The sequence below is a fragment of the Citrus clementina genome, unplaced genomic scaffold, assembly GCF_000493195.1.
Source record: "Citrus clementina cultivar Clemenules unplaced genomic scaffold, Citrus_clementina_v1.0 scaffold_9, whole genome shotgun sequence".
Lineage (NCBI taxonomy): Eukaryota > Viridiplantae > Streptophyta > Magnoliopsida > Sapindales > Rutaceae > Citrus > Citrus x clementina.
This window is the reverse complement of record NW_006261964.1, coordinates 14,597,196-14,662,694: the sequence shown is the minus strand read 5'-3', so window position 1 is coordinate 14,662,694 and position 65,499 is coordinate 14,597,196. Positions and strand designations below refer to the sequence as shown.

Genomic DNA, 65,499 nt, shown 5'->3' with positions numbered 1-65,499 from the left:
TTTTTTTCTCTTCAGCTCTCAATAGATTAACTTCTCATCTCTTTCATCTTTCTTTGACGGATTCACCATTTGAATCAGATATGATCTTTTAATCATATCCCATATTGAAATTAAATAAAATTTTAGGTTTATCGCGAAAGACAACATTAATATCATTAATAACACCAAAATACATCACTTATTCATCAAATTTAACAAAACCCAATATTAAAATTCATTATACGCCGGTGGAAGTGATCCATTGATGGACTAATGGGGAAGAAGATAAGCGGTAGTGATGATGAACATGTTGTTGATAAAGGGATGTGGTGGTTGTGATGGTTATGTCAGAGAGAAGGGGTGGGGCCGGGGGAGGGAGTATAAAATAAAATAAAAAATTTGTAAATAAAAATAATTTTAAAAAGTAATAAGATAAATTAAAGGTGCGTTTAGAATTGAAGTTGGACAACTGTAACTTAGAAGTTACAACTGTAAAGTGTTTGGTAAACATTAACTGCTATATCTTGAAAGCTATGTTGATATAAGTTTTAAAATCACTTGTATAATGGAGAATTTATTATATCTTTAATAATTTTATCAAAATTATTATTTAAAATTTATATTTATTACATATTATTAACTTTTATTTTATAATTACTTTTTTTCTACAACAGCTGCAGTTTAAAAATTACAACACCTTAATCCCAAAAGCACCCTAAAAAAAATCAAAATTTTAGAAGTTAAATATCATTAAGCTAATAACTATTACTAATTTTTATTGAGTTGTGGGCCAAATTAATTTTCACATGGCTTCCACAGTAATCGGTCTCATCATAATTTTTTTTAATTAGAAATTAAGAATTTGGATTGATCTTGTATTTATAAATATCCATATGTAGCATACTATTGGAAAGCTAATTGTATTAGTGTCACAACTTTGGTATTTAAAGCAGCACAATTTTTCTGCCAAATAATTCAATAATTCAATCTAGCAGTCAGCCATTTTTGGGCGCAAGCTTAATTCCTTGTATAATGAGGCCAGATTTGGTGAAGTTATCAAAATCAAATAGAATGCACGGGTCCAACTACCTTGCAACAGTTGCAAGGTACCCCAAATTTTACCCTTTTCCGATGCAGCCGAAAAATCTAGTGGCTACACTGTTCAATGGCTGCAATCCCTAGTGTTTATTATAAAATCATTAAAAACAAAGAGTTTTTAAATATTTACTTATATAACTCATGTTGTTTTTAAATTTTTAAAGTATGATCCATTGATCTAGTTTGGTCATAAAAATGAGTGACAGTGTAAGGACAACAATGTAATATTACATAAAATTTTTTAAACACATGAAAAATTGATAAATATAAATAATATTTTATTTATTATATAATATATATTTAATATAGAATAAATAAATTGAATATGTATTAAAAATGACTTATTAACCTTTCAATACTTCAAAAAATTATAAAATGAAAACGGTAAAAAATTGAAAATAGGAAACATGTAAAAAATAGGTTGTAACACTTTATTATTTTAATATTACAAAACTTTACTTTTTTACTAAGTTTTTGGTTTTAGTGTTAGTTGATGTGTTAGTTTATTTGTACATACAATATGTTAGTTTACTTATAAAATACCAATATTAGTTTGAAATTTAAGGGAGCCATTTTAATGTTTTAAATTTTAAAATGTAGCTTAACAAAATTATAAAAAGATAAACAAAGAATAATATAAAAGGAAGTTAGTTTATTTATTATTTTTTTAAGAATATTTCAAAAGCTTTGAGTTTTATGTTTCTTGGGAATTATCTTTTTTTTTTAATAGATATTTGAGCTTGTGAATCTTATTGTAATTATAATTTACTATTTATACCTGATTTATAAATAAGTAAATAGTAAATTTATTAGTTTCTAAATGCTCTTTTAAATGTAGAGTGCTTGCTTAATTTTTATTGTAACAACCTAAACCTTTTAACGATGGCTAATCAACCATCGCAAAAGATCCTGCAAAGATTATCGTTACTTTCTCTATATCCCTCTTGGCCATCATGACTCAAAGAATTAAGAGTTTGTTTAGCACACTGTATTGTATTAATTAACGTAGGTGTATTATATTATGTTATATTGCATTAGATGTATATTATAACAATATTGTACAATGCTTGGTATTACACTGCACTGTATTAATTTTATATTAATATTAAACTAACATTATTTAAATTTATTATTAATTATATTAAATTATTATTAATATATGAATATAATATGATATAATAAAATAATATTATAATATAATTTATTTTTATATTTTTATTATAATAAAAATATAATAAAAAATATATTTAATGCTCAATTAAGGCAGAATAATAATAATGAGAATTATATTTATTAAAATAACAAAATTAATAAAGTTTAATAATGATGACGACGATGACATTTATATTAATATAATAACTAAAATAATAAAATTAATAAATTTTAATAATATTATTATCAATAAAATTAATAATAACAATAATTAAAATAATAAAGCTAATATATTCTAATATATTATTAATGAAAATAATGTTAGCCTAAATGGCTACACATAATGTAATTTTGATGATAACAAACATGTGTTTTAAGTGATTTGATAAATATTGTATTTCACATTTTCACTAGTTTTTGAAGGATAATATTTATGATGAAGTGAATCACGTGAAATTAAGTTCAAGACCCTCAACGGAGAACGGCGAAATAACGAATAAAGTTAAGAGCTCAACAGACAAATTATTGAGAAAATTTTTTGTAAAGCCGATATGATTTAATTGATGCATGATTTAGTATTTGAGAAGCTCAAGAGTTTATTTAAATATTTACTTTTCATAAACAAAAAAGTTTTATATTTATAAGTTAAAGTATTTAGTGAATTTGAGTAATTTGGACTAAAATAAAAAGTTTTACAATTTTTTATTTTAATAAATATTGTTTTGAATTCGGAGTTGGACTTATGTGCAAACATTTATAATATTTTAGGCCATACTATAATTTATAAAAGTTTGAAGACCCGAATGTAATCCAAAAATTTGAAATCCAAAATTGGACAGAGAGTGAGCGACTAACCGCTTGAGGCTAGCGGCTAGCCGCATGCGGAAAATCTTATATTTTCAAATTTTGGACTAAAGTGAACAGTTTTGAGAACTTTGAAAAATTAGGGTATTATGCTAAATTTTGAAAAAGATCTCTTTGAAACATATTATTCAAATTGGGGTCATATCATAGTTTCAGAAAGTCTTGGGAATGACAAGCATTATTTAGAAATTCTAAAATTGGACTTTTTGGTAAAATTTTATGGGCAAAAATATAATATTGTGAACATTATTACTGTAGTAAAGTTCAAATTTAACGGTGACATCACTGTTCTAGGCGGCTAGCTAGATAAATCAAGCGGCTAACCGTTTGGTTGCGGGAATTCGCCTATAACGGCTAGTTTTCGGGCTTTAACTATAAAAATTCAACTCCAACTTCATTTTAGAGACTAATGCAAGCATAAACGAGATCGTATAACATATATTGAGCTTCCATTTCACAAATCATCATTTATTGAATCATCATTGAGCTATAATTTGTTTATCCACTCTTAAAGAGAATTTCATTGTTGTAATTTTCATTTATCATCAAATTGTGAGTGTAAAAGTGTGAGAAACACTTGAGGTGAAGAGATTGGGGAGATAATCTCTTGATTGTAAAGGTCCATTGACACTTTGAAAGTCAATTATAAATATTTGAAGCCTTGAGAGACTTGAATAGTAAAATCCTCAAGCTGGGTGAGCTTGGAGGCGTGGACATAGGCGGAGATTGCCGAACCACGTAAAAATCTTTGTGTTTGTTTTCTCTTCCCTTACTATTTTAATATTGTGCTTGATTGAATTTATTGTTTTCGTTTCCATTAAGACATTAGATTGAATTGTTGTGTAGTTTGCTTAGCATAAATTTTAAAATCACAATTCACCTCCCTCTTGGGTTGCATAACTAATAATAATATAAATATTAAATAATAACGACGTTAGTGATAGTAATAATTAAAAAAATAATAATTAAAATAATGAATATAATAAAATTTAACAACAATAATATTAATATAATAATACAATAATAATAATAACAACAGTTAAAATTCTTTTCAAATGCCATTTTATCAAAAAAAGATTTATATATAAAAATTTATAACTTCTAGTGCCTATTTATTTTTTCATAAAACATAAGGTAATGTGGTGTAATTAAACGAAAAAGACAAAAGTTAATGGTATGTTGCAGTCGTGGCAACATAGTTTTATCCAGAATAGGTACACACCAAGATGCCATCATCTCAATTTTCACTGAAGAACTCACCCATCTCAATCTTCATTCACCAATGTCCCTTGTCTTGAGGAATTAAGATTCAGTCCTGAATTTTATTTATTTTAAGTAAATAATCAATGGTTAAGATTTATTTTGTGTTTTTTTTTTCTAAATTTCTCTTGCTTAACAGTAATTGATTTGGTGCTCAACAAAAACTAAACTCAGCATTGAATCCTTATATTGTCTTGAGATAGCTGAGCCATTTTTTTTTTGGCCTTTTTTTATTATCGATTCCTTCAAAGTAGACGCTGAAGTCCATTGGTCTTCTTTGAAATCCATATTTGAGCTCAACAAATTTGAAAACAAGGTAAGCACTAAGTAACATAGTTGGTTCGAAGTGACAAAATCCTGGCTTTTATCATTACTTTGAGATCAAACCACCATAGATACTCGAGATTAAAATTATAGTACAAGTGGTATTCAAGCTCTTATTTTTCAAATTTGTTGCTTAAGATTCAGTCCTGAATTTTATTTATTTTAAGTAAATAATCAATGGTTAAGATTTATTTTGTGTGTTTTTTTTTCTAAATTTCTCTTGCTTAACAGCCATTAATTTGGTGCTCAACAAAAACTAAACTCAGCACTGAATCCTTATATTGTCTTGAGATAGCTGAGCCATTTTTTTTTTGGCCTTTTTTGATTATCGATTCCTTCAAAGTAGACGCTGAAGTCCATTGGTCTTCTTTGAAATCCATATTTAAGCTCAACAAATTTGAAAACAAGGTAAGCACTAAGTAACATAGTTGGTTCGAAGTGATAAAATTCTGGCTTTTATCCTTGCTTTGAGATCAAACCACCACATATACTCGAGATTAAAATTATAGTACAAGTGGTATTCAAGCTCTTATTTTTACAACTTTAGCTATGGTTTATATAGGCAAATCTATGGAGGGACATTTTTTACTCGTTTTTGAAATACTCTTTTTTTATATCTTAGAATAAAGGCAATGTATGCTTAACTCAAGATAATCTACTTAGGAAAAATATGTGTCCAAACATAAATCTACAAATACAGCATACACAATCAAGAGTCGTAGAAGAAAATTATGATATTGGGGAATTGTAGGAAAGAGATCTAAAGGGTATTTTTCCTGAAATTCCTCTTTAGCCTTATTATATCATCCCCCCTCCCTGCGAATTAATATTCTTTTTATATTGTTTTGTTCATTTTTGTTCATTCAATTTGAATAGCAAATACCGAGAGTGATAATTAGAATACAAATTCTTATAGTATCACGGCGGGTGATTAAAAAAGAAAAAGAAGAAAAGAAAGATGCTTTATAAAATTATTCCCCTTTTAGTTGATTTTAATCAATTCTTGAATTCAATAATTGACCAAAAAAGAATATTAATATAATAAATTGCATGGTCGTACCTCAATCAAATATTGATATTTAGTTCTATGCAATAATTCACCTCAATGAATTCCTCTATTTTACTTTATTACCATTAAGTAAAAGCCAGTTATCCATGATCGATTGATTCATTCCAACTCATTGATTAAATCAAGTAGAAACATCAGAAAAAAGGGAGCTTCATCTTTACAAACAAGATATATAGCCTTATTGTTTTGAATAGTTTTTCACCAAAAAAAAAAAGTTATCCTTTTCCCGAGACTCAATATGCGCCTCATACTTGCTCTCCATGCATATTTTCAAACACCCAAGCAGTCACACGTATGAAGGATAAAAATATCTCTGACATAACAATAAGGAACACTAATAAAATAACACAGATGGCACAACAGTCGGGGTACTTCTTATAAAATACTCATGTTGTATTTTTTATCATAACAAACAACACACACACACACCATAAGGGCTGAGGTTTCTTCCACCTCCAGCCACCATTACTAAGTGCTTGCAAGCTCTCTAACCTGAGATAACCCAACTCTGACTTGAGCATCAAAGTGTAGTTGCCGGCCACCCTCGGCTCCACCTCTAAACTCTTTTTCGTTGTTTTGTAGGTCTAAGGCAATTTGGCAAGTTTTCTGAGTCTGGATTAAAACCTCTCACCCTATCTAGTATCCCCCCACTCTTCCATCACTCTTTAAAAACTAAAACAACCCCTACACCCCAAACAAGCGAGGCACCCTATGTCCCAACAAAAATAAATTCATTGTTCTTAATTTGGTTTTGTTGTTTTAACCCACACACCCAAAATCTACTAAAAGCAAATACTAACCCTTATCTTATAATATTACTCAAAGTTTTTCACCCTCATCTCCTTAGGATGATATTCCATATTTTTTAATGTAAATATTACTAAAAGGCAAAATTTACTTAATTATTTATACAAAACATATGTATAATTATTGCATTATAAGTATCTACATTTTTCCCCTTCTCTTTTTAAAATCTTTTGACAACTCTTGATTTTAGGAACTACTTGTCTGGTACATGTAAACATTAATAGTACGAAAGTGGCCTCAGAGTGTAAAAAGTCAATAATAATTTCCAAAAGAGATTTAATTAACAATGTACCCGGCAAAGAAATTAAGTATTTTGCTAATTGAAAATTTTGCTCAAGACCCTCAACTTAACATCATTGAAAAAGCTTATTTTGTTTCTGCCCACCATGGATGGTAACCCCAAGTATTTCTAATGTCTAGAAACAACATTAAAGTTAAAGATTGCTTTAATTGCTATCACTTTTTCCATTTTTGTGTTCCCACTAAAAAACATAGATGACTTGTCTAAGTTAAAGAGTTGCCTTGATGCTGTAGTGTAGCAATCAAATATTTTTTTCAAGTGTTGACCTTCTACCATATCTGCTCTCATGAAGATCAAACTATCATCCGCAAAAAGTAAGTGTGATATGGTGGTGGTACTCCCAAATTTCAGGCCATGTATAATATTCTGTTCTTCAACTTAAAGTAATAGGCTGGAAAACACCTCTGCACACATGATAAACAAATAAGGAGACAAAGGACAACCCTGCCTTAGCCCCCTTTGAGGAGTAATCAGTCCTTTAGGCACCCCATTTATAATCACTGAGAAAGAGGTTAATGTAATGCACATCATTATCAAATTAACCCAATTATGAGAGAAGCCTAGCTTTAGCATTGTTGCTTCCACAAAACTCCACTCCACCCTATCAGAGGCTTTACTAATATATAATTTTAGAGTAACTAAGCCATGTTTCTTCCCCTTCTTATGTCTAATTTTATAGAGGCATTCATACCCAATGATAATATTGTCGGTTATTAACCTATTAGGAATGAAGACACTTTGTGTAGGGGATATGATTTTCTATAGATGACATTACACAAGCTTATACGCCTAAAATCAGAGACTTTCTTAGGCTTCTCTATTTTAGGGATTAGAGCAATGTAAGTGTGATTTAGAGGAGCAAGGGTACCTTTTTCATTAAGAACATTGAGACAAGTGGAGATGACACCTCTGCTAACTAGCTTCCAGTGTTTCTGGAAAAACACAGCCGGGAGACCATCAGGGCCGGAGGCTTTCGTAGGGCACATTTGGGCAAGGGCTACTACAATTTCATCTTCCGCGAAGGGTTGGTCCAACTCTTCATTCATCTCCTCTGAGATTTTCGATTTTAATCCAGCAAGAGTAGCATCTATGTGATCTTGGGAGGGCTTGGTGGTGGTGAACTTTTTTGCAAAATAGGAGCAGAACTCCTTTTCTACCTCCCCTTCATTGTCTCTCCAATTTCTATTTTCATCATTAATTCTCCAAATCTTATTCTTCCTTTTTTCTTGAAGAAGCTTTAGAGTAAAAGAATTTGGTATTCTTATCACTCTCTTTAAGCCAGTCAGCTCGAGATTGTTGTTTCCAGTAAATCTTTTCCTCCATCAGCAAATTGTCAATTTGTTTCTCAATTAGCTTTATCTCCTCACCATTCTCCTCCTGATTTGTGTTCTATTTCAACCCTTCAAGCTTGGTTACCAAATTCTTCATCTTCTTTTTATTTCCTTTGAATTCGTTTCCGCTCCACCATTTTAATTGCATCATAGAATTTTTTGCTGCTCTTGAAAACGCTTGAACAAGATTCCCCTTTTTCCAGTCTACATTTCTCAGCCACTCTTTTTCGATAATCTCTTGACAAGCCTCGTAGGGACTCCAAAAATCCTCATAATGAATTCTTCTAAAGTTTCTCCTTCTATAGCTCAATTAACTGTCTCTATCAACAACCTCCATTGTGATTGAGCTATGATCTGAGGTCCATGACTCTAAATGAACAGCCACCAGGTCATGAAAATGATCTTTCCAATTTGTACAACAACGACATCTATCCAATCGCTCCTCTACATACCGCTGTCCATACCTCTTATTTGACCAAGTATATATTCTCCTCGAAAATTTCAAATCTACTAAACCACTATCTTTTACAGCATCCCTGAAATCGTTTATCATTCTCACATATCTATCATTACCCCTTCTTTTTTCTTTTAAGCGTAAAATTTCATTAAAGTCACCACAACATAACCAGGGAGAAGATGATAAACCTGCCAAACGCCTCAACAATGACCGGGTATGCCTTTTCTAACTTGCTTCTGGACTGCCATATATCCCTATGCATATGAAATTCTTCCCGTTTTCAGTGCTCATTCCAGCGTCTATGTGGTGACAACTAAAGAAAGCAATATTAACATCTATATCTGAATTCCAAAGCATTGCCAACCCTCCACCTAATCTACTTCTATTCGCCGAAAAGCAACAGTCAAACTTTAGCTTTATTCTAACTTTATTCATTTGCCCAAACAATATCTTCATTTCACACAGGAAAACAATTTGTGGTCTGTGCTCTTGGAGATTTTTTCTCAATGCGAGTAACGTTCGGGGATTCCCAAAACCTCGAATGTTCCAGCTAAAGATTTTCATGGATGGCGGCAGGGCTGAATGCCAGCCTCCGCCGATAATTCTTTCATGCTTAGCTCCACAATCTCCATTTCCTCCATGCTAGTTCCCTCCCAACTCAGTTTAAGTTTTGCTGCAGGGGAATGAAAATAGCTTCCCGTATTGATCTCCTTTCGTGGGCCTTCAATTTTCTGTTTTTTGTGTTTGGGCTTGTCATCTTGACTTCACCCATGAGCCTTTTCTTAGTGATAGGCCCACTTTTACTGGCTTCTTTTCCGTTGTGGTTCCTAGCTTGTAATTTCCATCTTCTAATCTTGGGCTTTTTCATGTGTTTTCCCGGTCCATTATCCACAACTTCTTCATCCGAGCTTACATGGCTATTTTGGGCATTCTCTCATTGTACATTTTCCAAGGCTAAAATCCCTAAATTTTATGTTTCGTCTTCCCCCCTTATTTCCCCCCCTTTCCTCCTGCCATTTTCTTTCCTATCTCAGAACTCTCTGTGCATCCAGCAGTGGGCCTCTGACTTTGGCTACCTTCAATCTACTGTCTCGGTTTTCCCCCTACATGGATTACTTGCTCAATAGCCCCTTCAGCCACGTGTTCACCTTCTATTGGTTCTATGCACCCACCCGCTTTCTTTTGGGTAAGCTCTGCCCCAGTTTCTTCTTGTCCTTTCCCTTTCCTTTGTTGTTTTTATGACTGATCGTTATGTTCTTGGCTTGCAAAATTCCCGGTTTTTCTGTCTTTGTGTTGATTCCATCCTTCATGGTTCTTGTTTTGCTTAAAGCAATTTGAGAATGTAATCGCTTTCAACCAAGAGCCAAATGGAAGATCCTCTTTAAGCTGTCCTTTGTAATTCCCACATTCTCTAAATTGATGTCTCAGCTTAAAAATTGGTGGGTTGGTAGATGAAGTTAATTAAAAGCTATGTATCCTCTAAAATGGCATAAGCTTGTCGTTGGATTTGCAAAATTAATTGTAAGTGGCTTTCTATTTAGGAAGCATTGTGATCACAATCACTTCTTTAGGTTTTCTTTTATGAACTTTCTTTCTCTTGTTGTGAATGAAGAATATGGAAATGGACGATCTTTTTTTTTTTTTGGGTTAAAGTGAAAAGATGTTGTCTTTGTTCAAAGGTTCGCCTATATGAAAAGATAAAATTACCCTTTTGATGCCATTACATTCTAATGGAAATTAACGATTTAGTGGATGACTGATATATTTTGTAAATTTATGGTGGATGAATGATACAACCTGAAAGCATTGTAATAATATGCTTGATAACAGAACAAGTTAAAAGTGTAAGCGTGATAAATTTTCCTTCAATTTAATAAGGATTTTTTTCCTTTTTGATAAATTTCAATTTATTCCCCTAACTAATTGATTATTTTGAAATTATTTCTTAAATTATTGAGAACTTTAACTTATCCTTAACAATTCTTAAGAAAATAAATTTTTTTCCATCAACATATTCATTTGACCTTATATTTTGAACAATAATTGAGGAGAAGCTAAAGTTTATAATAACTTCATAGGTATTTTGAAGATAATCAATTTATTAAAAAAAAGTGAAATTAACCTTTCTTTTTGTGAAAAAATGTTTTTTTTTCTTTTCTTTATTTAAACAGTAATAATAATATGAGGCTTTCGGACCCTAAAACTTAATTAAATTGATAAGGATATTAAATTACAAGAATTAATAGTCTCAAAAAATCTGGAGATCAGCGGGAGAATTTTTTTGTAATTTTTTTATCCATATTTCTTTCGGATGATGTTCTGCATTTCTTGATGTAAAAAATTGCTAAAAAGAAAAGAAAAAAATTTAAACTTCAGCTCTGCTTATCACAGAATGTTGTCAAGGAAGTAATTGCACTTATCAGCTGTTAATTTATATATATACTTGTGATTCAAGGCATCAGCCTTTTTTTTGGCCTGAGCTCAATTCCTTCTATAACGAGGCCATGCCTAGTGCCAAATCTATCAAAATCTAATAGGCTACATAATAACGTCCCATCGTCTCCATTTTTATTGAAGAACTCACCCATCTCAATCTCCATCCATCCATCTCTTCTGTCATGAAATAGCTGAGGCGTATTTCTTGAAGGATCTAAGAAGAGTCCTTGCCTTTCCTCATCATTGATTCCTTCAACGTAGACCCCAGATGCTAATAGTGTACTTCCAAATCCATCTGTGGACTTGCCAAACTTGAACACAAGGTAAGCTGCATAGTTGGTTCTGTTGGACAAAATTCTTGTCTCTATCCTTGCGTTGACTTCGAAAAACCAAAAATAAACGAGCTCAGCCACCTCAGGAAACCTGCCAATGCATAGAGCAAACGAAATCGTACTGTTAGAAAAAGCTTCTCCCCATCCTTATGAGTAGTATTTGAACACTAAATATGTTTTGTTTTAATTCATGAAATTTTACCGACTAAATTAGTTGGCTTCCTCAAAACTGTTGGTGAACTAATTGATTATAATACTAAAGATGAAAGATAAATTACCTAGACTTCGGTAGTGAAGTCCATTTCCAAAAATTGGCTGTACTTCCCCATTCTATACAAAGGCCTCTTGCCCCAACCATGTAACATTTTTTCCCGGTCTCTTTCTCCAGTGCAAAGCTCTGTTGAAGGACATATAATGCCCATCTGTTAGCTAGATTATAATTTTTCGAATTTATACTATATGGTACGGTTATGCATATACAACCGGATGAGATAAGATTTAAAATAAGATGTTAATTTTTAGAACCTCATAAGATTAAGGAGTATTACTTAACTATATAAGAAACTTAAAGTCAGATATTTGGTGACTTCAAAGTAGTTAAAGCTAACAAATCATTTTTTGGATACTATCTATACAATTTACAATAAGCTAGGCTGGGCACACAAAATCAATTATATAAACCAGCCAATCAAGCTTTTAACACTAGCTTTATGTTTGTCATTTCTCAATTTGAACACTAGCTTTAAGTTTCATTGCTTCAATTACCAAATTTAGGAGTCATAAGCATAGGCTGTGAAATTGAGAGGTGATGAAAGCTTACCATGGTACAATTGTTGATGAAGACGGGGTAGTGACAAAGATGAAAATAAAGATCTTTCTTAGGCAAGGAAGTGCTCAAAGATGAAGAAGAGACAGAGTTGGAAATGATCAACTTGTAATCGGACGGCAGAAGCTTCTCCCACACCAAATCCGAATCCGCAGCTGATTTGAATATATGAGATACCGCTGCTAGTCTACAAGCATCGCGAGGAGTTGTAAGAGAAATTATGTGCGAAATGCACTCTACTGGCAGAGCATTTGTAATATCCATTTTACTCGTTCTGTTTACTCATTAGACAAAAAGTGAGCTTTTATAGGAAACACTCACAAGCCCTTCTTTGTGAAGCTGTTGGTTTGTTTCAACGACTTCTTTGGGAAGTTGACGGCAAATATTATTCAACTATCTAAAATATCAAATAATTACAACAAGTTTCAAAAGATAATAAATAATTACAACTTTTTGTCAAAAATTTCTTTAGTTGAGTTAGGGCTAGTTAGGATTGAGATAACTGATAAAATAAGTTATTTTTACCATACTAATAAGCCACTAAACCAAAAAAAAAAAAAAAACTAGGTGTTTGGTAATTGTGTTACTAATAGTGTTATGAGTTTTGTATGATAAATTATGTTACCAAATTGTTGTTTCAATGTAAAATATGTGAGGATAAATATAGACAAAAGTATAAGTTGTCTTTTATTTTTCTAGATTAATTTAATAAGTTGTCTGAAAATAATTTTTTTTTTAAATGCACAAATTTATATGAAGCGCAGAAGAAAAAAACTCAACAAGTTAAAATTTAATGAACTTTATAAGTTGTCCATATAAAGTATGATAAAATTTATAGCAAAATACATAAATTTTAAAAAATAAAAATTAATACATATTACTTGCTCTAAAATTTTGATGCTCTTCAATTTCTGCAACTGAAACATACTGAATACGCTATTCTACTATGGATAAAATAATTTTTTTTCTTTTACAGTATTGATAATTTGATCTCTGTATCTAGAAGTTTAAAATAAAGATCCTTTTTTTATCTGTCATTTTCTTTTAAGTACTTAGTTTTTCTGCAATTATTATAACAAGAATAGTAATGAAATTTTTTTTTGAACATTTTGCACAACAGGGCCCGGCCCAATAAGGAAATACTTGCCCAGCCTAAACCTACGCAAACTTTGAACCCAATTTTGAACCAATCAACATGAAATGATTTTCTAAATATACACAATACAACTTTGATCATAGAAGTAGCATATTATGCCCACCTAATGATCTTGAATACATATTAACATTAACGTATTCATCACAAAATGTTGCTGTGTCAAATATATAATTCAATCTATCAATCAATTTTAGGCCTAAGCTCAATTCCCTGTATAATGAACCATCCTTGGTGCTGGATTGACCACAATCAAATACACTACTCGCCAATAAGCCACATCTCCATTTTTATTGAAGTACTCACCCATCCCAATCTTCATCTACCCATCTCCTCTATTTTGAGATATTCAAGCACCATTGCTTCGAGGATCTTCGCCTTTTTTCATCATTGATTCCTTCGCTGTGGACTCCAGACTCTAAAACTCTTCTTTGAAATCCATAACTGGACTTAATAAACTTGGACAAAAGGTAAGCTGCCTAGTTGATACATTAGGACAGAGTTATAGTCTCCATCCTACCTTTGACGTCAAACAACCATAAACACACACTTGACTTGAGCTACCTTAGGAAACCTGCTATTGCATTGACTCACGCATGGAGTAAATGAAATCATAATAATACTGGTAACTAAAGCCTCTTTCCTCCCACGTGAATAGGGATTGAACTTTAGACCTTTCCTTTGAGAAATTTTACCGATTAAACTAGTTGCCACCTAAAAGTGCCGATGAAATTGATGGTAATACCAAAGGTGACGGTGCAAATTACCTAGATTTTGGTAGAGAAGTCCACTTCCAGTGGTTGGGTGTACCTTCCCATGCTAGATAATGCCCTCTTGCCCCAATCACTAACCTTCTCCAGTGCATAGCTCTGTTGAAAGACAATGACGGTATCAGCTAGATTAATTTTCCCATTTTATTGGCCAGTGTTGCAGATACTCGCATAAAACATGGTATGGTTTTGCATACAATTGGATGCGAGAAGCTCACTGTAAGAACTAATTAGGTATTAAAAACTCATAGCATTAAGTATCTAACTAGACAACTATACAGGAACACTCTAGTCGGCTGCCTGGTGACTTCATATACAGTGAAGTTTTTCCTGCTACTTCATATTACTATCTATGATGAAGTAGAAGGTTTACATAGCATGCAATCACATTTAAAAAAAAAAAAATTAGAAGTACTATGTAATTTTTTTTTTTTTGGCATCAAGTTTATATACCCTCAGCCAATAAAATGATAATATTTTTTTTTAAATGATAATTTATATGCGCATGGTTTTGTATATTTGACATAATTTCATTAGCTAAGACTTCATATATACCAAGAAACACAAAAAAGTGAGTCACCTAATTCCTCTAGAACTAAAAAGCAGAGGTAATTGCCATGCCATTAATTAATATATTCCTAAGAGCAGGACTAGAATCATTGCCTAAAAAGGATTCTTTATCATCATCTCATTTGGACCCTAAAACCAAATTCCATTTTAGCTAGATGATTAAAGAAAAATTGATCAAGTTTGATTTACCATGCTATCATTGGTTATGGAGATGGGGTTGTGAGAAAGATTAAAAAATAGATCCTTCTTGAACAAAGTGGTGATCAAGGATGAATCAGAGACTGAACTGAAAATGATCTCTTTGTAGTCGGACGGCAGAAATTTCACCCACGGAATCCCCAGCTGATTTGAAGACATGACATACCAGTGATGATCTGCAAGCATCACGAGGAGTTGTAAGAGAAATGGGTTGTAAGAGAAATGACGTGGGAAGTGCTCTCCGCAGGCTGCTGATCAACAACAGGGAGGCCCATTATTTTACTTTAATTTCTACGGTCTCTCTTTCTTTTCAACTCACAACAGTACTAATATCTTAATGTGTATGGGGCCAAGGCAAGACTTTGCTCAGGTATCTGCGTAAGTCAAGTCAAGTAAATTGACAATGTTATTAAATTCTATCAACACACACACACACACACACACACGCAAGTATACATATATTTTATTAAATTAGTGGATGAAAGTTGCTAAAATGATCAAACACTTGGTCCACACGTTTTAAACAAAAGCACATTGATTTCAATAGTTGAAGTGAAAATGTACTCGTACTGTCGGAAGAGCCACGTGATGGGGCTAGCTAGAAATTATGGACATTAACCGGGGGAAATCTAGTGTGATTAATTTGTTCTTTTATTCTTTTTAATAATATACATAAATTAAAAAAAAATCGCAAATAAATTGAAAAAAAAACTATCTTTTTTATGTTGAAAAACAGAATAACAGAAATTGTTGTTATTATTATACGCAACAGTGGTGGATACACTGACAAAGGAGTTAGATAATAGAAGAAATACAGTATCAGATTGTTTAATTATCACTTCTAAAATTAAATTATTACCTATAATTTGGGTGCTAGAATGTTAAATAAGTGATTATTTGATAATATTATGAACTCCCGACGTGTGCATTGTCTAAATCCAGTAGAGACCGCAATTTGGATCATAATCCCTCCATTTCACACAATTTGATTTTAAATAAGTAGGTTTCAATTGACACACATTTCACATAATATATGTCAACCCGTTTCATAAATAGGCGGAACACAATTTTAATCTAAGCATTTCATTTATTCAATTATGATTTGCTAAATAAATTGCATATTATAGTTTTAAAATTTAAGCTATAACATCTGAAGGTAATTTTGGAATTGACTGACAAAAAAGACAAATTGAATAGTAAATATTATATGTATATTATTTAATAGTCAGGTAATATTAGATATTATTTTTAATTCGTTTAATAAAAAGAGACACAGATTTACTAGATTTTGACTCAATTCATATGGTTCAACATGAATTCAACCCATTAGCCCAGATTATCATCTCTAATATTCATAAAGTTAATAACATTACTCAGTTGAATGTCCTATAATAATAAAAACAATTGGAGATATCCAACGGATCGTGCCAGTCATAAAAAACAGGCATATGAGAGCAAGCGGCCCGACATGGCATGGTTACTGAGTTGGTGGGCTGTGCTGCAGCACTTTTTGAAAGGTTGGCCCAATAGGGCCCACAGCATGATTTTGTGTTATTTGTTTTTTTTTTAGTTAATTGTAGTTGAAAATTTTATGGAGTGAGTGAGCTGAATCTTGCGAATCTCTCCGACGAGACATTGATGGAGAACTTGATTTCCAGCCTATTATTTCTAAAGCTTACCAAATAACGCTCATAAAAATTGGTAAAAAGAATCAAATGGACCATATCCTTACTCGAGGATAATGTAAGGAATGATAGGCTTATTCTCTCTCAAGGATATGGTGAACTAAAAAGGGTGGCAAAATAAATAAATGAATCAAATTTAAATCGAATCGTAAACGAATTGGTCAAAATTCTACTAATTTGGATTCGATTCGTTTATTAAAGGATTTGAAATCGCAAGATTCGGATTCAATTCGTTTATTAAACGAATATTGGGTTCGATTCATTTAATTAGTTTAGTAGAATTAATAAATGAATCGAATCGAATATGGATTCATTTACAATTCGTTTAAAAAAATATAATTAATAAAAATATTAAGCAAAATAAAATATAAAAAATCTACAAATTTAATATTCTACAAAATACAAATAATCCATAACATATTCTAGGATTGAATATACAACTATCCAAACACCAAATTACAAGTTCTTAACATCACAAATAACAATAATAAAAATTCAAATTATAAAGTAAGGTAATTTCTTTAATTCTCTTCATTATGTCTTTGTCACCTTGAAAACAAAAATCCTACACCAAAAAGTAAATACAATGATATTGACATGTTGCAACACTGATAATAGTCATCATAAAATTTCAAAATATCAAATATATAGCCAATTTATAGTATTTTTAAGGAAATAATAATAATTAATTCTCTTCTGAAGTAAAGAAACTCAACCACTGATGTGTACGTTTTGAAAGTTGAACAAATCAAGCATACGTTAATATCAAGCATGATGATCACACTTAGAAAGATTTGAGAAGAAAAGCTAGGCCTTAGGCTAAGATGAGCATCAGAAACAATAATTAATATTATTAAATAAATTCTCAAACATTTCACTTTAGCTTTAATCCATTTATCAATTATGAAATGGAAATTTAAAGACAACCAATCATGAGGTTGAATAACTTTTAAGCTCAAAAAATGAATCATTACTAAAGGCTGTATCTTGATGATGCAATGCATTTGAAAAAAAAAAATTCAAAATTCAAAAGAATCATATCAATTCAAAATGTGTAGAGATAAATCACCTCAGGTGACGGAAAAGTCTAAAGGAAAAAAAAATATAATAATATGAGATATGCTTCTAATTAGGTCAAAAATTAAAAAAAGAAAAAAAGAAAAAGAGTTTACTACGTGAGTGTGAGTTAGGTTAGATGGTGCGGCTGAGAAATTGTGAAGAAAACAAAAAGAAATTGTTGAGGGTGAATTGTGAACACTAGAGACAAGAGAGGGATTCCGCGGCTGAGAGATGAAGGGAAAGAAAGAGTGAAACAGTGAAATGAAAAATTAGGGCCGACTGCCCTAATTCTAGTTTCACTTTATGGGTTGTCTTATTATCACTTAAAATTACAATATTAACCTTCAAATTTAAAAAATTTAAAAATAAATTTAAGGACAAAAAAGTAATTTAATTAAATGAATTAACATGTGTTCGAATCGTTTATAACCCGATTATTAATCGAATTCTAAACGAATAAATGAATCAATATCTTCAAACCCGAATTTAATTTATTTAATTAACAAATCATAACGAATTCATCTATTTATTAAACGAATTATTTTTTTCAAACCCAAACTTATTTAATTCGCATCAAATCAAATTGAATAAATGAATCATGATCTATATTACTATCCGAAGAACCAATGCCCAGTCTGTAATTTAAATTATAAATTGGATCATTAGGGAGAAGTGGTAGTTAATGGATTTATTGGTTTGGTCAAAGTTATATCATATTCGACTAGCCGGTTACTATTTATAATTTATGTTCAATCATAATTGGCTAGCAAGCTTTTCTTGTTTTTATTTTGATTAAAGGAATAAGGTGCATTATGCCTTCCTTATGTAAATGTAATTTTTTTTCTTTTAATAAAATTCTTCATTGGCTTTGTCGAGATTGATTATATATATAACTCAAGATTCATTCCCAACTAGGTGGAATATTACCTCTAACACCCTCCATTATGTGCACGTTAGTGTTTTTGCTTTGTCATCACCATGTGGTCAAGTGCACGAGAGTCTGATTCTGATACTATATAAAAGCTTATAGACCTCACTTATACTTAAAAGTTAGCTCAAGAGTTGAGGATTACTCAAGCCTTAACCTAATATTTATTCTTAGTCAATGTGAGATATTGTCCCCAAGAGAAGTAATATGTTTAATATTATAATTTAATAATATGTCTGATATAATTTTATACCTAAAGAGTGAGATTATTTAAATCCACTAATTTACTCTTTACATCTTCTTTTTAATTAAAGACTGAGCGGGACTATTTGAACCTACAAAACTACTCACTAAACCTACTTTTAGAAATAGTTTTTAATTATTAAAATACTCCTAAATCAAATTACAATTATAGACACTAAACTTAATTTGTGATTATGAGGATTGCTTAGTAACGTTAAATTAAAAGATCTTATTTTTGTTCAGGTACCATGCTATAACCCACCTAGACCACCATCATAATTTAAAAAAAAAAAGATAAAAAGAATAAAAGAAATTTAGCCATATAATTTTCTTTGGAAAAGTTTCAAGTTCCAAGAAGCTCAATTCTCGGAATGCTGTAGGCATGCTGTCATTTGCACGAAATTTATGCATGAAAGGATATAACTATCTAAATATCCCAAAGATGACTTTGTAGCCAAACTCTTTTGTAACGGGAAATTTACAAAAAAAGCCAAAAAAATTAGGCATTTTTCAACTTTAACCCCTCAAACTTTTTTCTTTCAACATTAGCCAAATCACCAAATTGTGGATAAAATTGCCCTCCCCATTCTCACGTTTCCCTCAAGCAAATTTCTCCCCCTCTCACCAAAATCTCATCACCGGAATTTGTATAGATCGTCGGCGGCGGCGTAGATCGGCAGCGGAGGAAGTTGTCGGCGGCTGAAAGAAGCTAAATCACGTTGAAAATCTTCAGAGATCTCCAAAATCAAAGAAAAAAATTGAAAACCCTAGGTGAGTTGTTATTGTCGTTCTTGTTGTTGTTGTTGTTGTTGATGTTGTTGCTGTTGTTGTTGTTGTTTGGGTTGTTGTTATTGTTGTTGTTGTTTGGGTTGTTGTTGTTGTTGGTGTTGTTTGGGATGTTGTTGTTGTTGGTGGTGTTTAATGGCGGTGGTGGGTGAGATGCATGTGGGAAAGGGAAGTGAAGAGAAAGAGAAGAGAAAGGGAAGGGGAAGTGAAGGCACGCATGCGTCGCGCGCGAGATTCGCACGCCGCGCGCATCTCGCGTACGACAGGCAGTGGCCTCGCGCGCAGGCTCACGCGAGGGAAGCCAAGGGCGCGTAAGTTGCGCGCAGGCTGGCACGTAGCTCGCGTGCGCTTGGCCCTTCGCACGTCTGTCGCACCAAGAGGCAGTGCGTGGTGTTGCCTTTATTTTTTTTTTCTTTTGTTCATAATTTTTTAACATGTAATACTTTTAACTTGTACCAGATAAATGGGCAAATCAAAAATAGCATTGCATAACCCACCCGGACCGATGAAAGAACCGGGAATGATGAAGATACCTTATGTTGATCACTTCCCCGGGCGTATCACGAGTATGTGCAAATTATATGTTGTTGTTAATGCCATCCGGGAAAAATTAACAAGGCAACAGTTGAAATTGTTCAAAGACAATATATTTGGGCATTTCCTACAGTGCCGGAGCTATCCGTTCAGTGGCGTAATTGTGCACAATATATTGCTTCGGCAAGTGTCCCATGGCGATGGAAATGACAAAAATCACTTATGGTTTCAAGTTGGCGACCATTTGATACGGCTATCGATTGGAGAGTGGTGCCTAGTAACGGGACTTTGCTATGGCAAAAAGGTATTCCTGACGAAGCATAAAACAATGCATAGGTTACTTAATAAGTACTTTGGAGGCAGGAATCGCGATATAAATCTTGGCCAGTTCGAGGAAAGATTTATGAACTTAGACTTCAAGACTATGGATGACACCGATGCGCTAAAAATCACCATGTTTTACTTTGCTGATAAAGTACTACACGGAAGAAAGGATAAATGCTAGCTCGAATTGATCCCAAATAGCTTTGGACATCCTGAATTTAGACTTAATGTTGCATTTGACATGGTAAAAACAAACTCCATGACCAGCAGTGTGAAATGCTTTTAAAACGGCTCTCTTGATGGCAGTGCATCGATCAGAGATAAATACTAACTCTGGCCTATCGCCAATCACTCTGTGTAACTTCATTATAAACCATTCCCAAGCATCATTGTTTTCTGAATCCATGACCTCAATAGCTAACAGATACAGTTGATTATTACCATCCAGACATGTTGCTACAAACATGCTTCCACAATATAGCCTCTTTAAATGAGTGCCATCTACAGCGATAATAGGCCTTATGTACTGTGTAAAGCCCTAGATGGAAGATCCAAGTGCAACAAAGTAGTATAAGAAATTATCATCTCCATCCCGCTGGAGGTGTGTCATTGTGCCCTCATTCGCTTTGGTCAAAACGTGAGAGTATTTAGGAAGTAAGTTGTATGACTCTGCAGGGTTCCCTCGTACTATTTCAAGACCGACTTCTTTAGCCCGATATGCTTGCTGATATGTTAACTGGACCCCGTATTCTTGCTACATTTCTGCTCTAATGCCATTCGGCGTGTATATCCATTTATCCTGAATAAATTTATCCGCAATAAGATGGCCAACAACCCGACTCTTAACTTGACGGAGGCCACTAGGCAAAACCTCTTTAGAGCACGTATGAACATTGTCAACTCTTCTCACTACCCAAGGAACATTATGCTCATCCGAACCTCTCGTTGCGCGAAGACGCCAATTACATGATTCCGAAGAACAGTGAGCCTTAAAGCGTGTCGTTGTGGACCGTGCAATCTTGAAATCAAACTTTGTCCGCAAGGCCACTTTGCGCAATTCCAATATTAACTCATTCTTCTCAGCGAATAACTTTCCCACACCAATGTCAGCAGAATTACAATTTCTAACTAAGTCTGGAGCAACCAAGTTTGAAGGCAAAACTGGAGCAAGACTCACCAGGGGATCAACTGTTGTCCTCCTCCTCGAACAGGCCATCAGAGAAATAGGTCGGTTCTCTCTATTGTTAACAGGAATATCATACTGATGCTCATCCTCATCATTGATAGGAATATCGGAATGACCAGTGTCCCTATCATCAACTTCAGTATTAGAGTTCATGCCTTGCACACTATTGAACGGTTGCACACAAGCATTATCAGCTTCTGTGTTGTTGGTGTCATAACCAGGATCATCATAACTGCAGAACTCATTATTCTGAAATGGAGAGTAATGTTGCCCTAACGATGTCCCTAATGGTAACACATTATCTTCAACATATGCTAACGTAATGCCATTATCATTAATAGTGTCATTGTTTTCGTTGACTGGTGAGTAACGTTGTTGGAACGACATTTGTTGTGGTAACACCTCTTCCTCAATATCGGGGACAGACTCGTTTGCTCTAAACGAAGTTTCACTTTCCACAAGTGGCTCAGGATTTTCGGCTGGAACTCGAGGATATGTGGTGACAAATATAGGGATGCATCCATAATTGACTACATCAGAGGCCATGTGCAGCACAACATTAACGGTTAACCATTTCATCATTAAATATATACATAGGTAGTGAACATGCACGATACATTGTGTTACTGAATCTCAAAGTTGTCTTCATCGACAAACTATATTCATTAGGATTTATCTGTAAAACTTCATACACCCTTGCCATAAATTGCTCAAACGTACAATCTTTCCGAACTAAAAATGTTGTATTCTTCGCATTCATGTACTCCGTACGACCATCTGCTAATGTCTCCCACCAACCGTCGTAACATAATTGAAGTACAACGAAATCCATTAACCTAAAAAAAAAATAAAACAAAAGAGATAAGATTTCACGCTACAAAACCTAGTAAAAATGAATATGCAGTACATTTATGTGGATGAAATGAAGTATACAATTTTGGATTTACTTCATCTCATCGTAAGCTTCGAAACGATATATTATACGCCTAAAACGGACACATGTAGCACAAGTTATTACTTTCAGAAAATAACTCAAATTTAGTGAGACAGGCAGTGGGACATGTGCCTGTCTCACATAAAACTAGTGGTAACAAGTGAGACAGGCGTCTGTCGCACATAAACCCACTGGTTTTATGTGTGACAGACGCCTGCCCCACTTGCCTGTCGCACATATTTTGGTGAGATAGGCAAGTGAGACAGGTGCCTGTCTCACATAAATCTGCTGGTTTTATGTGAGACAGGTACATGTCTCACTTGTTCTGGGCTTCTGTTTTGCTCGATTTTTCAGGGGTTTCAACGATTGATTTTCATTTCTCAACCCAAACTAACTACTTTAACAAGTCACATTGTTTTGTTAATGAAAAATAACAACATTTGCAATAAAAACTCACTTCAATTTCGAACTCAAATGATAAAATCAATAGATTAAAAGTTTAGGTTATTGTAAGAGTATAAACTAACCTTAAGAAGCCCTCTAATTGATAATTATATCTTCAATTATGTAATGCTTGTTTGATGAAATTTGTTAATTTATTGAGAGTGATGGAGTTTGTTGAGTGATTAAGTTTGTTAAGTTGAAAAGAAAAAAAGTGATGGAAGTGCTGGAATTGAAAAGGGAATAGTGGCATGCCTTTGTAAATTTGATGAAAATGATGAGGGTAATGTAGTCTAAAAATAGGGTATTTGGCTAGTTTTGATAGAAAAAAGTTTGAGGGGTTAAAATTGAAAAACACTTAATTTTTTTGGCTATTTTTGTAAATTTCCCTTTTGTAACAGATGTGTTGACTGTTTGTTTTCACATGAGGTACCTTCTTAATTGTAAACATGAAAATACAAAAACAACCTCGGCAGTGGCAAAATCCAACGGCCTTCAAAACTGATCGAAAGATCTTTGTGACATATTTACAAAGAGATAATAATTAAGAATGCCATATATAGGGATGGCAAAATAACCCGGACCCGGACGAACCCGGATAATCCGGGCCGGGTTGAACCCGCACTGGAGTGTTAAAAAATCCGGATCCGGAATGGATTTTAATAACCCGGATGAATCCGGGTCAGGGTCCGGGTTTGGCGTAACCCGTATATCCGGAACCCGGACCCGGATACATTTTTCTTATATTATTTTTAATTATATCTTTCTACTCACAATTAAAAAAAAACCCTAATTCTATCTTTCTACTCACAATTACACGAACACAAACACAAATTACACAATAGCTGTGCCGCCTCCTGCTGTCCCGCAGGCAAAGTGCGTCAAACAACCATCAGGTTCGCGGTTTGCCACCGTCGCAAGGTCGGGTTCGCGGTTCGCCATCGTCGCAAGGTCGTGTTCGCCACTGTCAAAAGCTTTGGTTCCCCACCGTCCCAACTCATTTGGTTCACCACCGTCGCATGCTTGCAGCTCGGCAGCTCCTCTACTCATCATCATCGGCAGTCTTTTTTGAACCGTGACAGGCTTGGCAGCTCCTCTATTATGCCATTTTAGTTTGTTTAATTGTGAGCACTGGATGTGTTATTGCTTGTGAGCACTGGATGTGTTATTGCAGAGAGTTGATTAATTGTGAGCACTGGACTATTATGCCATTTTAGTTTGTTGTTCTAAATTTTCATTTGTCATAAGTTAGAATAGAATTGTAGAAATTGAGTTATTGATCCGGGTTCAAAACCCGGAATCCGGGAACCCGGATTTTTCCGGGTTGAACCTGGACCGGACCCAGATGAGAAAAACCGGGTTTTAATCCGGGTCCGGGAGAAAGAAAATGGCGTCCGGGTCCGAAACCGGGAAGGCTAAACCCGGACCCGGACTCGAATTTTGCCATCCCTAGCCATATACGCCCTTATTTTAGTTATGCAAAATACTGCTCCAAATTAAGATTTCTAATTTAGAAATGATTTCCAAGAAAAAGTTATGACTTTTAAGCAATATCATCAAAAACACTTTGGCCTAATAAAATAGTATGGTATGCGCACCTAAAGAGCTCGAAGGCATCTAAAATCGGCACGTGTTTCGCAACATAATTTTATCTACGACTTTTAGGCCTGAGCTGAACTCCCTGGATAATGATACCGGACTTGGAGCGATCAAAACCGAACACACTACAAACAACCGTTCCATCTTCTCCAGTTACATTAAAGAACACACCCATCTCAATCTCCATCCATCCATTTCCTCTGCCTTCAGATAGTTTAGGCATATTCACCAGAGGATCTAGCACAACTTTACGCCCTTCCCCATTATCACTTCCGTCAAAGTAGACACCAAAATCCACGGGTCTTGTTTCAAACCCATATCTGGTATCGATAAACTTGAACACAAGGTAAGTGAATAATTAGTTCTAATGGACAAAATTTTAGTTCCTATCCTGGCTTTGACATCAAACCAACACACAAAGTTGAGTTTAGCCACCTCGAGAAACCTGCCAATTAACGTATTGCACGTGTACTAAGCAAATGAAAGCATACTGAAAATTAAAGCCACTCTCTACTCATGTGAACAAGATTTAAACACCCAAATTAAATATTTTACCTAGACTAAAGAGATTTTATAATTTAAGGAACTGGTAGTCACGAAATTGCTGATGAAAAGTCACGAAATTGCTGATGAAACGCACTACCTTGACTCTGGTAAAGAAGTCCATTTCCAATACTTTGGTGTATCCCCCCACATCTTTTGCCACTCTCTTTCTCCAGTGAAAAGCTCTATTGGAGGATAATGACAATGTTAGCTAGAAAATCTTCGGTTAAGCATGCAATTGGATGTGACAAACATTACAAGAAGCACTTAAATATTGAACACTTGGAAAATGTTTTATAATTGGGTTTATTAATTATTAGGAACAATAACAAACTTCAAGTCGGCTATCTGATCACTTCAGGGTAACTATAAAACAAAGTACGATTAGGCAGTCACCATGTTTGCTTTGACATTTTGATAAAGTCCCTGTTTTAATATTAGTCACACACACACACACACATATTGTACATCAAGAGTACATATACAGAATCAGCCAATAAATTCAAAATACATATGTGCAAATATATTTCAACTTAAAACTTTAACATAAATTTTGAGTTATGGATCTCATACAACTTAGATATTACAATTAGATTACATCAAATTAATAACTATGAATTTGTGTTAAAAATTTTAAATTAAATATAAAGTCCAAACTTCCTGTTTATATGACATAATTTCATTAGGTAGCTTACACATACGACAGACAAGCAACGCAAAGATTGAGTCACCCTTCCTTTATAAATTCCTAAAGTGGGGCAGATTATTGACTATAAAGAAAAGTCCTCTATATGCTGCAAAGCTAGATGAGTCGAGTTTGACTTACCATAGCACCATTGTTGATGATGATAGGATTGTGACAAAGATGAAGATAAAAATCCTTCTTAGAGTTTGTGCCAGGTATTGTCTAATGGAAACATGCAAGGAAAACGTGGAATTTAATCAGGTTAGTTATACAGGACATTCAAAGGTAGTGTCTATTCTTACAGCCGAATACAGTAAAGAGGTGGCAATAAAATATTGCCAACCAATTTGGAGATTATTTTATTAAACTTAATCAATTTTAACAAATAAACTATTATTTTAAAGCAACAATTTTGATAAAACAAAATAAATTATGTTTTAAAGCCAACAAAATTGACATTTTGGGCTTGGCTTGCCCTATAAAATAGGGGAGTTGAAAGCATGGAGAGATGATGAATTAAAAGAGTTTTTTTTTTAGAATTTTAAGAGAGTATTTTGAGAATTTGAGACTTTGGATGCGTGGGGGTGTTGAGTTGTGAAATAAAATAATCAAAACTTGTAACTCTACATAACTAGTAAAATATTTTCTCTCATCTTCTCCCATTGACTTAGGCTAAAAGCTAAACTACGTAAATTCTTATGTCTCATGTGTTATATTTGTTTCTCAATTTCAATTTAGTCATGTATCAACTTCACTCACCAATTCACTAACAATTGATAATAGAGCCATTGATTGTAATTATTCGAATTAGAGATACTATTAAGATATATTGAGCCACACGTCACAAGAATGGGGCCCTTCTCGATTGTAATAGAGTTGGATTTGAATGGAAATTCAGACTAATTAGTCTACAATCCACCTTATTCTTTTGTGTAGTTTGAAGAGTAAGGTTCAAAAGCGTATTCCGGCATTGACATGGTTCAAATAAGCTCTTATTGCAACTTTGACTTTGGCTTGAGTAGTCACAAGTGCTAGTATGTGTAAAATTTCACAACAAGAAAATTCTAAGGAAAGACTGGTAGGATCGCAATGATCAAACTTAAACCTAGACTCTTCAGACTTTTATCACCTCAGTGATAGAACATTCCTAAGCATGTACAAAACCATACAGTTACTCCACTCACACCTTCAGCCACTCCTGTTGTGAATAGTTTCTTATACGTGAATAGTATCATATGTGTGAATAGTATCTCTACTCCGAATAATTGCGATCAATAGCTTTGATATCAATTGTTAGTGGATTGGTGAGTAAAGCAATTACATGAGTAAAATGAAACTGAGAAATAAATAAAACACAAGAGACAAAAGAATTTACGTGATCCGACTTTTAGCTTATGTTGATGGGAGAAGATGAGAGGAAATATTTTACTAGTTGTGTAAGTTATAAGTATTGCAATATTTTACCTAAACTCTCAAATTACTAAATTAAGAGCTTAAAGTTCTAAAAATACTCTCTTAAAGTTCTCAAAATACTCACTTAGTTCATGATCTCTCCATGCTCTCAACACCCTTATTTATAGGGCAAGCCAATCCTAAAATGTCAATTTTGGTTAGTTTTAAAAAATAATTTATTTTGTCTTATCAAATTGGTGGGCTTTAAAATAATAACTTATTTGTTAAAATTGATTTATTTTAATAAAATAATTCACTTTAAACTAACATGTTTTCTTTTATTTTTTTATGTAATTTTTTTAGGCAGGTAAATTGATTATGCGATATGCTCACCTACGACTACAATTCTCACATAATCAAAAGGGGTAATGTTACTACTTAAAAATCAATATTAGGCCCAATGACCATATTCGCCCATTAGGCTTGGGCATGGAATATGTTACATGCTTCTTAGAGTTCGCACAGGGTATTGCCTAATGAAAACATGTGAGGAAAACGTGAAGTTTAGTCCAGCTAGCTGTTCAAGAAATTCAGTGGTAGTGTCTATTTTTACAGCCTAAACACAGTAAAGTGATGGTAATAAAATATTGCCAATCAATTTTGACAAAGCAAATCATTTGATTAAAATAAAACAATTTGAACAAATAAATTATTATTTTAAAGCTCACCAATTTTGATAAAATAAAATAAATTATTTTTAAAGCCAACCAAAATTGACATTTGGGCTTGGCTTGTCCTATAAATAAGGGAGTTGAGAGCATGGAGAGATTATGAATTAAGAGAGTACGTTGAGAACTTTAAGAAAGAAATTTAAGAACTTAACAATAATTTGAGAATTCTGGAGTATTGGGGTGTTAGATAAAATATTGCAATACTTGTAACTCTACCCAACTAGTAAAATATTTCCTCCCATCTTCTTTCGTGGACATAGGCTAAAAGCCTAATCACGAACATTCTTTTGTCTCATGTGTTGTATATATTTTTCAAATTCATTTTAGTTGTATATCTACTTCACTCATTAATTCATTAGCAGCGATATAAGAGCCATTGATCGTAATTATTCGGTATAGAGATACTGTGTAGAGTATTTGATAACACAAGAATTATTGATTGAATAATTGCAATCAATAACTCTGATATAATTGTTAGTGAATTGATGGGTGAAATAGATACACTAAAATGAAATTGCTAAATAAATATTTGGTTCGACTTTCAGCCTACATTCATGAAAAAAGGTGAGAGGAAATATTTTAGTAGTTTTGTGGAGTTATAAGTATTGTAATATTTTATCTCACAACCCAACACCCTGATACACCCAAACTCTCAAATTACTAAATTAAGAACTCTAAGTTCTCAAAATACTTTCTTCAAGTTCTCAAAATACTTTCTTAATTCATGATCTCGCCATGCTTTCAACTCCCATATTTATAGGGCAAGCCAAGCCCAAGATGTCAATTTTGGTTGGCTTTAAAAAATGATTTATTTTGTTAATTTTATCAAAATTGACGGGCTTTAAAATAATACTTTATTTATTAAAATTAATTAATTTTAATAAAATGATTTTGCTTTGTCAAAATTGGTTGTCAATATTTTATTGCCACCACTTTACTGTATTTAGGCTGTAAGAATAAACATTGTCGTTGAATATCCTAAATAGCCAGCCTGACTAAATTCCATGTTTTCCTGGCATGTTTCCATTAGGTAATGCCCGGTACGAGCTCTAAGAAGCATGTAACACATCCCATGCATGATTGGCTGAATTGGGTCATTGGACCTAATATCGATTTTTAAGTAGTAATAGTTTATTAGTAATAGTGCATGCCATTAGGATTTACTAGTAATAATCAATCATCTAAGTGAATTTAGATTAGATGAATCAAAGATCAAGAGAAAGTCTTGATTCGGCACTGATATATACCACTTCATGAAACCTACAAATGTATCAGGATAATATGCAAAGATCAACATAAATTATAGCTTTTGTTATATAATTACAAGAAAATATTCTCTCATAATCTCAGCTCTTCTAAATTTTTAAATATGTGTGCCACATGATTGTTTAGTAATAGTGTACGCCGTTAGGATTTAACTATTGATCATCACTCATCTAAATGAATTTCGCTTAGAAGAATAACAAATCCTGCGGAAATCCTAAGAGGGCCTTAGTCAGCACAAATGGTGATTCCTTGTCATGTGCAAGTCATTTATGAGATATTTGAATGGGCAACAAGTCATCCATGGTGTTTAAATTTAGTCATTTCATTAGAAGATTGAATAGCTGAAGCAAAAGTAGAGCTATTATCGGCACTTACTATGCCCAAATTAGGGGAAAAAGAAATTCCATCACAGATTAAGAATCAAAATCAACTATAGACCAGCCAATCCAAATTTTGCTTGAAACAAAAAAGATTATTAATTTCACCAATTTCTAATTTGGACCAATGACTAGAGTTCCATATTCTAGTTTAATCAGCAGATCAATAATGCACTAAAATTTATTGCTTAATTAATCTTATAACATATGCTTTGCGTATAAATTTGATATAAACTTAACAAAAAAAAAAAAAAAAACTAAGTCAAGTGATTGATAGGGTTGTGACAAAGATGAAAATAAAGATCTTTCTTAGACAAAGAAGTGATCAAAGATGAATCAGGGACCAAATTAGAAATGATCTGCTTGCAATCAGATGGCAGAAAATTCTCCCACATGGAATCTGAATCCGCAACTGATTTGGAAATGGGACATACCACTAATAATCTGCAGGCATCTTGAGGAGTTGCGAGAGAAATGATGTGGGAAATGCACTCTGCAGGCAGCTAATCAAAAACAGTAATGTCCACTTTACTTTCTCTATTCATTCTTCCTTAATTTGCAACTCACAAATGCCTTAGAGAGTAAGACTTCTTTATTAAGCTATACATGCGAGTCAAGTCAAATTATGTCCTGTTTGGTGTTGAGATAAGATGGTTATAGCTTAAAAGCTATAATCCCAAGGGATAATTTGATAATATTGCAGCTTTTAAAATAATTGTTGTTAGCTAAGTTGTAGGCATAATCAATTGTGAAAAGAATTAATTAAATATTTGATAAAAATTACTTTTCATTCTATAATGCCGTAACTAAATTTACAGCATTGATGCCGTAATGGATGTGGACTGTTAGATTTGAATAAAAAATCTCTACTATTAATTCTAAATAAATAGGTAACATGTTACCTAAGTAGCAGATAATTAGTCTTTTTTGTTCAAGTTCCAGGTTACATTTACCAATTTTATGTGTGATTTACAAGTTTTATGAAACTTTTACAAGTTAATGTTGATTTACAAGTTTTATGCAACATTTACAAGTTTTTGTTTTATTTACAAGTTCTTCTTACAATTTACAACTCTAACATTAATTTACCTATTTTTCTATTAATTTATTAGTTTTATTTGTGGTTTACATATTTTATGTTTTATTTTACACTTAATGTGAATTTACTAGTTCTATGTCATTTTTCTAAGTTTTTGTTTTATTTACAAATTCTTCGTACAAATTACAACTCCAGCATTAATTTACTCATTTTTCATCAATTTACTAGTTTTATGTGTGATTTACACATTTTTTGTTTTATTTCACAATTAATGTCAATTTACTAGTTCTATGTCATTTTTATAATTTTTTGTTTTGTCTACAAGTTCTTCCTGCAAATTACAATTCCAACATTAATTTAACATTTTTTTCATTAATTTACTAGTTTTATGTTTGGTTTACATATTTTTGTTTTATTTCACACTTAATGTGAATTAACTAGTTCTATGTCATTTTTCTAAGTTTTTGTTTTGTTTACAAGTTCTTCGTACAAATTACAACTCTAACATTAATTTACTTATTTTCCCATCAATTTACTAGTTTTATGTGTGATTTACACATTTTTTGTTTTATTTCACAATTAATGTCAATTTATTAGTTCTATGTCATTTTTGTAAGTTTTTGTTTTGTTTACAAGTTCTTCGTGCAAATTACAATTCCAACATTAATTTACAATTTTTTTCATTAATTTACTAGTTTTATGTGTGATTTACATATTTTTTGTTTTATTTCACACTTAATGTGAATTTACAAGTTCTATGTCATTTTTCTAAGTTTTTGTCTTGTTTACAAGTTTTTCTTACAATTTACAACTCGAACATTAATTTACCATTTTTTCCATAAATTTACTAGTTTTATGTGTGGTTTACAAACTTTTTGTTTTATTTCATACTTAATGTGAATTTACTAATTCTATGTCATTTTTCTAAGTTTTTGTTTTGTTTATAAGTTTTTCGTACAAATTACAACTCCAACATTAATTTACTCATTTTTCCATCAATTTACTAGTTTTATGTGTGATTTACACATTTTTTATTTTATTTCACAATTAATGTCAATTTACTAGTTTTATGTCATTTTTATAAGTTTTTGTTTTGTTTACAAGTTCTTCATGCAAATTACAATTCCAACATTAATTTACTAGTTTTATGTGTGGTTTACATATTTTTTGTTTTATTTCACACTTAATGTGAATTTACAAGTTCTATGTCATTTTTCTAAGTTTTTGTCTTGTTTACAAGTTCTTCTTACAATTTACAACTCGAACATTAATTTACCATTTTTTCCATTAATGTATTAGTTTTATGTGTGATTTACATATTTTATGTTTTATTTCACACTTAATGTGAATTTACTAGTTCGATGTCATTTTTCTAAGTTTTTGTTTTGTTTACAAGTTCTTCGTGCAAATTACAATTCCAATATTAATTTAACATTTTTTTCATTAATTTACTAGTTTTATGTGTGGTTTACATAGTTTTTGTTTTATTTCACACTTAATGTGAATTAACTAGTTCTATGTCATTTTTCTAAGTTTTTGTTTTGTTTACAAGTTCTTCGTACAAATTACAACTCCAACATTAATTTACTACATTTTCTATCAATTTACTAGTTTTTTTTATTTTTAATTTTTTTTAATTTTGTAGACCAATTTACCACTGTAACGCTAATTTACCCGTTTTACCTTCAATGTATGAGTCATACGTGTGGTTTAGAAATTTTTTGTCTTATTTCACATTTATTTGGAATTTAGGTTATTTAGTTTAAGTCAATTGCCTCAACTTAAATCCAACGTGAAAATGGTTAAAGAGTTGGATTATTGGCATTTTATGATTTAGATAGAATGATAGAAGGGTGGGCATGAGTTAGGTTTGATAGGGTTAGTGAAATTCTAACATGGTCTACTTTTTAATGAGCTGAGATAAAATTCATCCCACTTAACTAAATAAACTTGTTTAACCCAATTCTACCCAAACTTTATATCGTCTGGTTAAGTTGATTAGGTTGAAGGTCAAATCAAAATTTTAAATTGAACAATGAAAATGATATGAAACTTATTAAAATCAAATATAAATCTTTTATAACATAAAATTTTCATTCACTATCTAGTGTACGTAAAGAAAATTAATAAATTAACTATCTTTAAATTAAGAAAATTTCCACAAAAGCATAGACTTTATTTCTCCTGCATCTCCTTTTCCAATTCCAAATTAAGACTTTTTAGATCTGCAGTTCTGCGCATTAGCACAAGAATTTCATTGATAACGTTAAGAATGAAATGCATATGCTAGCATAAAGATGAAGATGGAGACAAAGGCAAAATTAATTATATTAGATGTTTAAAGTCAAGTTTAAAGAATAATATAAATCTCGATTCCTTAATCAAATGTACAATAAATATTAACTAATTCACTAGCACTCATCTCAAACAAAAATAAACTAATAAAAAAATCATTAATTTTCAGCACCAAAACGAAGTATCAAGACAAACAAGAAACAACCCAGCCACCTACATACCCAAAACCCCAAAAATCCAAAACTTATACACCAAGAAGCCCAAAAAAAAGCCGTATAATTCTGGTTCAATGTTTGAACATAGATTCTTTTCATGATAATAAAATCATTTATATTTATTTTTATAATAAAAAATTACAAAAAGATAAAAAAAGAAAATTAGCAACTGCAGTACGTATACAAAAATAAAATGAAAGTGATATATAATTATGTGCCGTTAAGTATTCACTAAAAAAATAAAAAAATAAAAATTAAAACCAACTTACTTTTATATTAATCTTACAAAATAATAAATTTACTTATAAGAGAGTGTGATTTTGGTTTTGGAATTGTAGTCTAGAGCAGCAGATGCAAGAATGAAATAGCCTCTTGTATTAAAAGATTAAAAATAATAAAAAATTAGATAAGCCATTTAAGTCGTTATAATTTTACAATTGAGAATTAACACATTATCATTTTCCTTCTTCTTCTTCTTCTTCTTATTATTATAGATTTGGTTGGGTTAGACTGGTTAATTATAATTTATCCAATCCAAACTAATTATTAATTAGGTTTGAAAAAAACAGACCCAATTAAACCACAATAATCTGCTCATGGTGCATTTACCAATTAGTAATTGTAATGGGCTACAATCAGAATCAAGAATGAGAATAAGAATAAGTTATTTATTTGAGCTGGAGAAATTGAAGTCGGAATGAGTTCATTTCCATCGATGTGTTTAATTTGTCTTGAAATCGGAATGAATTATCATAATTTCTTAAATGCCCTTTGTTGATTATTGTCAATTGGTGGTAATAATAATCATAATAATAATAATAATCATCATCATCATAATATTTATTAAAATAGTATTATAATTATGATTACTAATTCATTATTGATATTATTTATTAATTTCATGATTTTGTTTTATGATTATTATTTATGAAAATATTATTGTAATCAAACTTTATAATAATTATTATAATAATAAGTTATTATTATTAATATTTTTATTATATTATTATTTTGTAAAAATATTATTATATTTATAATTTTATTGTTATTATTATCAGTATGAAATTATTTCATTATTATTTATTATAATATTATTATAATTCATTATAATTTATTAATCTTTTATTATTATAATTTATTTATTTAATATTACCTAATTAAAATTTATAATAATTAATTAAAATATTTCTATAGTTATTATTTATTAAAAAAAATTAAATATTATAACAATTATGGCACCATCAACAGCAAAAAAGTTAAAAAAAAACTTTTTTTTATACTATCTATTTTTTCCCCTTTTTTGAAAATAAAAGGCGGAAAAAAATACATTTCCCATTGAGTTTCAACGTCACTGTAGAAGAAAAAAAAATCAAAACAAAAAGCACCGCCCTGTCCGCCCTTAATGTTCATTCCCAAATGTGAATTTCTGTCTCAAATCTCCTAAATTTTAAGCCAAGATTCACCAAATTCGAACCCGAATCCCCTGGCACGTGAACCGTGAAACCGTCGATCACAATCCAAATAGTTGGGAATGCAGATTGTCAAAGAGATGAGATGCAGATTGTCGTTCAGATTCTGGTGATGGTAAGGCTGTGGAAGAAACCAAGAAGAGCACCAAAAGCATCCGCTAGTTTTAACCCTAAAACTGTCTTCCAACTCCAAAACTTTGCAGATCGGTTTGGCGCGCATCGCGCAAGGTATGCAATCTGGAAAATCATTTTAGATCTGGTAAGATCTGGTCCTAATATTTGCAAGCAAGTAGCTGAGGGTTTCTGCCATTTTTTTCTGCCCCCTTACTTTTCTCACTCTTTCGCTTCTAGTAAGGCTCGGAGATACTGATCATGTGGCTTCTAAGCTGGATGAAAGGGGATTTTAGTGGCAAGCTTGTGATTGAGCAAAATACCTGTTATAAGATGCAGTGAGGGACTACCTTGTGGTGCCAGGGTCCGTCGTCCAGGCTTGATGAGGAGACTGGTAAGTTGTCATTGTCGTTGAGGTTTTATATTTTCTTAAAAGTTTATATCTGATTAATGATTGATCTTAGCAAAGGACTTGCAACTGCTGGGCTGAGTGATTTTTGGGTGATTGTATTTGTGAAAAGAATGAATATTGGTGAGAGTTATGCCAGATATTGATGTTGTTGTTTAAGATAAACTAAGGGGTGTAACTAATCTGCTGGTCAGTTCAATTGCTTTTGGCAATTATTATGTTTTCGTAGTATTATAAGATAAGATGGGGTGGAGCTTTATAATCAATGCCATGCTTCTCTTTTATGTGCTTTTGGACAGACACTTCCTTTACTATTAGTAAAAATGGTTGCAGTGTATCTTAAATGATTCTACAGCTGTGCAGATCATCTTTAACTGATTAAGATCGATCTCTAAGCTTAATTTATTTTGTTACAGAGGAGCTTAGGTGATAGAGACAGATCTTTAAGCTTAATAAATGTTGGTTTTAGCACCCATGCAAAGTCACATCTTTAACCATTGAACCTTCCGTGTAACTCAACTTTCTCGGCTAATTTTTTGAATGAGGACAGTCACAGCATATACTGTTCTACAACTGCCCTATTTGAGCTTTTAACGCTATCACAACCTCATTAATAGCTTTTGGTAACACAATATTCAAAGTCCTTTTATAAAAAACTCTTGCTTCAACCCAACCTCATTTGTTTACTCACTGCCATGAAAGTGTTTCTATCCAATCAGGTTGTTGCTTGTTCTGCTATTAACTTGAAATTTGCTGCTGGTGCTGCATACAATTATTCAGATTTTGTCACCAGTGAAGATATACCTCTTGATGAGGACTATTTTGAAACATTTCCCTAATTTAATTCTATCCTAAAAAATTAAAAAAAATGACAATCAGTTATTGCTTGTAACACGTCCCAAATTTAATGGAAATTAATTATCGCACCTACACTCACCACTTTTTTCCTTGTTCCCGTAATGTTTTTGCTTCTTGCTTGCTGCAGTCAATTATAAATATTTTGAAAAAAATATATATAACCAGTGCATGTTAACATTATTGTGATTGGCTTTACTAAATATTCATAAATTTACCAACAGTCAAAAATATAATATTTAATGTAAGTCTTACTCAATGAAAGGCCGATTTCTTTAAAATTTCATTTTCTTGGCTCACATTATCATTCTCCTTGAAATCATTCTTGTTACCCTCATCTACATTTTCAGCCATTTTCGAGTTTACAAAAACCTGTACATGAAGATTTAGGCACAAAAAGAAATGTCAAATATCACAAGTTTTGGATCCTATAAACCAACAGAACATTTAACCCAAAAACAGCAATAAATTTATCCAAAAATAGCAAAAAATTTAACCTAAAAACAGCAGTAAATTTATCCAAAAACAGCAGATAATTTAACTAAAAAACAGTAGCCAATTTATCCAGAAACAGCAGAAACTTTAACATAATAACAGTAGCAAATGAAGCCCAAAACACTAGAACAATTAACCAAAAATGGCAGCCAATCATCCCAAATACAGCAGTAAATTTATCCAAAAATAGCAGTATATTTACCCAGAAATAGCAAAATATTTAACCTAAAAACAGCACCAAATGAAGCCCAAAACACCACAAATACTTCCCTGGAAACAGCAGAAAATATAACCCAAAAATAGCAGTAAATTTATCTAAAAACAACAAAAAAAACTGAAATACAGCAGCCAATTTACCTAGAAACAGTAGAAAATTTAAGCTAAAAACAGCAGCAAATGAAGCCCAAAACACCATAAAAATTTAACCAAAAACAGCAGCAAATCATCCCAAATACAGCAGAAAATTTATCCAAAAACAGCAAAAAATTTAACAAAAAAATAGCAGTATATTTACCCAGAAACAGCAAAATATTTAGCCTAGAACCAGCAGCAAATGAAGCCCAAAACACCAGAAAAAATTAACTGGAAATAACAAAAAATATAACCCAAAAACAGCAGTAAATTTATCTAAAAATAGCAGAAAAATAAACTGAAAAACAGCAGCCAATTTACCCAGAAATAGCAGAAAATTTAACCTAAAAACAGCAGCAAATCATCCCAAATACAGCAGAAAATTTGGCCATAAACAAAAGCATATCAAACCCAAAATTTTTGCTTTCATGGTAAAATGAGTTAAAAAAGCTGATATAATGAACCTTGCGGTCAAATGTCAGATCTGGCTTCTTCGAATGAACTAAAGGCCAACAATGAAAATTTCACATAAAAGCAACCAGAATACCAGCAAAATAGCTTAAATTAAAAGTTTTCTGACTTGTTCAGGAGAGACATCAATAATTTCCAAAACTTTTTGCTGGACCTCACCTTTATAAATTATCAAAACTTCTGCCACCAATCTGACAACATCACAGAAAAACAAGCAACACCACATTTAATTAAGTTTTAAAAAAGCTTCAAGATTTGCAGATTCCGGGATATAATAAGAAACCAATCATAGAACATGTCATAAGCAAGGGCTCAAGCAGAGGAAAGATCTTAAATGCCTCAATGTGATGATAATCATCATGAAACAATATCAACAGATGTGATCTAGGGACACATCTCATATAAAAACCTTCAAACAATATTAATATAAGCGATAGATCATATAAAATAAATAACTTCATAACAAAAGAGTTTACATTAGGGGTTAGAAAAAAAAAAGGTACTGAGGCTAAAGCCTGACCTCTGGTTACCGCACTTTCATTTGTGTGTTAAGTCTCCCAAATTCTTTAGTCATGGCGTAATAGATTCTCTTATATATATAATGAATAATGCTGTTAACAGAAGCCCCTGAACTTAGAATTACTTCCACTTCTTTATATTCTTAGTTCTAATAAGGCAAGAGTGAGTTTTGGTATATCTAATGGGATATAGAAAGGTATTTACCCCCATTTTATCTAGCAACTTCAAAACCTGGTAAGTCTCTCGCAAAACCTGAATTTAGATGGATGGACTTCAAATTAATCCTAATAAATTTTTAAAAAAATGGAAAGAAAAATTGAGTAACTGCGGCAAAATTATGCAAAGAAATTAAACTGGCTGAGAAGATGGAGCAACTTAAATGTGCTTGATGTAGCAAATTAAATGATTGGACTAAGATACTTGATTCCCCAAAAGTCAGTGTCTTCAAAGTGTTGAAAATTGAAAGGAAAACACAACCCTTCACTCAAAACAAAGACCTAGAATGACTAAGATAGAATTTCATACACATGAAAGAAATTACGAGGGCTAATTTGCTTTTCTAATAATCTCTTTCTTAATGATGGCATTTTGACTTGTGTGGGAATGAAGTGGGAACAATGATGATGATGGGGACAATAATGGGAAGAGGACATGATTATTGATGTTGGCTTAATTCTGCGGGCATTGAGAGTTAAAAGAAGAGAGAGAGATGATGAAAAAAATAGAAAATTCATTCTATAGTTTCTGTGCTCCTCTCTCTCTCTCTCTCTCTCTCTCTCTCTCTCTCTCTCTCTCTCTCTCTCTCTCTCATCATGCCAGAGGACGAAAACAGAGTAAAGATGCAAAATTGTGCACAGAAGGAATATTATATCAGATAATATAAAATTGAATGAGAGATCTGGAACTAAATTGCTTAGCATAACATGAAACCTTCGACTCTTCAAAGTTGGAAGCCAATGATTAACTTACCTTGCACAAGTGATCATGAACAGACCAGGACAGAGACAGCAACAACAGAGACGCAGCAGTTGGAAGGCAGAAAATTGGCTCAAGGATGGCTACAATCTACCGGCGCACTCGAACGGAAGTTTACGCAGGGGTGGGTGTGGCTTTCTCTTTTGCAATTCATTGTTTAGGGATTGAATTTTGCCTTTATATTATATTATTCTTTTAATAGGCAAACCCCCTTTCTTTAATTTTAAACCGGTTAAATTTTACTTTTAAAATAATATTTAACCGACTTGTAACCGGTTATATGTAATTTAATCAATTTCTTTTATTGAATTATAATTATTTAGAATTGTTGATTTAATTTAGCGGTCCACGTCCATTACGGCATCAATGCCGTAAATTTAATTACGGCATCATAGAATTTTCCTTAAAAATATTGTAATTTTTCAAAGCAGTTGTATTTGTTTCGTAAATTTTACTATTAAACTACAGTAAGAATATAAATAACTGAATTGGATATAAAATTAAATAACATTTATTTACATATTTATAAACATGTATATAAAATTTTTTTTAGTGTATATATATAATAATTGATAACTAGAATAAATATCTTATATTTTTAATTTTATTTTTCATTTTGTTAACTTAATAGAATTGGTAATAACAAAAGTCCTTCAAAGTTAAAGATTTTATTTCTTATTAATGAGGATAATTTTATGCTTTTATAAAATTTATGAAAATTGAAAAGTATAAAATTGATTCACAAAATCAAATTTTGAAAAGTTACTCATTTCTTACTTTTCAAAATATGCTATAAGATGGGATATTTTTACTAAAAGTGGTTTCTAAAAAATTTAGCTAGCACTAAAATTGTTTTTAGTTTTCCAAAATTACTTTTTAACCTCCCAAAAGCAATCTCCTAAGTGTTTGATAAACATTAACTGTTGCTTGAAAATTAAGTTGATTTAATCCACCACTTGTATGATGAAAAATCTATAATATCTTTATTATTTTTGTTAAAATTATTTTTAAAAGTCATATTTACTACATATTATTAACTTTTATTTTATAATTATAGATTTTTTTTTCATAACAATTATAACTTGAAAGTTATAATATCTTAATACCAAATAGACCTTTAGAAGGTTATTAAATTAGGGGTAGGACTATTAGCAATTTAGCATCCCTCCAAAACTTTTATAAAACCTCATATTTATACATGTACAGTTTTGCCCTTCATAATTTGAAAATAAACTGATCCAATCAAACCCCACACATCTTTCCTTGTAAAGAGAAAAAAAAAAAAAAGAAGACAAACAAATCACTAGTTGATATCAATCTTCGGTATATATGATATATGATATAATCAAGGATATCCTTTTTTAAATTATATATTTAATTAGTTTCCTCAGATAATTTAATTTGCTTATATATATATATATATATATATATATATATATATATATATATATATATATATATATATATATATACACACACATATATATGCAGATGGTAGATGATGCTAAGAAGGAGCCTAATATTTGAACTGTTGATGGTGAAGAAGTGGAAATTTATCATCGACGAAGTTAACAAAATGGTAGCAGAAAGCGCGTTAAAGCAACAATAACTATCAAAGTAATTTTTTCAAGCATAATTTTACAAAGGGTAAAAGCCCATTTAGTCCCTGTATTTTAAGATTAGTATCCATTTAGTCCTTATATTTTTAAAAATGCCTCGAAATATCCATGCCGTTAAAGTATTGATACCCTTACTGTTACTTTTTATTTCTTTTGGCTTATTTTTATAATATTACCCTTCAATAATAATTTTTTTGTTTGGACACTAATAAAAATAAAATAATTAAATTACCAATTTAATCCTAAAAAATAAAAATTTGCATTAATTTTTAATTATCAAAAATTGTATGCAAACTACCAAGTGCTCAAATGGTGCTTGCAAAAAAATTAAAATATTATTTTTAGGGTTAAATTAGTAATTTAATTATTTTCTTTTTATTAATGTCCAAAAAATTATTATAAAAGGGTAATATTGTAAAAGTAAGTTAAAAGAAATGAAAAGTAACGGTAGGGATATCAATACTGTAACAGCAGGGATGTTTCGAGGTATTTTTAAAAATATAAGGACTAAATAGACCATAATCTTAAAATTTAGGGACGAAATGGACTTTTACCCTTTTACAAATACACATATAATTTTTTCTTATGAAAGATAGAATTGGTGACACAAAAAGTCAATATCAAATTTAAAAATATTCTACAAAGAAAGAGAGAGATTGGGGAGTCGAGACCTTATAAGAGATAGAGAGAGAGAGAGAGAGAAAGGAGTCTGTACGAGAAACAAAGGTGTAGGTTATAAGTGGAATTAAAGTGGGTGCTTTTGAAAAAAAAAGTAAAATTTTAAAAGTTTTTAATGAGGTATCCTAAGAGGTGGGTTTTATAAGGACTTCATGGAGTTGCTAATAATCTCTTGCTCTAACCGTAAAACATTTCTTCCTGCTTTCTTTCTCCAGCACAAAGCTCTGTCAAAGAATGACAATTAATTTTAGCTTTAAAATTGAGATTATATCAAAGAAGAAGAAAGTTTTAGGCCCTATTTGGTATTTGAGGTGGTGTAGTTCTTGAACCATAGTTACTGTGAAATAAAAAAACTATGAGATAAAAACTAATAGTATATAATAAATACAACTTTGCATAATAATATTTACAAAAAGAAATGAATATATTATAGGCTTTTCATCATATAAGTGTAGGATCAAATCAGCTTAGATTTGCAGCTGTAAGAACAAATACTGTAACTTAAAAGCTATAGTTACCAAACCTCGATAACAACTTAGTTGCCACAGATAGTGATTCCTTATCATAGCGATTCGTTTATCGCATACTTCTATGGACAAGAAGTCATCATCCATTGTGTTTTAACTTACTCATTTCATAAAAAAATTGAATAGCTGGAGCAAAAGCAGAGCAATTTCTGGTGCGTACTTTGCGCTAAGTCAGGGAAAAATAAATTCCGTCACAAATTAAGAATCAAAATCAATTATGGACCAGCCAATCCAAATTTTGGCTGAAACAAAGAAGATTCTTAATTTCACCAATTTCTCATTTGGATCAATGACTAGAGTTCCATATTCTAGTTTAACCAGCAGATCAATCGCACAATAAAATTAATAGCTTAATTAATATATAACATATGCTTGGCATGTAAATTTGATTTGCACATGTAAAAAAGGAAAAAGAAAAAGAAAACCTTGTCAAGTTTGAATTACGATAGATCCACTATTGACGATGATGCGGTTGCGACAAAGATGAAAATAAAGATCCTTCTTAGACAAAGAAGTGTTGAAAGATGAATCAGAGACTGAATTGGATATGATATGCTTGTAATCAGACCGCAGAAAATTCTCCCAGTCGGAATCTGAATCCGCAACTGATTTGTTGATGAGACGTACCCACGGATAATCTGCAGGCATCACGAGGAGTTGTAAGAGAAATTATGTAGGAAACGCACCCTGGTGACAGCACAAATGTTATAACCATTTTACTTCTTGCAACTCGTAGCAAGACAAGGAGTGAGTTTAAAATATATATAGCAAAGGTAAATACACCAGACTTTTTTGTTAAGTTAATGGTAAATTTGATCGATGATCCAGGAACCTAATGTTTGCTTAGTGTCAGACAATTACTCGTGGCTTTAAAAGATAGCAATTAATTACAACTTCTTTCAAAGTGAAAAATTGTAACATTTGCTAGAGAACAGTAATCAACTGAGCACTTATTGTGATTTATTTGAGTGATTTCGTCTTCTATAGTGGAAAGTTCTGTTTATGTTGCTAATAATAATGTGAATAATGCTAGGGAGACCAACTTTTTATCCCAATTTCATGAGTATACAAAGTTTATTAAGACTGTGTCATGTTTGTCGACATATAACTCGAAGAGTTGTGCCATTTCATGATCACGAGATTTCAGGCTCTTAACATCAAACCATTTAACTAATCTTTTTACAGAGAAATTTTACAATACAATTGAGGTTTTACGAATTATGTGGAACCAACAACTATGTTATTCAAAAGGGAGTCTCAGTATCCCTTATTAAAGACTTGGAGTATATATGATTACTTTTCAAATCTTGAGAGTGTATCATTTATTAAAAACTTGAGGTTTACATGGTTATTTTTTCAAATCTTAAGAGTGTAGGTATCTGTTTCCCATAAATAAATGAAGACTTAGAATAAAATCATTCTTTAATAATAACTCTGGTCTTAAAAGTAATTTGCTTACAAAATCATCCACAACTGTAGCTAAGATCCTATGGATATAAAGGATCCACTCCGATGGCTCTTGATCATTGTCTTTTACAAAGGACAGATCCAAGTTTGTCTTGTTAAAGTCCTCTGAGCTTACCCCTGAGAGCTCTACACCAATAGTATTCTTGGGGACTTGCTGAATCCTCCTCACAGGTCACATTATTCAGTTCCGCCACGTGCCATGTCACGGCTTGCTTGATGGAGTGAGTGCTTGGCCCAAGACTACGTATTCACTGAGGCAATAAATCGAACATCCGATTCATTTTCGCAAACATTTGTCTCAGTCTAATATTCATGCATCGAATTGGATGTGCAACAAAATGGAGCTCCATCTGTCAAGTCTTGTAAATTAAATGTTGTAAAGAAATAGCAATGCTTAACTTTGTTCAAAGTCATTATTATCTTGAAGAACAAGAAAATTCAAGTTAGCTAGGAACGCCAGGTGATTCAAGGTTATTTTACAAGTCATTAATAAAAATACATGAAAGCTCAATTAATATGGATATCATCATTAACCTAATGCATTCAACAATAAAATTATGCCACCTCTCTGTTATTGCTATTCCTTCATGAATGAAAAAAAGAAGTATTTGTCGCGTTCTTGGTTGATTGACCCACCTAAATAGCTTACATGCGTCACCAAATGACTAAATGTTGCATTGTCAAAACCATAATTCAATACAGCTATCAGCCACTTTTAGGCCTCAGCTCAATCCCTTGTATAATGAGGCCGTGCTTGGTAATGAAGCCATCAAATTCAAATAGACTACACACCAACATGCCATCATCTCCATTTTCATTGAAGAACTCGCCCATCTCAATTTCCATCCACCCATCTCCCCTGTCTTGAGATAATCGAGCCATATTTCTTGAAGGATCTAGCAACAGTCTTCGCCTATGCCCGTTATCGCATCCTTCAATGTAGACCCCAGACTCTACTGGTCTTCTCTCAAATCCATACTTTGACTCTACGAACTTAAAAACAAGGTAAGATGCATAGTTGGTTCTGAGTGACAAAATTTTGGTCTCTATCATTGCTTTGACATCAAACCACCACACATACTTGAGTTCAGCCACCTCAGGAAACCTGTCAGTGCATTGACACGTGAGCAAATTACACTGGTGACAAAATCGATTGTACACTAAAAAATGCAAACGTGCAATGCCAATATATATGAACAAACCTAGACTCCGGTAGAGAAGTCAATATCCAATGGTTAGGTTCATCTCCCCATGCTATGGAAAGCCCTTTTGCCCCAACCATGTAACATTTTTTCCCACTCTCCGGCTCCAGCGCAAAGCTCTGTCAAAGTATTCATGATGTTAGCTTTTCTATAAAATCAGTTTTGGTGTATAAGTTTCTCCATTTCAATGCTTACTAAGATTGCATCTGGGTGTTAATTAATAAAAGCTTAGAACTCAAAACATCAAAGATAATATAAAATTGTGTTTGTACGGAACAAGATGAAAATTCAAGTAAAAAATTTTGATGAGTTCAAGGTATAGTTAGCATGTCGTTTTTTGGATATTACAATGAACAAGAAGTCAACCATCTTGTTTGGTTAAACGTACATCTGATGAAGCTCTTGGTGTTAATATTAATATTCATAATACTCCAAAATAAAAATTTTCTACACAAATAGCAGAATAAACTGAGGTAAAACATTAATATATAGTATATGATTTGTTTAGATAGAAGCTAAGTCAACTTTGACTTACCATAGTACCATTGTTGATGATGATGGGGTTGCGACAGAGATGAAAATAAAGATCTTTCTTCGACAGGGAAGTGATCAAAGATGAATCAGAGACAGAGTTGGAAATGATCTGCTTGTAATCAGACGGCAGAAAATTCTCCCACACGGAATCTGAATCAGCGGCTGATTTGAATACAGGAGACACCACTGATAATCTGCAAGCATCGCGAGGAGTTGTAAGAGAAATGATATTGGAAATACACTCCGCAGGCAGAGCAATTGTGATATCCATTTGACTTGCTGTCTTTTAATTTCCTGCTCTTTAAAACTCACATCACCCGATACTTCTTTGTTAAGCTTTATTTGTACAAGTTCAATGGAGAAGGTTGTGAAATTTCATCTAGCCCCCTATGCTCTATATTATTTATATTGTATTCATGAATATTATAAACTTTTTGAAATGTAAAATTTTGTTTAATCCCTTATACTCAATTTTATTTTATTGAAACCATAGAGTATGAATTCGCCCCCATAATTTTAAATTCTCAAAATAACCTTCATTTAATTAAAAAATATAATTATTTTTAAATGAATTATAATTATAATTATAATTTTATTATAATCATAAATATTTTTTTAATAGATTATTGTTATTATTAATAACAAGAATAAAAAGTATTATAAATTGTTAATAATAATAATAATAATTAATGATTATCTAACTAATAGTAAATGTATTGCTAATGCTACCTTCGACTTTAAATACTCATTATCGGATTTCAAGAGACCAATGAATGACAATTTCTGTTAAAATTTTAAGCTTGACCCAATAAAAATAATTTTGCATTTAAAAAATAGAAGCAAGAAAAATGTGTTTACATCCTCCAAGGTGTAACAACTTAGCAAAAAGCACTTAAAAATGACCGTTTAATAATGAGATGCCTACGAAACTATTATTTATCAAAGTAACAAAAAATCCTGAAAGTACTTGAAATTAAAAAGTATAGAAATATAAAAGAGTCTTCTACATAAATATAGACTCAATGTTTATTCCATTTTATTATAATCATAAATATGTTAATTATCATTAATTATTATTATTATTACTAACAATTTAATAAAAAATATTATTAATTATTGTTAATAGATTAATTAATTATAATATTTTTTATTATCGTTATTAATAATAACAATAATCTATTAAAAAAGTATTTATGATTATAATAAAATTATAATTATAATTAATTTAACAATAATTATATTTTTTAATTAAATGGAGGTTATTTTGAGAATTTAAAATTATGGGGGCGAATTCATACTCTATGGTTTCAATAAAATAAAATTGAGTATAAGGGGTTAAACGAAATTTTACATTTCAAGAAGTTTATAATATTCATGAATAAAATATAAATAATATAGAGCATAGGGGGCTAGATGAAATTTCACAGGCTGACCGTAACTTACATTCAACGTAAGTTAGGCGGACCCTTTTAAAATTATTAAATTATACAGCAGTAGTGGATGAAAGTTCCTGCTTTCTACTCGTTTGGATACTTGTTCCACAAGGGTTTGAACTTTGGACAGGTCTAATGAGTTAGGAAATTGCACCAACAGCCCGTGGAAAAAAATGCGAACTGGTCGGCAGAAGCATATAATTTTAATAATATTGTTCCCGCATAGAGATGGATGACCGGCCAGAATGAAGTAACGATTATCTATTGGCAAGAAAGAGTAATGATGATTAATGGTAAATTTGGGATTATAATTTTTTTTTGTCATCTTAATAAAAGTGGAGAGTAACCTGAGGTTTTCAAAAGTAAGAAAGGTGATTTGAGAATAATTAATTGATGACAGGGTAATCTAAAATTAACATGATTAATTGTAAGATTATTAGCAAGCAATTGATAACATAAAATAAGGATGAAAGAGGTTAAAAGCACCGTTGTCTCAAAGGGGTAGTCTAGTTAATTTGATCAGGGGTATGTTTTCCCTTACATCAATCTTAAAGAGGGAAATATTTTAATTTGTGTTGTGCTTGTGCTAAAGTGTGATTAGAGTGTGTGTAATGTTTCGAAGGTCTTGTCAGGATAGTCAAGACTCACCGATAATTCTTTCATCTCGATCATGTTTTGTTGTAAAGTCAACTCGAAGGTTATTACAAAAATATGATAATATGTAAGAGAATATCTTTTTTAGATCCTTATTTTTATTATTATTTAGAACTTCGGTGACCACGAACTTACATAAAAATTTAGCATATAATATTTACTGTTCCGAAACTCTTGTCAGGATGATCAATCCATAGTAATAGGTCTATCATCTCAATCAAATTTTCTCCAAAATCAATTGACAAGGTTATTACATTGGAAGCCGTCGTGGTTAAAAACCAGTGAAAATATTTGGGAGAACAACATTTTGGATCTTACTATTATGATTTAAAAGGCTTAGATGAGAGTACAAAATCTCACCTAATAAATACTAACCCTTTTCTTATAGAATTATTCAAATTTGAGTTATCGCATATGCAAAGTTCATTTACAAAACTTTTATTAAAATTTATAATCCCAAATTTGTACTCTGCCGGTAAAGTATCGGTGATATCCATTTTACTTGTCTTTCCTAATGTCTACAATTAACTCGCAGCACCTAATAATTCTAATGCTAATAATAGCAGTGCCTTGCCTTTTCATATGCAAGATTGCTTCTTCAAATTGTTTAAGTCAAAAATGGACCAAAGTCATTTAATCTTAAATTGATTTCTAAATGCCTCAACATTGCACCAGTAGCCGTAGACAAAAATTTGAACGTGGGTTGCAGATGAAAAAATAGAAATTTATTTATTGCATTGAATCTGAGCGTTAAATGTCCAAATCATATCTAAGGAATGTATAATATACTTTTTTTTTTTGGTTAAACCTACTTACTTAATAATACATGAGAAATAAATATATTAGATGTCATATAATTAATTAATATCTGTATAATATGTGTAATTAAAATTTAATATAACTTATTTACATAATTAATTTTTTAAAATAACTCTATATATATCATAATATTATTTATTTATTATATAATTAAGGTAATACTTCAAATATATTCTAAAATTTTTCATAATATAAAAAACAAAAAGTTTAGTGAATGATTCATGAAATGTGGGATTGAAAGGTGATTCATGAAAAGGAAAAAGGGTCTTTGTTTGGTGGTGGGGCCTTAGCCTGTGACTTGGGGTCAGCCTAAGCCGCTTAGGTCCAGGCCTTGGCCCCGGTTGTTGGAGTAAACGTGCGGCAAAATGGTGCTACACGTCAACCAAGTCAAATTTTAAAAGTCTTATCTAAATAATAATAATAATAATAATAATAATCTCGGATAACGGAAATTTCGGCAGCCTGGGTCTTACAAGTTTTCTTTATTTGAAAAGGAAAATGATGAACGAACTCAATGAAGATAAAGGGACGACAGAAACACAAGTTTGAATTGCCGTTTCACTCGTTTCAAGCGTTGATTTTTGCTTCTTTTAATATTGTATGGACCCACACGAAATAAAAAAAAATGAGTTTGCTTCGTTTTACTCCACTTTTTACACACACTCCCTAACCACTCATTTTACTCTTCCTCCATTGAGTTTGCTTCATTACCAGACATCAGTTTGCTTCGTTTTACTCCCCCTTTTACACACACTCCCCAACCACTCATTTTACTCCCCCTCCATTGAGTTTGCTTCATTACCAGACTCCCCTCCATTGAGCGGGCTTCGTTCGTTACCAGCCATTTTTTTTTTCTCGCCCAACCCCAGATCTAGAACGAACACGATCGCCCAGCCCAGATCTACTACGACGTCGCTGCTTTGGAGACTTGTAGTTGTTGCTTGCTGCATCCGTAAGCATTTCTTTTTATTTTATTTTTATTTTTTTATGTTATGGATGATGAAATTTTGAGATTGACAGTGTTAGCATTTCTTCCGTAAGTATTTTTTTTAATTTTATAATTATAACTTTTTTTCTTGCACGATCGGACAAAGATGATAAGAAAAAGATAAATAATTGAAAATTTTGTATTAAAAAAATTGGAAACATGGGTGAGTTGTTGTTGGTGGTGTTGGATTTGATTTTGTTTGCGTGTGTGAATGTGTACCGTAGCTCACATGGTACGGCCTCGTGTTCATTTAATTCGTTGCTTCAGTGCTTCTTCTTCTTCTTCAGAGACACTGAACGTCAGAGCCTCAGCCTCTGGTTTTCATTTTCTCACTCGTCTTCATAGATACTAACAAGGCATTTATTACTGCTCACTGCTCTGTTTTTGAGTGTCGACTCTGTGAAAATTCATTTGTTTGGTTATTATTGATTGTTGAGTTCCGACTTTGGATCTATGCACTTGGGTTTTCAAAAGGGTAACCAGATTTGCTTTTAAGTTATTTCATTTTTTTTTTAACTCAGTTCGGATCCCGCTCCGCATTGCTTTAGATCAAAATTTGATTTTTATTTTCTTTTTGCCCTTCTTTTGACTTGGTACTATGTTGGGAAATATTAATTGTTCAGAAAATGTTTGCTGGATGTTTATTTTCTCGTTTTCTTTTGGTCTGAATTTGTTTGCTGGATATGTTTGCTGGATATTCATTTTCTCGTTTTCTTTTGGTGCAAGTTGCTGTGATCTGTCTCACTTACAGTTGCAGAAATTAGTTTCTTGGTTGATGCTGGCCTTTGTGCTTTGCTGTGAGGCTCCCATTCTTTTTCAGAAGGTTAAAATGTTACTCTTTTTTTCCCTCCTGGTTTTGAAATTCTCTCTTATTGTTAGCAGTTGAAATTCTTAGCATAAAAGTCTAGAATATTGATCTAAAATTTTCCAATGTAGAATTCAAATGCCTACTCAAAACTGTTATGTTGTTTTCAAAGGACGAAAGCCGGACATATACAATTCTTGGCCTGAATGTCAGATGCAAGTAAATGGATTCAAAGGGAATTCTTATAAATCTTATACATCTTTGTTGGATGCCGAAATAGCCTACAATGATTACATAAAAAGGCATGATAAATTGCGAGAGACATCCAATATGTTAGAAACTACAAAATTTATTGTGGAAACACTCGAAAAGGAGGTGCAAACTGAAGTGCCTACATGTGACAAAGCTGTGCAAAATGATAAAGGCAGAAATGATTGTATTATTCTGCATATATTATCCATTGTATGTTGTATTTTAGGGATAATCGTTGCTATATGTATTTTGCATAAATGAAATTGTACCCCATGTTATGTATAAATTTAAATAATTTAAATAAAATGATTGTTGTGTATGAATTGTTCCCACGGTTTCAAATTTCCTAAGTTTTTCCTCATTTGCTTGAATTGATGCTTCATGCAAAATCTATAACATTTTGTATTAAGAAACTTATATAACATTTTGTCCAGTAACGAAAATTCCTAACAATTTAAATATATAAAACACATCCACAAATTTTTATAATTTATTCCATTATCTCCAACAATTTAAATTATAAAATCCTAACAACTTAAATATATAAAACACATCCGGAAATTGTTATAATTTATTTCATTATTTTCAGCAATTTAAATTAAAAAAATCCTAACATATATAAAACACAGTTAGAAATTGTTATAATTTATTGTATTATTCCAGTCATTTAAATTAAGAAAAATCCTAACATATATAAAACACATTAAAAAATTGTTATAATTTATTTCATTATTTCCAACCATTTAAATTTAAAAAATCCTAACATATATAAAACACATTCAGAAATTATTATAATCTATTCCATTATTTCCAGCCATTTAAATTAAAAAAAATCATAACAATTCATAACAATTTAAATATATAAAAAGTAAAAATCTACGAATTTTTGCAATTTAAATTAAATATTCTAACCATTTAAACATCTCTCACCTCTGTTTGTAGATCTAGATCTAATTTATTCCTTGTGATAATTGAGATGCAGAGACGGAATTTGTGAGTTGCAGAGATCGAACTCGTTTGAATTTTGCCTTCTTGAACACAGAGAACTCACGTAAATGAGAGAAATAGAGAGAGACTACAGAACTCAAAAAGTAATCTCCCTTTCCTTTCTTTTTGTTACTTTTTGTTACTTTTTTTTGATTATTTTATTTTTTAAATTCAAAAAGTAATAGACAAAGGGACAAAAGCTGCTTGATTCACGTGCCAATTTTTGGTTTCCATTAATCCCAGTTGATTCACGTGGCAATTTTTTCTGTCGTCCCTTTATCTTCATTTCGTTCAAATAGCAGAACTCATTTGAAAAATGTATAAGGATGATTTTATATTTAATTTTATTTAAAAAAGAGAAGAAAATAATTTTTTTACTAATATTTTATTTTGGAAAGTAACGGGGGGATGGGGTGGAATTCCAATTCTCTCCCAAGTTTTTTATTTTTATTTTTAATTTTATTTTTATGCCATTATTAGTAAACAAATAATAAAATTTAAACAGTAAAATATTAAATATTGATGTAAATAATAAATATTAAAATATCTATAAAAATAATATAAATATTAGTTAATATAAAGCCTATAACCCTACAAGCACACAATCTAGAAATCAAATCCTAAGTGACTTTATCACGATCTCGCTCATCCTTTCTAAATTATTCGTGTCGCAATTAGCACCTATAATCCTACAAGCACACAATCTAGAAATCAAATTATAAGTGACTTTGTAACGGTCTCACTCATCCTTTCCAAATTATTCGTGTCGCAATTAGCAACTAGCTCATCCTCATCTCATTATAACCCAGTAGCACATGCTGTGTGCTTATCTCATTTATTTAAATATTATAATCATTTTATTTATTTCATGATTGATATAAAAATAATTTCTTTTTCTTTTTGTTATAGGATTATGAAGATTAACAGAGATAATTATTCTGATGATTTGTATTTTGTAGTGTGATTTTTGTAATGGACTAATGTTAATGTAAGACATATTATCAAATTTTATTTTAATATGATTAAATCAAGTTCAAAGAATAAAAAAATATTTATTCAAGAATCAAAGACCCTCAAAGATCTTCTGTTATTATTTGGGAATCTCCGTTCCTTCCTCTTAATCAATTCTAATTGGAACAAGGAGACGTTAGAGATATATGCAAAATATCAAAGATGGTATGCAGATATCGGTCACCTCCCCTTCTCATTCTCATCCCTACTCATGAAAGGTGGTTGCAGAAATTTCATATCAATGCTTTAGCTTTGTTCAAAATCGCCACAATGTCGAATGAAGAACAAGAAAATTCAAAATGGCATGCAACATGTGTTTATTACTTTACAAACGAGATGAGGAGTGGGGATCACAAATGGACCGGCTCAGATCGGATTTCCCCAGCCGACGCCCAGGCTTTCAAAGAAAGTCTTGGCCCTTGAAAGCCCAGGCCTAACTTGGGAGGGGTGGGCTGGATTTTTCAATCATTTTTATAACAAAAGAGGTGATATTTGACCCCCTTAGTATTTTTATTCTCAAAATTGTTATTATTAAAAAATAAATATTTTTTTCTCTTCAAGCTCTCAATAGATTAACTTCTCATTTCTTTTATCTTTTTTTAATTGATTCACCATTTGAATCAAATATTATCTTTTAATCATATCCCAAATTGACATTAAATAAAATTTTAGGTTTATCGCAAAAATCAAAACCAATGTCATTAATAACAACAAAATCCACCACTTGTTCATCCAATTTAACAAAACACAATATCGAAATTCATCATATGTTGAAGGAAGTGATCTAGTGGTGGATTGATGGTAAAGAAGATAAGCGGTAGTGGTGATGAACTTATGAATAAAGGTAGGTAGCGGTTGTGATGGTTATGTTAGAGAGATGGGGTGGGGCCGGGGGAGGGAGAATAAAATAAAATAATTATGAATAAGGATAATTTTGAAAAGTAATAAGATAAATTAAAAAATAAAGCATGTTAAGATAATTTGAGGGTTAAATATCATCACGCTTGTAACAAATATTAATTTTTATTGAGCTGTGGGCCAAATTAATTTTCACATGGCTTCCAAAATAATCGGTCTCATCATTTTTTTATAATTAGAAATTAAGAATTTGGATTGATCTTGTATTTGTAAATATCCATACGTACCATACTATGGAAAATCTAAATGCATTAGAGTCACAACTTTGGTATTTAAAGCGGCACAATTTTTCTGCCAAATAATTCAATGAGTGATGATATCTTCACCCGATTTTTTTTTTTTTTTTTGTGAATCCACCCTATTTTCAAAAAATAATTATAAAAGTTGCACATTATTTTTAAAATTTTTAAATCAAAAAGAGTTTTGGAGAATTAATTAATAATTCACTTTTTTGTGACTTAGATTTATTTAGTACATTTGATTACGAAGATTGTTTTGACATAAGTTTAAATTGACTATTTTACCCTTATAAGGTAAAGTTATCAAGAATTCAATTCACCTTCAATATTTTTCTAATTTATACCAAACTTATTGTTTCTAAATGCTACTTTATTAATATAATTATTATTTTTAATTAAACTAACATAGTGTCTTGATAGCACAATTGTCATGTAAATTACAGGCTGTCAAATTTAAGTCATTTACACGTAAGGGTGAGGAAATAATAATTAGATTTCATTTAAAAATATTATATTATAAGTCACAAAATTAAATACCTAAATTATAAGATATAGTAACTCATGTTTTATGAGGCTAATTTTATCTTTTTATACCATAATAATAAAATAGTAAAATAAAACTTATATTAAAATTTATGATTAAAGATGGTCGAATAACCTAAGAAAAAAATTAACGGAATGATTTAGTTGATTAACTGTACAAGTTTTTTTATTAATTTATATTTTTAAAAAATATTGTAAACTCATTGTAATTATTTCCTAGAAGGGGAGAGGATTTACAAAAATAGTGGGGGTGGAAATATCCCCATCCTAATTCAATAATTCAATCTAGCAATCAGCCATTTTTGGGCGTAATGTCACGAACCGCAATCGTGGCACCCAAGATATACGCTTGTACGCTAGTGTCGATGATGGTTGTGCAGATTGTTGGAGACGTGCTTCAGGGGCGTGCGTGTGGGGAATACAATGGCCCTAGACTCTTTGGAGTTCAGGCAGGCCGACCTGGTTGAGTTTGGGGAGCTTGTCGCTAGTCGAGGACTTAACCTTGAAGAGGGGTTTAGGCGAAACCCTACACACACTGGTTGGGAACTGGAGCCGTTCTCCTGACAAGCCCAAGGCAGGGCGAAACCAGTCGAAATTGTGCTACTTCCACTAGGCTTACTCTCATAGTATGGGATGCGGGAGTGCCGCACGGGCTTGAAACCTCTCGTCCCGTGACAAATGGTATTAGAGTTGCGCTTGTCATCTCTTGATGCCCTCGTTACGAGCTCGCCAAGCGCTCCAATGCCGCACCACGTAGGTCCCCACCCTTTTGGGCACAAGGGTCGACAAGCGGGACGAACATGTGGGTTCTCACACCCCCAAGCGTTCGCACTAAGTTGGACAGTGTCTGCACGCGGGTCCTCTACCTGGATCGAGGACGAGTAGGCAGGGAGTTCATGGGTGAGATTGTCAAGCCGATCTTTACGTTTTCGCGCGGAAGTGCACATTTGCGAGCGTACTCTTGATGCACGAGGACGTGCATGGTCATGGTGGTGGGAGAATGTCACGAACCGCAATCGTGGCACCCAAGATATGCGCTTGTACGCTAGTGTCGACGATGGTTGTGCAGATTGTTGGAGACGTGCTTTAGAGGCATGCGTGTGGGGAATACAATGGCCCTAGACTCTTTGGAGTTCAGGTAGGCCGACCCGGTTGAGTTTGGGGAGCTTGTCGCTAGTCGAGGACTTAACCTTGAAGAGGGGTCTAGGCGAAACCCTACACACACTGGTTGGGAACTGGAGTCGTTCTCCTGACGAGCCCAAGGCAGGGCGAAACCAGTAGAAATTATGCTACTTCCACTAGGCTTACTCTTGTAGTATGGGATGCGGGAGTGCCGCACGGGCTTGAAACCTCTCGTCCCGTGACAGTAAGCTTAATTCCTTGTATAATGAGGCCTGAAGTGGTGAAGTTATCAAAATCAAATAGAATACACGGGTACACGCCAAGATGCCATCATCTCTATTTTCATTGAAGAACTCACCCATCTCAATCTTCATCCACCCATCTCCCCTATCTGGAGGAATTAAGATTCGGTGCTGAATTTATTTATTTTAAGCAAATAATCAATGGTTAAGATTTATTTTGTATTTTTTTTTCTCTCAGGCCTAACAGCCATAAATTTAGTGCTCAATAAAAATTAAACTTAGTACTAAATTCTTATATTGTCTTGAGATAGCTGAACCTAATTTTTTTTTAAGGGTCTAGTATTGCTCTTTGCCTTTTCCGATTATCGGTTCCTTCAAAGTAGATGCCGAACTCTATTGGTCTTCTTTGAAATCCATATTTGAGCTCAACATATTTGAAAACAAGGTAAGCACTAAGCAACGTAGTTGGTTTGGAGTGATAACATTCTGGCCTTTATCCTTGCTTTGAGATCAAACCACCACACATACTTGAGATTAAAATTATAGCACAAGCGGTATTTAAGCTCTTATTTTTGCAACTTTAGCTGTGGTTTATGTTGTGCAAATTTTAATGTACTCGCAAGCGCACGAATCTATTGTAGTATAGACTAATTGTGACGAGTGTCGATCTCACGAGGAGGTGGATTTTAATTGTGTATAGAATTAATTTTGTAAATGGGTTGTTGGATTTATGGTGGAAATGATTTGGAATATGCTAAAACTTAAATTAAAATGGCGAGAATAAATTCTAAAATTAGAATTGAAATGACGAGAATAAATTGACGAGAATTATATTGAAATGACGTACTTGGGTATCTGGATCCATATCAACATGCATCATGGGCTAAATAATCCGTATTAATACCAATTAAATCATGAGGGGGAATCCACACCTCATGAACCACGCTCTAATCAATATGGTGCTAAGGGCTTATCGTGCCAAATAATAATAACCTTGTACTAGAGGGCCGGTGAAACCAAGGCGGTACTAGACAAGATTAGTATTATTTGTCGACGAGAAGTCAAAACATCCACAAAAACTAGAGGGGAAAAGAAAATAAATTTACCAAATTAAGCCCATGACACATGTTGAGACTTCACCTTCAACCCAAGCTTGAAAGAAAATTAGCCACTCATAATTGAACTAGGGGCAAAATGGAAATTTATTAAAATACGAAGAAAATACAAGATGGAGAGGGAATTACAGAAAATGGATCCCAAAAATGGATTCAGAGATATCAAATTAGGGGGGAGAGGCCCCCTTTTTATAGATACATGGAGTAAATCATGGCCATCGGATTAAAAATAGTTTGGACGCTCAGGATTGCGCCACGTCATCAGTCAACAGTCCACGGTTTGACCACGCGGATGAACAGTAACACGGTTTGACCCGACTTTGAACAGTAACGCGGTTTGACCCGGATGAACAGTAACGCGGTTTGGTTGAAAATAATCCTGTGTGAAGCATGCACCGTACGCGAGATTTTTCGTCCACTGATATGCTGCCACGTCACCATCAACAGTACATAAGAATTTTAGTCCAACAGGATCGTGACACCTCATCAGTCAATGCCACATCATCGGTCAATGCCACGTCATCATCCGTCTATGTGAATAGTACCGTACATGTGAATAGTACTATTTTTCCTTTTATGCTCCTTTTAAGGTTTTCGACTGTCCTGAGTTCAAAAGTGATGTCCGTTTTGCCGTCTGATCTCTCCTTTACTGTGAAATGACTATAATGCCCCTAAAATACATAAAATACTTAATTAAAATAAAACACATGTAATTAAATCACAAGAAGGTTAAATACATAAAAGTAAGGGTTGTTAGTAAAACTTGAAATGTAAAATAACGGTTTTCTCCTTTATAAATATGCATTTTCTAACACTCAACACACCCCCCAACCAGCTTATTGCTAGTCCCTAGCAAATGAAGCGAAAATAAAATTCAAATTCAAAATGATTTTTTTTTTTAAATTTAGAAACACTCGTGTTTATTCAATCAGATTAATGATAGCAATTAAATAAAAGTATAAGCATTATCTCCAGTCTAAAGTAACATCACACCCACATCAACCATCCACATGAATCAGCCCAGTAGACTTTGTTATAGCTACTTTCAAGAATGACATGTCAAACCCCAAAATCTCACTGGAAGTAGTGACACTCTCACAAAGAAATTAAACCCAATAAAAATAGTCACTCCATTGAATGGTAATTGAGAGAAAATAATGAAGAAGTGATATCACATGCTCTCACCAAGATGAAATAAATATGCCCTCAGCTTAAAAATAATACGATCTCAAGTCAAATAAAAATTGTTAGTCAACTCAATTTATTTATTTATTATTTTTTTTATATGCATCACTACATCTTTTTAGCCCATATAACTAGCTTCTACTTTAGATTATAGTTCCCTAAAATCAGGAAGGACTTTTATTAGGATGTAACGTAGGCTAGGGACATGGCTAACAAAGAAGGAAAATAAGGAAAACAAAGTGTATGTTTGAGAAAAATGCACAGAATTTTTTTTTTTTTTTTGGAAGTTGCAAGGTGGATTTCACCTATTATTTTTATTTTTTTTTCTTTTGAAACAACAACTTTTGTTTTGTTTGTTTTTGTTTTTTTTTTTTTGCATAACTTTACTGAACAACATAATTATTTACATTTTCTCAAACATATATAGGTGATGGAACTTATAAGACATTGGATAATACTCCAAATCGGAGTGGGTCAAGATGATAAGTTGACAAAGAAAAAGGTTTTTTTTTTTTTTTAAAGGCTCAAAAGGGTTAACTATGGATATTTGATAAAAGGGATGGCTAGAAAGGCTCAAACGGATCAAAGATGGCTTTTCCATCGTCTTTTAGGGCTCTAAATAATCTTCCATATCTACTAGTTAGATGGGCCTCCAAATGTAGCAACACACTCTTTTTTTTTTTTTACAATTTTTTTTTAAGGGTTAACTCAAAAGTAATTTAGAGATCGTGTATAAAATAATAAACTGCTAAGCTGTATAAAGAGTGGGCAAAAGGGTTATTCTCCAAGAAAAATAATAGGCTCAAAAACTCACTTGGTACTTATTATGACATGTTCATTCCTTCAAGCAACTCACATTTGTCTCCGACATCAACATGTAAAGTAGCAAACATAGCGTAACATCACTTAAGACCAAAGATAATACAAATACTAAAATTTGAAATTAATCATGTCATCCAATGTTAAAACAAATTACACATTTTTTTTTAAACATCATTCTACCCCCCAACCTATTCTAAACATGAAAGAAAAATATGCATGCAGAAATGTGAAAATGATGCATAAAAACTAATTAGAAAAGTTACACGTAAAATGATAGAAAACGAAAATGATTTTTTTTTTTTAAAGAAGATGCGTTTCTAGAGGAACTACACTCCATATTCAGCCATCTTCGACTCAAAAGTTGGAAAATGTATATTTATAGAGGAGAAATTAAAAAGAAAAAAAATAAACATAAACACATAATAAAGAAAAAGAAAATGTCTGAATTTTTTTTTTTTTTATAAACGATGAAGATGCATTTCTAAAGTCACTACACTCCATATTCAGCCATCTTCAACACAAAAAGTTAGCAACAGTTAGTTTCTACAACAAAAAATTAGTAAAAACTTAACCAAAATTCCACAATTGTCGACTATTCCCTCCCCCCAACCAGAACGAAACATTGTCCTCAATGTTTGAAAGGAAAGAAGTAGAGTTTAGAAGACATCACCTGGGTGGTGCAACACAGAAGAAAATATTTACAGGCGGAGAGTTAAATCTAATTTGTACTTCTTACTGCTGCTACTGTTACCATCATTATTTGGACGCTCCAACACAAAGGTCCAGGGGTCTGGCTCTGGTTTATAAGCTTGTAACAGATCAAGTAGCTCATTAGCAGTGTGAGCACAAATAAAAAGTTTTTTCACATTAGCGGGAATGAAATAGTTTTTTATTGCATGGTTAAGAAATGCGATAAAGCCATCATAAAAGTTATTGACATTTAACAAACCGATGGGTTTCTGGTGGATGTGGAGATGGGCCCAAGATGCTAGCGTGATAAGTGCCTTTAGTGTTGCAAGATCTCCTGGAAGGAAAATAAAAGCATCAGCATGATTAAGCATTTAAGTTATTCTTTCCTGCATACCTGAGACGACTAACTCTTCTCCAGTTGATGAGTCAGACGAACTGCCCAATGGTTTTAAGACTCTTGGGATGATGCCTAACACTTGACTTCCTCTGATAAAAGCTGCTTCTGAGACCATTTTTGATAACCCTCGATTACCTCCTCCATACACCAAGTGTACTTTTTCTCGCTGCTATGCTTCGACCAAGATCTATGGCTGCCTCAACGAACTCTTTATGTTTGCCATATGTAAATCCAGAAAGCACACAAATATTCTTGAATTGTCTATTGGGAGTAGCTGCCATTGTGATACTTCGCAAAAATAATTTGTGAGTGCTTGACAAAGAAAATCACATTTAAGAGTCTTGGTGATAGTGGGTCATAGTTGTGTATGAGGTCACATGTCCATGTCAAATAACGCGTAAAGCACGTGGCTCGCGAGTCAAAAAGGAAACAGTAAAAAGGGAAAAGCAAACAGTAATAAGGAAAAAGCAAACAGTAATAAAATTATTAAAGACAATAATGCAAACAATAAGACAATAGTGAAATAAAATAACAATAAAGTAAAAGGATATTTACAGGTAGTTGCGACTGTGGCTCACATCTTCCTCTGGTTTTACGTCCAGAAACGGCTTGAACGCCCTCTATGGGTCGAGGATAGGCTTCCTATCAAGTTTTCTTATAAACTGGCAAACAGGGTCGTTTATAGTCAGATTCCCGAGACTATATCGTGCATGCTCTTTCTGGAATAATGGCCATAACTGGAGAATCGCTCCTTGCACATATCCACTGGGATGCGTTTCTAGAGACAAAAGGATATCATCCAATGACTCCTTATTCAAGCCATCCCTAATGAATTGAATCTTATCTTCCCTGTTATCAAACATCATTCCTAAAGAACATGGGTTTTTATTGCAACTCATTCTGGCACACTTATGACAAGCAACAGAAATTCTTCGAGCTCGTCGTTTTCTTGCATAATTTCCTTTACCACAACCAGGCATGAATGCAATAAATTTTGGAGGTAACTCACCTGTCGATCGTACTTTCGCCTCAATTAACCAACGGATATCAGCAGGTATGTTATTCCTCATGAGCAATCGCATGCGTTCGGACCGAGCTTTATAGATCGTAAGGAGGGCATTCTGAGGAAATGAAGGGAATCGCTTATGAAGCTTCGCTAGAATCTCGTTTCTGTCAATACTTTCGCCTCAGAATATCAGTTATTATGGGAAACTGAAGTAACCGACTTGATTGTCACGGAGTACTGTTATCCGCCACTTCACCGGGGTAACAAACTAAAGCACACAAATAGAAAAACAAATTAAAACACACAATTAAAATCATCCTCTTATTGAATTTACCTCAAGCTCCAACTGGATGTCGTAAACACTTCTCTCAATGTCTCTGAGTTGGCGTTCTAAACCCTCAACATAGGCTACTAACTCTGGTGGTTGTAGAGCCAAAATGCGTTGTGTTTTACAAAATTGAATCTGCCTTTTGAGATGAGTTTTGACACGTTGAAGTGGTTTAAGAATGTTCAGGAGGAACGGTCTAAGTATGAGACTCATGATTAAAAATGATAAGAGAAAACTTAATGGTAAAATAAACACACTTATGCAAAAACAATTTCAATTAGCAAAAGAATAATAATAAAAAGAAAGAAAGAAAAATCAAATCAACGAAAAGAAAAAAAATCAATTCAAATTTGGTGGGTCACTCAAATTTATTTCGGTGTCTTCTTCCTGTGGTTGGTACTCTAGATATGGCTTTAATATTTGACCATTAACTTTAAACGTGACACCGTTCTTTGGGTCTTTAATTTCAATTGCCCCATGTGGAAAAACAGTATGAACAATAAATGGGCCAGACCAACGAGAGCGTAACTTACCTGGGAATAGGTGCAAGCGAGAATTGAATAAAAGCACTTTCTGACCTGGAGTGAACGATTTTCTCATAATTTGCTTATCATGGAAGACTTTCATTCGTTGCTTGTAAATCTTGGCATTTTCGTATGCATCATTGCGAATTTCTTCAAGTTCTGCCAGCTGTAATCTTCTTTCTGAGCTGGCTTGCTGCATGTCAAAATTGAATTTCTTGATGGCCCAATATGCACGATGCTCGAGTTCCACAGGTAGGTGGCAAACTTTTCCATACACTAGTCTGTAGGGTGACATCCCAATCGAGGTCTTGAAAGCCGTTCTATATGCCCATAAGGCATCATCAAGTCTTAATGACCAATCTTTTCTGTCCGGCCTCACCGTCTTTTCTAATATGTGCTTTATTTCTCGATTGGAAATCTCAACTTGACCACTGGTTTGCGAATGATACGGGGTCGCCACTTTGTGTGTGATTGAATACTTTGTCAAAAGAGCTTTGAATGCTTTGTTACAAAAGTGGGCACCACCATCACTGATTATTGCTTGAGGGAATCCAAAGCGTGAAACAATGTTGCTTTTCAAAAATGCTATCACCACCTTGTGATCATTGGTCCTACATGGAATTGCTTCTACCCATTTCGATACATAGTCAACAGCAACCAATATGTATTGATGGCCAAAAGACGGGGGAAAGGGTCCCATGAAGTCGATACCCCATACGTCAAAAATCTCAACCACTAAAATTGGATTTAGTGGCATCATGTTCCTCCGTGTAATGCTCCCCATTCGTTGACACCTATCACATGAAGAACAGAAAGTGTAAGCGTCTCGAAATATAGATGGCCAATAGAAACCACATTGTAAAACTTTAGTCGCTGTTTTCTTAGCACTGAAATGGCATCCACAAGCTTGTTCATGGCAGAATGAAAGGATATTATGAATTTCACTTTCTGGGACACATCGTCTAACAATTTGATCCGCACAATACTTGAACAAATACGGGTCATCCCAAAAGAAATTCTTTATTTCTGCAAAGAATTTAGCCTTGTCTTGCTTGGTCCAATGCTCTGGAAGTTTACCTGTAACAAGATAATTAACTATATCAGCATACCAAGGTAATACTTCCACATTCATTAATTGTTCATCTGGAAATGACTCATTCAATATTAATGGCTCTGTAATTGTGTCAAAATGGAGACGAGAGAGGTGGTCTGCCACAACATTTTCTGTCCCTTTCTTATCTTTGAATTCCAAGTCAAACTCCTGCAAAAGTAACACCCAACGAATTAGTCTGACTTTTGCATCTTTCTTTGTGAGAAGATATTTAAGAGCAGCATGATCCGTGAATATAATTATTTTACAACCAATGAGATATGATCGAAATTTTTCTAATGCAAACACTACTGCTAGCATTTCTTTTTCAGTAGTTGAATAGTTCAACTGTGCATCATTTAATGTCATACTAGCATAATAAATAAAATGGGGAATTCGATCAACTCTTTGTCCTAATACTGCTCCTACTGCATAATCAGATGCATCACACATTAGCTCAAATGGTAAGTTCCAGTTTGGGGCCTGAATGATGGGTGATGATGTCAACAACTGTTTTAATTTTTCAAACGCCATAAGACATGAATCATTAAAGATAAAAGGTACATCCTTAGCAAGTAAATTGCATAAGGGTCTAGAAACTTTGCTAAAATCTTTAATGAAACGTCTATAGAAACCAGCATGCCCAAGGAAAGATCTTACTTCTCTGACTGTTTTAGGTGGAGGAAGATTAGAAATGAGATCCACCTTGGCTTTGTCAACCTCAATACCTTTGCTCGAAATGATGTGACCGAGAACAATACCTTGTTTTACCATAAAATGGCATTTCTCTCAATTTAAGACCAAGTTCTTCTCGATACATCTCTGCAGAACTAGTGTTAGATGATGTAAACATTGATCAAACGAATCACCAAGGACAGAAAAGTCATCCATAAAGACTTCAAGGAATCGTTCAACCATATCAGAAAAAATGCTTAACATGCATCGTTGAAATGCAGCAGGTGCATTACATAATCCAAATGGCATTCTCCTATATGCAAATGTGCCAAAAGGGCAAGTGAAAGTAGTTTTCTCCTGATCTTTTGGTGCTATGGGAATCTGATTATATCCTGAGTAGCCATCTAGAAAGCAATAAAATTCATGGCCTGCTAATCTATCAAGCATTTGATCAATAAATGGTAAAGGAAAATGGTCTTTACGTGTGACAGAATTCAACTTCCTATAATCAATGCAAACACGCCATCCTGTAGTTACTCTAGTGGGTATCAATTCATTATCAGCATTGGTAACTACTGTGACTCCTGACTTTTTGGGGACAACTTGTACATGACTGACCCATGAACTATCAGAAATTGGGTAAATGATACCTGCGTCTAATAGTTTAAGGACTTCTGTTCTAACAACTTCTTTTATGTTAGGATTTAACCGACGTTGCATCTCCCTAGTAGTTTTAGCATTTTCATCAAGGTGAATGTAATGCATGCAGTCTACTGGGTTTATACCTTTTATGTCTGTTATGGTCCATCCTAATGCCCCTTTGTGCTCTTTTAAAATATCTAACAACTTACCTTTTTGTTCGTCATTGAGGGATGATGAGATGATTACCGGCAGAGTGCTTTCTTCTCCCAAAAACGCATATTCCAAAGTGTTGGGCAATGGTTTGAGCTCGAGTTTCGGTGGTGATTCTGATGATGGAATGAGTTGCTTCTCTGATGGTGCTAGTTGCTCAACTCTTGACTTCCATTTATTAGTGTCCATAGATGGTGCTGAGTCAAGCAGGGCGTTGACCTCCATCGACCGATCTGTCAATATCAAAATTCAAACCCAAAGTGAGTTTAACCATGTTTGTAAAGGATCATCACTAAGGTTTGAAACCAAAAGTATCATCAACTAATGCTTCAATTAAATCCCACATCAACAATTCCATCATCTGCACTGTGAGGTTGTTTGGCAATGTTGAAGATGTTCAGCTCCATAGTCATGTTGCCGAAAGACAACTGCATATTTCCCAGTCCTGCATTGAATGTGAGCATCCGCAGTTGCCAAGAAAGGTCCGCCTAGAATAATGGGGATGTGCTTCCTCGAATCCTGTATTGGTTGAGTGTCAATTACAATGAAATCAACAGGAAAATAAAACTTGTCTACCTGGATAAGCACGTCCTCCACAATACCACGAGGTATTTTTGTGGACCGATCTGCAAGCTGTAACACCACTGGAGTTGGGTGTAATTCTCCAAGTCCAAGTTTCACAAATACTGAATAAGGCAACAAATTTACACTAGCTCCTAAATCCAACAAAGCATTCTCAATTGTGTGGTTCCCTATGCTACATGAGATAGTGGGGGAGCCTGGGTCTTTGCATTTTAAAGGAATTTTATGTTGGAGTATAGAACTAACGTTTTCTGTTAAAAATGCCTTCTTTTGAACATGCATATTTCTCTTTTTAGTACAAAGGTCTTTAAGAAACTTGGCATAAGATGGAACTTGTTTAATAGCATCAAGCAAAGGGATGTTAACACTTACCTGTTTGAAGATTTCAATAATCTCACCTGTGGATTTTCCCTTTTTGCCTTTCGCTAACCTCTGAGGAAATGGAGCTTTGGGAACGTATTCTCGTGGGGTAGTTTCTTCTTTCTCCTCCGGTGATGAGTCCTCAACATTCACATGTACAATTTGATTTTCTTTTGTCACTGGCATCTCCACGTTGTTGTCGACTTCTTTTCCTTTTCGTAAGGTCATTACTGCTTTGACCTCTCCATGCTGTTGTGGTGAACTGGTACTTGCTTCATGTACTCCTTTAGGATTAGGCACTGGTTGACTTGGAAACTTACCTTTCTCAACGGTCATTGCCAAGGTCTGAACTGAAGAAGCAAGTTGTCCCACCATCTTCTCGAGGCTTGAAACTGATTGGGCTTGTGAGTTGAAGCCCGCTCTCAATTCATTTCGTAGTCCATCAATGGTGCGGTTCTGTTGCTCAATCGTGGAGTGAGTAACATTCCTGAAATTCTGGAATGCATCCTCCCATGGTCTAGGTTGAGAGTGGTTCTGGTTCTGATTGTATGGTCTAAATGGTGGCTGAGAGGCTTGAGGAACTTGAGGAATTTGTTGCATTGGTGGAGCTGGAGCTGCTGGTCCATTTTGTTGGAATCCTTGAGACCATGAAAAATTGGGGTGGTCTCTCCATCCAGGATTATATGTGTTGGAGTATGGGTTGTAATTTGATGGCTTTCTCATTACACCTATGGCATTGGCTTGATCTGAGTATGAGTCATGGTCATGTGGCTCTGTTGATTTAGCAGTCGATAACGATGCTATTTGTCGAGAGAGACCTTCAATTATCGCTTTGACTTCTTTAATTTCTGAACTTGACTCGCCAATGTGAACCTCATTTACTCCCTTAATTCTTCTTGTATTCCTGAGTGATCGACTCCGTTGTTGGGAATTATCCGCTTGTCGCTGGAAGAATTCCCAAATCTCTGATGCACTTTTTGACATTAGCT

At 32.8% G+C, this 65,499-nt stretch overlaps 2 protein-coding genes, 1 long non-coding RNA gene and 1 pseudogene across 4 annotated transcripts; all 4 read right to left on the bottom strand.

Annotated features, from left to right (window-relative positions):
* Positions 1-11,092: 11,092 nt before the first annotated feature.
* Positions 11,093-12,500, bottom strand: LOC18031226 (F-box protein PP2-B11). Its single transcript, XM_006420801.2, has 3 exons — positions 12,231-12,500; positions 11,689-11,807; positions 11,093-11,501 (listed from the first exon to the last, which is right to left on the bottom strand). Exons 1-3 carry the CDS (start codon positions 12,498-12,500, stop codon positions 11,093-11,095), a joined length of 798 nt encoding a protein of 265 aa, XP_006420864.1.
* A 12,195-nt stretch (positions 12,501-24,695) lies between these two features.
* LOC18032477 lies at positions 24,696-42,415 on the bottom strand (annotated as a pseudogene).
* On the bottom strand, positions 35,939-38,992 carry LOC112101554. 2 transcript variants are annotated; one of them, XR_002907555.1, is made up of 4 exons: positions 38,839-38,992; positions 36,289-36,405; positions 36,116-36,157; positions 35,939-36,029 (listed from the first exon to the last, which is right to left on the bottom strand). It is a non-coding gene; the product is annotated as an uncharacterized LOC112101554 (long non-coding RNA). The 2 variants fall into 2 exon arrangements; XR_002907554.1 differs by having other exon boundaries at positions 35,949-36,157.
* Positions 42,416-43,548: 1,133 nt separating the features above from the next.
* LOC18032836 (putative F-box protein PP2-B12) lies at positions 43,549-45,228 on the bottom strand. Its single transcript, XM_024184473.1, has 3 exons — positions 44,873-45,228; positions 44,338-44,456; positions 43,549-44,240 (listed from the first exon to the last, which is right to left on the bottom strand). Exons 1-3 carry the CDS (start codon positions 45,140-45,142, stop codon positions 43,841-43,843), a joined length of 789 nt encoding a protein of 262 aa, XP_024040241.1. The 5' UTR covers positions 45,143-45,228; the 3' UTR covers positions 43,549-43,840.
* Between the last annotated feature and the right edge of the window lie 20,271 nt (positions 45,229-65,499).

What these genes read in the sequence shown, in the direction of transcription:
- LOC18032836 (XM_024184473.1), bottom strand. Translation starts at nt 45,142, where the DNA reads ATGGATATCACAATTGCTCTGCCTGCGGAGTGTATTTCCAATATCATT. An exon ending in TCATCAACAATGGTACTATG is followed by an intron (nt 44,457 to 44,872) that starts GTAAGTCAAAGT and finishes ATACTTTGACAG; the next exon opens with AGCTTTGCGCTGGAGCCGGA. An exon ending in ACTTCTCTACCGGAGTCTAG is followed by an intron (nt 44,241 to 44,337) that starts GTTTGTTCATAT and finishes ATGCACTGACAG; the next exon opens with GTTTCCTGAGGTGGCTGAAC.
- LOC18031226 (XM_006420801.2), bottom strand. Translation starts at nt 12,500, where the DNA reads ATGGATATTACAAATGCTCTGCCAGTAGAGTGCATTTCGCACATAATT. An exon ending in TCATCAACAATTGTACCATG is followed by an intron (nt 11,808 to 12,230) that starts GTAAGCTTTCAT and finishes GTCCTTCAACAG; the next exon opens with AGCTTTGCACTGGAGAAAGA. An exon ending in ACTTCACTACCGAAGTCTAG is followed by an intron (nt 11,502 to 11,688) that starts GTAATTTATCTT and finishes ATGCATTGGCAG; the next exon opens with GTTTCCTGAGGTGGCTGAGC.